Below are 64,377 nucleotides of genomic sequence, written 5' to 3'. Positions count from 1 at the left end.
GATCAGTAGGCTCCATGTCCGTTGACGAAGACGAATTCCATGGAGACTCGTGATGTATGGGGACGAGCGTTGTCCTGTTGAAAGACCTGGAAACACCATCGCTAAACACGACAGCAGTCACGCGCCGACGGAACACGTTAAGAGCGCTCCTGGGATGATAACTGAAGCCTCCCAAGACCGGTCGTCTACAGTTGGGTGAGTGAGTTGGGTTTTACGCCGCTTTTAGCAATATTCCAGCAATATCACGGCGGGGGACACCAGAAATGGGCTTCACACATTGTACCCATGTCGGGAATGGAACCCGGGCGAACGCGTTAACCACTAGACTACTGCACGCCCCGTCGGTCTGTAAGATACAGCATTACGTCGGTTAACCCTCGATACGTCTGAGATGACAACTGTTGACGTTGCTAACGCAGGTGCTATTGGGCCCAATACAAACGTTGTTGGCGGGGACGTTGAGTCAGTAATGGCTCGACGTTAGGACGATAATATCTGATTCCTCCCGCTCTTAGACGACGAGGAACTGACACGGGATGACGTGGGCGTTGAATAGTTGACGCTTTCGCGGTGCCCGTCGCTGTCGATCACGCCGATGCGTCACCCGGATGTAACGGTCCTGTGCTGGAGAAGCGACCCTCTGAACAAGGCCGGCCTTGGACACTCTCTGTCCCATGATGCCTTGCGATTAATTTGATGATGGTAAGGCACATCGCATCCAGAGTGCCTCGCCACTGCAGTTGATGTTAATCCAGCCTGCCGCATCCTAAAGGCAACGCCTCGCTAAGGTTAATCAAACCGTGTTTCCTGTCCTTTTTCTAAGTTGGGTGTGAAATGCTTGTTGCTACATGGTGGCTTATGAGGATGGACAAGAAGGAAATTGCACCCATTTATGCAGGTGATTTGTAAACAATGTCTAACGAGAGAGGGAGCGGAGAAAGGGGTCTGAGGGAGAGAGTGAATGAATGAGGGAGGCAGGGAAAGAGGGGAATGGGAGAGAGCAAGGGAAAGAGAGAGGAATGGGAGAGAGGAAGGGAAAGAAAGAGAGGAATGGGAGAGAGCAAGGGAGAGAGGAATGGGAGAGAGGAAGGGAAAGAGAGAGGAAGGGGAGAGGAATGGGAGAGAGCAAGGGGAGAGAGGAATGGGAGAGAGGAATGGAAGAGAGGAAGGGAAAGAGAGAGGAATGGGAGAGAAGAAGGGAAAGAAAGAGAGGAATTGGAGAGAGCAAGGGGAGAGAGGAATGGGAGAGAGGAAGGGAAAGAGAGAGGAAGGGGAGAGAAGAAGGGAAAGAAAGAGAGGAATTGGAGAGAGCAAGGGGAGAGAGGAATGGGAGAGAGGAAGGGAAAGAGAGAGGAAGGGGAGAGGAATGGAGAGAGGAAGGAGAGAGAGCAAGGGGAGAGAGGAATGGGAGAGAGGAAGGCAAAGAGAGAGGAATGGGAGAGATGGACGGAAAGAGAGAGGAATGGGAGAGAGGAAGGGAAGGAGAGGAAGGGAAAGAGAGAAATGGGAGAGAGAAAGGGACAGAGAAAGGAATGGAAGAGAGGAAGGGAAAGAGGGAGGAATGGGAGAGATGGACGGAAAGAGAGAGGAATGGGAGAGAGGAAGGGAAGGAGAGGAAGGGAAAGAGAGGAATGGGCGAGAGCAAGGGAAAGAGAGGAATGGGAGAGAGCAAGGGAAAGAGAGGAATGGGAGAGAGCAAGGGAAAGAGTGAGGAAGGAAAGAGAGGAATGGAGAGAGGGGGAAGAGAGAGGAATGGAGAGAGGAAGGGAAAGAGAGGAATGGGAGAGAGGAAGAGAAAGAAAGAGGAATGGGAGAGAGGGAGGGAAAGAGAGAGGAAGGGAAAGAGAGGAATGGGAGAGAGGAATGGAAAGAGAGAGGAAGGTGAAGAGAGAGGGACGTCCCTCTCATGTCATGTCAACTTTTTGTTGTAAATCTTTTTAAGCTAGGGCCTTTAAATTCGTAACAATTTCACCAATGATATGTAGATGCATATTGATCAAAATCTCGTTCAGCCAGCCCCACTCGCTACTGAGCGTGTGTGACGGGACGTTATGATACGGGATGCTCCCTATTTGTTTTCATAGCCTCCTGAAGTGCGCTCTGCCCCATCACTCTCTGAACGGCAATGTAGCAGCGTGACATTTATCGTAACGATTAATTGGTGAAAGCGAGCAGGGTGAAGCAATGAAGCTGGATCGTTCATGTCCACTGACCATGGGGCAATGCAGTACAGCTGGCTCGGAGAACACGCTACCCTGGCATTAATGACGTCGATTTCGTGGTTCGATCGAAAAACATGAAAACATGGGGCTGGCATAGATGGGTCATTTGGAAGAAAAGTGGACATAATTGTCGAAATTACCGTATTTCCTAAGTAGGAAGGATATATCTTCCCGACATGATTAAATTGCCATGTTTACCAGACCACTGTCATTCTCAAAACAGCTCACTTAGGTTTTCTTTTTCGAATCGATTCATTTATATTGTCACTCTCTAATCAACTCATTTATATAGTCACTCTTGAATCAACTCATTTATATTGTCACTCTCGATTCAACTCATTTATATTGTCACTCTCGATTCAACTCATTATTATTGTCACTCTCTAATCAATTCATTAATATTGTCACTCTCGAATCAACTCATTTATATTGTCACTCTCGCATCAACTCATTTATATTGTCACTCTCTAATCAACTCATTTATATTGTCACTCTCGAATCAACTCATTAATATTGTCACTCTCGAATCAACTCATTTATATTGTCACTCTCTAATCAACTCATTTATAATGTCACTCTCTAATCAACTCATTAATATCGTCATTCTCTAATAAACTCATATATATTGTCACTCCCGAATCAACTCATTTATGTTGTCACTCCCGAATCAACTCATTTATATTGTCATTCTCGAATCAACTCATTTATATTGTCACTCCCGAATCAACTCATCTATATTTTGGCTCCCGAATCAGCTTCGTCATTCTTCATTCTCACTTATACTGTGACCCTGAATAAACTATTTAAATTATCAGTGTCACTTTTTTCGTCGCCCTAAAATCAACTACCGCATACGACGAAATAAGCGCCCAGGGCGCTCTCAAAATTAGAAATAGGGGGCTCTTATTAGAATATTATTTTGGTGAGAAATAGAGAATCTCACCCGAGTTGATAAAAGTGGAAAAATTCCGAGGCTTGCCGACGATTTTTGCCACTTTTATCAACGAGTGTTGATATATTTGATATCAAAAGACACGAGGGTAAAATTTTATTTATCATCTAACATCATTCTTCCAACTTTTTTAATTTGTAGACAGTAATTAGCAGTGACTTCAGTGTAAAAGGTACTGCTAACAGCTTCAGTAGCAGAGCCATTAGTGATGTCATTTGATTGTGACGTCATGGTAACCAGTGACATCACAATGGTCTGCAAAGCATTGTGATGTAATTTCATTGCAGCGATATCTACAGTGTAGATATCGCTTGATCTAATCCAAGCGATATCTCCTGTGGGAGTCAGTTTTGGATGATAAAAAACACACTGGCACACACCCCGTGTCCACTTTTCTTCAAAATGATCGATCTATGCCAGCCCTATGTTTTTATGCTATGACTGTCGATCGAACCACGAAATCGAAGTCAGTAATGCCAGGGTAGCGTGTTCTCCGAGCCAGCTGTACATAGGTATACACATGTATTTCAACTCATAATTAACTCATTAATATTGTCCCTTCTGACATTATAATAAATGACTCGTGTCTTTAATAACATTACGGACGAGGAGAACGTACACGAGCATGGTAGGTAATTACCTTCCTCTGTCAATTAACGTTAGTGTTCTTGTTATAAACAGTTCATGTGTCCACTAACTGGGTTCCCTGACAATACCCAAAGCCCAGTGTGTATAGTGTGTATGGTGATCGTTCATTCTGATAAACCGGCGTTAGGAGACACGCACTTGGTATTGATTGTCCGACATGTCAAGAGCAAGAAGCCATGCAATACTTCCTCCCGGCGTGACTTCAGCCAGCACCAAGAGCCACAACTGAGACAGATTGAGATCAATAGCGGCTGAATTACAAGAGAAAACACGCCTTTACCAACGACATACTCACAAAGGTATTCTTGTGAAATCTTTTAAGAAATCGATCCGTTTGCCAAAATAAACATTTTTGTCGAAACATCTCGTGTTGTACAACTTTTGTAGGAGATCTGGATTGTGCATTTTTATCTTATCTGTTTTCTATGCATGCAGTGACAGAAACTAACAGTTCTATATAGAGGTAACTAGTCCTTATAGAGGTGACATATAGCAAAACCCTTAAACGGGGCGAATTTCTACTGGTACGTACCTAGCTATTGGGCAGTTTGGCAAGGACTACAGGACTAGTGCCAGTCTGTAATGCTATGCATGTACATCATCCTGAGAGGGACGCCATCCCCATTGAAGTGTCAGGGCAGAAACCATGTTTGTCTCCGTGAAGGAGTGCAAAGCGAATTAGGTCCCAGTACCCATGCTTGTCTCCATGAAGGAGTGCAAAGCGAATTAGGTCCCAGTACCTATGCTTGTCTCCGTGAAGGAGTGCAAAGCGAATTAGGTCCCAGTACCCATGCTTGTCTCCATGAAGGAGTGCAAAGCGAATTAGGTCCAAGTACCCATGCTTGTCTCCGTGAAGGAGTGCAACGTAAATTAGGTCCCAGTACCCATACTTGTCTCCATGAAGGAGTGCAAAGCGAATTAGGTCCCAGTACCTATGCTTGTCTCCATGAGGGAGTGCAAAGCGAATTCGGTCCGAAACCCACTCTTGTCTCCATTGATTCGAATGCTAGTACGACCCCATAATTTCATGCTTGCCTCCCCTTTGGGAATCTTGAGACAAATAGACATGCAGTAACCGCTCTTGTCGCTAGGCCAACGAGGACCTGATGGTCACTATGTGATCAGACTGACCGCATCATCGTTCAACTAGGACATGCATCTCACTGACGTCATGATCTGGCCAACATCTGGCCAAGAATTTTTAAAGCCGCCGAAATATAGTTTCATTTTTGCTTGGATATAGGTGGGATATAGCTGTGATATAGGTCGGATATAGCTGGAATATAGCTGGGATATAGCTGGGATATAGCTAGGATATAGCTGGGGTATAGCTGGGATATAGCTGGGGTATAGCTGGAATATAGCTGGGGTATAGCTGGGGTATAGCTGGAATATAGCTGGGGTATAGCTGGAATATAGCTGGGGTATAGCTGGGATATAGCTAGGATATAGCTGGGATATAGCTGGGATATAGCTGGAATATAGCTGGGGTATAGCTGGAATATAGCTGGGGTATAGCTGGGATATAGCTGGGATATAGCTTGGATATAGCTAGGATATAGCTGGGATATAGCTGGGATATAGCTGGAATATAGCTGGGGTATAGCTGGAATATAGCTGGGGTATAGCTGGGATATAGCTTGGATATAGCTAGGATATAGCTGGGATATAGCTGGGGTATAGCTGGGATATAGCTGGGGTATAGCTGGAATATAGCTGGGATATGTCTTCGATATGTCTGGGATATATCTGGACTATAGCTGAGATATAGCTGGGATATAGCTAGGATATAGCTGGGATAGAGCTAGGATAGAGCTGGAATATAGCTGGGATATGTCTGGGACATAGCTTGGATATGCCTGGGACATAGCTTGGATATGTCTGTGATATGTCTGGGATATAGCTAGGATACGTCTTCGATATATCTGGGACATATCTGGGATATAGCTGGGATATGTCTGGCATATAACTTGGATATGTCTGGGATATGTCTGGGAAATAACTGTGATTTGCCTGGGATGTGTCTTGGATATACCTGGAATATTGCTGGGATAAATCTGACAATATAACAAGGATGTAGCTTGGTAAGTTATTGAAATATCCTGACTGCCACTTCAAGCATCATTCACTCGATTGGAAATTCATAATAAAATAACCCGCTACAATTTAGATGACATATGGAACTAGTAAATGTAAATAAGTAAAACACCTACAGCCCGTGGACCACAATCACCCCGAACCGTCAGTGGTTCGCTAAACTATCTGCGTCTTGGTCAGTATTCACGATGCTGCAGGCGAACGTAATTGACAGTGTTAGCGACATCTAGGCAGCAAGATGAACTGCTCCCTGTCGTGTATGTGTTCTGAGTCAATTTAGATCGGGTCAATATCAATCATCAGCACAATAGCGAGTGTCGGGTTCATCGATATACACAAAATACGTCGTGTTGTCTGAAGATGTCAGTCTCATCATTATACACAATATATGTCGTGTTATCTGTTGAATAATTATTTAGTGTATAGTTCTATTTTGTGTTATCCATATTTTTTATAAATCACGACAGATCATAATAAATACATCCTAATATACGTTTTACCAAACACTATTAACGCACATTTAGGATTCGAATATGCAATTGGCAGTTTTTGTATTGACTTTACAGAAATAGTCGGACGGAAAGATGGGATTAGTACCATCGCAACGACCACATGTCCTTAATCAAGATTACGACATTCAAGGACGCATCAGTGACAAAACTTGTGTCCGATACAATTCCCTATTTTTACTTGTGTCACATGTTTCTCGGGTGAACAATTGACTTTCCTTTGCATGTATTTGTGATGGGCTCCATCGATGGGGCAGGAATCGCTCACCTTTTCGCAAACACCTGGTATCATCAACATTGGATAGTGATTCATAAACACATGCTGGGCGATGCTTTCAGCAGACATTTCTTATGAATATGGAAAGGGTTTTGTCGCTTTCATCATTATTATTGTTTAAAGATACTTCGACATCAATAATGTCCAGTTATATTGTACATAAATGGCTTCTCCAATCCGCTGTATTTACAACTGTCTGCCGTGTATAAAGTGAATTCATTGATGATCACAGCGTAATGTAAGAGTGAGTGAGTGGGTGAGTATGGTTTTACGCCGCTTTTAGCAATATTCCAGCAATATCACGGCGGGGGACACCAGAAATGGGCTTCACACATTGTACCCATGTCGGGAATCGAACCCGGGTCTTCGGCGTGACGAGCGAACGCTTTAACCACTATGCTACCCGATCGCCCCCGTAATGTAAGAAGGGTGATCGTGTAGTTTAATGTCATGTTCAAAGGTTATTATACTTATATAGCGGCGTGCATTTACGTGTGTGTGTGATTGTCTGCGCGTGTATGTGCCTGCGTCTCCGTGTTCGTCCGTGCGTGCATACGTGCGTGTGTGCGTGCGTGAGTGCGTGTGTGTTAGTGGTTGTAGCTTCAGTTGATTGAGTGGTCACGGGGTGGTGTTTTTTCTTGTCAATATTCGATTATTAATAGACATCATACAGCTGAGTGCGACGTTAAACAAAATCAATAAACCTTTTAGTTGCCACCTGTGACACCTTGTCATTAAGAATGATAAAGGAACAACCGTTATATATATACGCGAGGCCATTACTGAGATATATCTGCAAAGATTAAGTCAGTGTCTTGATACTCTTTGTGAAATTTCACCCTCACATTTCATTCTCACAAGTATTGCAGTGACGTCGTTGTAGGGGAATTCTAAGAAAGAGATCTAAATGTAAGTATGAAATCGAATTTGTCTCGAGAAAAAAACGTTAATCCTCAAAGAAGGTAACGCATACAGATAAATGGTTATACAGAAGAGTGGGTGAGTGTGGTTTTACGCCGCTTTTAGCAATATTCCGGCAATATCACGGCTAAGTGGTTAAAGCGTTCGCTCGTCACGCCGAAGATCCGGGTTCGATTCCCGACATGGATACAATATGTGAAGCCCATTTCTTGTGTCCCCCGCCGTGATATTGCTTAACTATTGCTAAAAGCGGCGAAAAACCATACTCACTCACTCACTCACTCACTCCCTCTGAAAAAAAAAACTCGACCTGACAACTGAACCCGCGAAACTGCATAAACAGTGCAGTCGATAGCGATAGTAGAGGTGGGCCAATCGGTTGCCGCCGACCGCTATAGAGTCAACGAAACATGGTGTGTTGAGAAACACATTCATGAGTATCAAGTCCACGTGCAGAGTGTCACACTCCATCCCTGTCTCTTGTTCGAAGTAAATGTATTCTTCCGTTGCCAACAGAACGCCTACTGGCCTACTTCAGCAGATTGCTTAACAGTAGCAACAAATCACGTAGAACGCCCACTGACCCATATCACATCACAAGATTGTTTTGCAGTAGCAACAAATCACGTAGAAAGCCCACTGACCCATATCACAACACAAGATTGTTTAGCAGTATCAACAAATCACGTAGAACATCCACTGACCCACAACACAAGATTGTTTAGCAGTAGCAACAAATCACGTAGAACGTCCACTGGCACACATCACATCACAAGATTGTTTAGCAGAAGCAACAAATCACGTAGAACGCCCACTGACCCATATCACATCACAAGATTGTTTAGCAGAAGCAACAAATCACGTAGAACGCCCACTGACCCATATCACAACACAAGATTGTTTAGCAGTAGCAACAAATCACGTAGAACATCCACTGACCCACAACACAAGATTGTTTAGCAGTAGCAACAAATCACGTACAACATCCACTGACCAACATCACAAGATTGTTTAGCAGTAGCAACAAATCACGTAGAATGCCCACTGGCACATATCACATCACAAGATTGTTTAGCAGTAGCAACAAATCACGTACAACATCCACTGACCAACGTCACAAGATTGTTTAGTAGTAGCAACAAATCACGTAGAACGCCCACTGACCCAAATCACAACACAAGATTGTTTAGCAGTAGCAACAAATCACGTAGAACGCCCACTAAACCCATATCACAACACAAGATTGTTTAGCAGTATCAACAAATCACGTACGACATACACTGACCAACATCACAAGATTGTTTAGCAGTAGCAACAAATCACGTAGAAAGCCCACTGACCCATATCACAACACAAGATTGTTTAGCAGTATCAACAAATCACGTAGAACATCCACTGACCCACATCACAAGATTGTTTAGCAGTAGCAACAAATCACGTAGAACGTCCACTGGCACATATCACATCACAAGATTGTTTAGAAGAAGCAACAAATCACGTAGAACGCCCACTGACCCATATCACATCACAAGATTGTTTAGCAGTAGCAACAAATCACGTAGAACGCCCACTGACCCATATCACAACACAAGATTGTTTAGCAGTAGCAACAAATCACGTAGAACATCCACTGACCCACAACACAAGATTGTTTAGCAGTAGCAACAAATCACGTACAACATCCACTGACCAACATCACAAGATTGTTTAGCAGGAGCAACAAATCACGTAGAATGCCCACTGGCACATATCACATCACAAGATTGTTTAGCAGTAGCAACAAATCACGTACAACATCCACTGACCAACGTCACAAGATTGTTTAGCAGTAGCAACAAATCACGTAGAACGCCCACTGACCCAAATCACAACACAAGATTGTTTAGCAGTAGCAACAAATCACGTAGAACGCCCACTAAACCCATATCACAACACAAGATTGTTTAGCTGTATCAACAAATCACGTACGACATACACTGACCAACATCACAAGATTGTTTAGCAGTAGCAACAAATCACGTAGAAAGCCCACTGACCCATATCACAACACAAGATTGTTTAGCAGTAGCAACGAATCACATAGAACGCCCACTGACCCACATCACATCACAAGATTATTTAGCAGTAGCAACAAATCACGTAGAACGCCCACTGGCACATATCACATCACAAGATTGTTTAGCAGTAGCAACAAATCACGTAGAACATCCACTGACCAACATCACAAGATTGTTTAGCAGGAGCAACAAATCACGTAGAACGCCCACTGACCAACATCACAAGATTGTTTAGCAGTAACAACAAATCACGTAGAACATCCACTGACCCACATCACAAGATTGTTTAGCAGTAGCAACAAATCACGTAGAACGCCCACTGGCACATATCACATCACAAGATTGTTTAGCAGTAGCAACAAATCACGTACAACGCCCACTGGCACATATCACATCACAAGATTGTTTAGCAGTAGCAACAAATCACGTACAACGCCCACTGACCCATATCACAACACAAGATTGTTTAGCAGTATCAACAAATCACGTAGAACATCCACTGACCCACATCACAAGATTGTTTAGCAGTAGCAACAAATCACGTAGAACATCCACTGACCAACATCACAAGATTGTTTAGCAGTAGCAACAAATCACGTAGAACGCCCACTGACCCACATTGTTTAGCAGTAACAACAAATCACGTAGAACATCCACTGACCAACATCACAAGATTGTTTAGCAGTAGCAACAAATCACATAGAACGCCCACTGACCCACATCACATCACAAGATTATTTAGCAGTAGCAACAAATCACGTAGAACGCCCACTGGCACATATCACATCACAAGATTGTTTAGCAGTAGCAACAAATCGAGTAGCACGCCCACTGACCCATACCAAAATAGATTTGACAACTATATGAATTGACCGCTGAAAATCAGTGATGACACCAGGTGTTCTCGAAAAGGGTAAGTCATATCGTGCTCTACCGTAGCATCCGACATTCACACAAGGTGCATAAAAAAGTAAATAGTTCCTGCCAGACGCCACAAAACGTGCGCCTGTAAACAACCCAGACAATCAAGTGATCGATGCAAAAAAGAAAATCCATTGACACGATAGTGCATTTACTGATTTTGTTGAAACTAATAATAAGTGGCTTCCTAGGTTGAAATTTGATTTTCTGTTTCATCAAGCTGTCGAACTTACCGGTCCCCGATCTATACATAACACCTCCTCGATTCGATACATCGAAGACACAGTAGTGTATACTTTATGAACATATGCTGTTGATATCATATTCCGTCATGACTATGACTGCCTCCGTGGTCTAGTGGTTGAGCGTCTGTCCGATGACCGGAAGGTCTGGTGTTCTATCCCCGCCACGTAATACCAAAAGACGTTAAAAGATGGTACTTGTTGTTACCCTGCCTGGCGTTCGGCATTTTTGGGCAAAAACAAGGACTGGTCGGCTCGGAGTCAGTATACTGTGTCTGAGTGGTGTATTCATGTTAAACTGTGGCATGGTATCTCAGTGAGCTAGCACCATAAGTCAGTATCAGTCCGGACTAGTACAAGCAGCCACACACACATACGTGCATGCACGTCGCTATATAAGTGCAATAATTTTGAACGCGACGTTAAACCCCATTTCACCTCAACCCCGTCATAATGATAAAATAAATATCGTCAGCGTCAGAGAATAATCAGTCTCGAAACAGATTCCATTGGGCTTAAAAGGCAAAAAATAGGTGAAAATTGTATGAATAGTTCACTGAATATCAATTTTGACACCAGGTGTTCGCAGAGGTAGTGTTAAAAACAAAAACGCTTGTTTTAACTAGTGTTTAATAATCTGTGTTCGTTCGTTCGTTCTTTTCGTTGTTGTTTGACACCGTACTAAGCAATATTCCAGCTATATGACGGCGGTCTGTAAATAATCAAGTCTGGACCAGACAATCCAGTGATTGACATCATGAGGATCGATCCACGTAATAAGGATACGATGACATGCATCAACCAAGTCAGCGAGCCTGACCACCCGATCCCGTTAGTCGCCTTTTACGGCAAGCATAGTCGCCTTTTACGGCAAGCATTGGTTCCTGAAGGCCTATTCTACCCCGGGTCTTCAAGTGACGTATATCTGTGTAATATTATTATAATAACTATTAACTATTGTACGGTGACCCCTCGAGGTTGGCCCTGTGGTCAGCGAGTTCGCCCACCACGCTTCTCTGCCCAGGGTACAGGGTAGGAGCATCTTTAATGTCCTCGGTCATGACCTAGATGAAATATTGCTCTCCCACCTTTGTCAGTACCAATTTTGTCAGTGGGGTATATAAGGTCTGATACTACCCCTGAAAATTTATATGAATGGACCACAGAAAATCAGTGATGACACCACGTTTTCGCGATTCATACAACTGCATAAAAAAGTGAGTGAGTGAGTGAGCTGGGTTTAACGCCGCTTTTAAGTATTCAAGTCATATCGCGGCGTGTCAGCTTAATGTGGGAGGAAAGCCCGAAGTGATGCAGGTCTCAGACGTTTACCACTTCGGTGAAACCCACGAGCAAGGGTATGGTGCTGACAAACCTAGAAACATAATCGGGGCGAACCGGGATTCGAACCCACAATCATAGGTTTCTTTCGTGCCTAAGGGACGCAACTCTGCACAGCGAATCGCGGGGCCTGAGATGACTGGGCCACCCGTGCACCCCATAAGAAAATATGTATTTATTGCCCGGCGCGGCACAGCAGTACTCCTGCCATTCGACGTCGGCCCATAAACAAACCAGACAATCAAGTGATCGATGAAACAGTAAATTATGTGACACGACAGTGCCTGTTCTGATTTTGTTAAAACAAATCAAAAGTTATCTCAATGAAGCGAGTGGCTTCTTAGTTTGAAATCCGTGTGTGAATGGTTTATAATGACAGATACTACCCCTGCAACTATATGAATGGACCACTGAAATAAATAATGACCCCAGGTGTTCGCGAAAAGGTAAGAATGTCCTGCCTAGCGGGAGCACCTGCCTTTCATCAATACCAGCGCTCCATACATAGAATCTTGCACGAGATGGCTACACAATGCATGATATCATGAACCTGACAAGAGGTTCATTCAGACAGAGGGAAGAATTCCGTCACTCTCACACCCCAAGGTCTGTCAAGTGAAATTCGCACATACAGGTACGCGCAATAGGCCCCAATCCCCCGTATTGCTATATGTTTGTGACATTGCAACAAGCCTTGCAAGGTTTCATAAGACGCCTGCTCATATAGGAAGCTATGTAACAAAGTCATTCGAAGCGTTTGTCAAGCCAGATGGCTGTGTACTCACCGCCGTGATGCGGCTCCCGGCAGCCATCTTCCTGCAAGTCCATGGTACAAGGGATCCACCGTGACGTCATTGGTTTAAATGATAATCACTTTCTTACCGTGGTCACTCATTTGTCCGAGCCACAAGTCCCAACGCTTTTTCACTGGCAGTCGTGTCCTAGCAGCGATTGAAGACGAAATTAAAACCGATCGATAACGTCACCGCTTGGAGATGTTGGCAGTAGAGCTATGTTTGGTGCATGAAATCTGATGTGCCAACAAGAATCTATATTTCAAGCAAAGCCGTTATCGTTTATGCTCATATTCTTGAACCAATATTTGATGTCAAGCATTGTTTCTGACAGATATGGGGGTTCCGTTACTGCTATCTTTGATGAATGGGTATTTGTGACGAGCGTGCAAGGAGAGCTCAGAATAACCTCGCCCGCGTTTGTTCCGCCATGTTTATTATCGATCCCAGCCACTGCCTTGTGGTGCCAGTGTCCCTGTGTTTCCAATGGGTTGTTAATTGACTAAAAATCGATGATGGCTCGTGAATTAGAACGCGGTGATCAGCCAAGGTATTAATGACCATATCAACCAGAGAAAGAAAACAATGATGGCCGCTCTCCTGTCCCCGAGATCGGAGAGCAATTATCGACCAATCAGATGTAATCAGGACGATCAGGTTGCCATGCCAACGAGAAGCTACAGGCCAAGATACTGTTTGGTGTTATTACATTGCGGCACACGATACGTGTTTAAATCGGGTATCCACCCCCACGATTGATTCCAGAACAACCGACAGCTGCTGTTGCTAATTATATGTATATAATAATAGCTTGATCATTAGAGGTTGACCTTGCATTGTCAAATGGCTGATCGATCTTATGAAAAGCTCATGAAAATATTGCCAAGAAGACTATTGCCTCCACACTATTGTAACAGGCAGGCAGGCAGACAGACAGACAGACAGGCAGACAGACAGACAGGCAGACCGTGTCGGCAATAAAACATAGGTGATGCAGAAATATTCAAAATTATTTAATCACGGGGAATGCTCCAGATCAGTCACATCAGTCAGTTGATAAATTAATTGCAATTATTGTTAAATTAAAGTTTGTATCACCCATTCTAACATTGCCATATCTTCACTTTAAAACTTACTGTCGATATCATTTTACAATGTATGCCATGACGCAACAAGGCTTAAGAGAGCAGTGGTATAGTCAACAAGTATATTTTACCTCCTCCGTTCGATATATTCAATGGGAATGTACTGTTACTCAATATTATTTGAGTAACATTTTATCCAATATAAGCCCAGGGCTTCAACATGAATAAGGACAAAACGTGATAGGAAGGACGAATAAAGTTTAATGAAGCAATAATCACACATAGATCGAGAGAGGAATACAATGTAATTAACATTAGGTATGATTATATTTTTCATCTTGAAAATTATGAGTACAGAAAATTAACACTAACTAATATCGTAGTTACATGTTTTTCATATATACTTTTATAACGTCACACTGAGTGCCCTGAATATCACCTACGTCAGTGGACCAATGTGTCTTATAATTGAGGGAACCTCCAACAACCCTAAGGTGCAACATTGGCCATATAGAAGCATCCTCTACCACGTGTTGAGGAGCATCCAGTAAGCGAGATCAATTGGTCAACTTAATTTAAGCCCATGGGCCTTAAAGCTTTTAAGAGGGCACCGTGGCCCAGTCGTCTAAGGCGCCGCGATTCGCTGTGCAGAGTTGCGTCCCTTGGGCACGCCAGAACCTTATGATTGTTGGTTCGAATCCAGGTTTGCCCTGGACATTTTCTAGGTTTGACAGCACCATACCCGTGATCGTTGGTTTCACCGAAGTGGTTAACGTCGAGCTTTCCTCCCACTTCAAGCTGACACGTCGTGACATAACTGGAGTACTGTTACACACGGCGTTTTATACAGAACTCACTCCACCACTCACTGAGAACGCAATCAACATGAGTGAGTGAGTGAGTGAGTAAGAGGGTGAGTGAGTGAGTGAGAGGGTGAGAGGATGAGTGAGAGGGTGAGAGGATGAGTGAGTGAGTGAGTGAGTGAGTGAGAGGGTGAGTGAGTGAGTGAGAGGGTGAGAGGATGAGTGAGAGGGTGAGAGAGGGTGAGAGGATGAGTGAGTGAGTGAGTGAGTGAGTGAGTGAGTGAGTGAATATGAATATTCTTATCCATCAAAACGGCATCCGAAAGTTTGCTTGATGCTTACCACCGAAATCGCGTGCTCGGGAATATGCAAGCTATATTACAATACATAAATATTCAAGTCTGGACCAGACAAACCAGTGATCGCCATTATAAGCAACATCCAAACCGTCGGCATATTATCAACTCGATGTTCATATTTATGAATATATATGCTCGAATATGTTAAAGGAATATTAAATTTGATGGATTGGGCCTTAGTTTTATATGGACCCAACAATTCATGCCAAATATAAATGTATTAAAATATGTTATAAAACAACATATCTCTGATCAGTTTAGCCAGACTTGGACAAGTTGGATAAACAACTCCCCCAAGGCAGTATTTTACCGAGTATTTAAACATAAAATCCAGTTAGAAAATCATCTGCTGTCGTTACCCTTAAGACTCAGTATCCCGATTACTAAAATAAGATCCACAAACCATAGATTACCAATAGAAAAGGGGCAATGCGAAAATATACCGCGGGAAGACAGAATTTGTCGTCACTGTAATAAACATGACTTAGCTGACGAATATCTCTAATATGTCCTTTTCTGCATAACTTGCGTAAGTTATATATTCAAAAGAAGTACTTAACAAGACCTAGTGCGATACTACTTGATAAGTTACTAAATACTGAAAGTTTATTGGTACAAAGAAAACTAGTTTGTAAAAGAAATCCTCAAGATGTTTAATTAAATGTATGAGTCTGTTGCAGTTAAACGTATAGTTGACGCACGTCTGTCTCATGCCTCGTGTCACCATAAATCTCCATTTGTACCTTCAATGTGTCATACATAGAGGATTCATCACAAGTGTTTTTTAATATGGGAAATATCAACCGAGTCTTAGTTAATCGGTATTTGCCAAGCTTATGTCACGGATAAATGCTTTAGTTAAATGATAAATGTAGCTATTACCTTGAAGCGAAATAAACCTTTGTTGTTGTTGTTGCTGGTATGACATTGGGAAGATGTTGGGATGTCATGTGTGTCAGTTTGTAAAATGTAAATACTGTTTGTGTGTATGCCAGTATTAATACTGGAGATTTATTTACTATTTATTATGTATGTGCAAATCATGTCATATGCGTGTATGTATTCATCACTGCCTTCTCTCTCTCACTCTCTCTCTCTCACTGTCTTTCTCACTCGCTCTTCCTCTCTCACTCTCACTCTCTCTCTCACTAGCTCTCTCTCACGCAATCTCACTCTCACTCGCTCTCTCTCACTCACTCTATCTCTCTCACACTCTCTCTCGCTCTCTCTTACTCTCCCACTCGCTCTCTCACTCACTCACTCTCTCTCGCCCTCCCTCTCACTCACACACTCATTCTCTCTCTCACTCACTCTATCTCTCTCACACACTCTCTCGCTCTCTCTTACTCTCCCACTCGCTCTCTCACTCTCTAACTCACTCTCTCTCTCCCTCCCTCTCACACACTCACTCACTCTCTCTCACTCTCTCTCTCTCTATTACATCACGGACATATTGATTGATATCACAATCCACTCACATTTCTCAGTTGAATGAAGACAGAAATCAGAGATTCACCAGGCGTAGTTCGTCTTTAACGTCGAGATCAAACGCGTCGAAGACAAAGACATTATAATTACGGGTATACTCTCTGAGTCGGCTGATCGGATGAATATACACATGCTGTTGTGTTAATTATGCATGTATTATGGAAACATACAATCTGCTGTGTTCATTATTTTATACTTGAGTATATACATGTCCAGTGACCAGCGTATTGTGGCAGTATATATTGTAAGTGTATTTCTGATGAGAGTAAAGAGGCAAATTGATTGAGGCGCTCGTACAATGTTGACCTTAGTTAGGAAAACGTACAACTTTATGGATAACAATATCTGGTTTATTGCATATAGCGACGTTTCGATGTAGATTCTTACACCGTTATGAAGCTGGAGTGATAAAACAATACTTTTCTCTCCAGCTTGATAAGGGTGTATTAATCGACATCGAAACGCCACTATATGCCAAAAAACAGAAGTTGTTATCCATAAAGTTGTACGTTTTTCTTACTTATTTGCCAACTTCTAGATGCCTATCAAACAGTTAATGTTGACCGTTGTAGTGACCTTGATATAGAGTGACCTCCCTTAGGTGTTTATATCTCAAGCTCCGCCCAGCGCTTGACACCTTCGTTAACCTAACGGTTTAGAGATCTACCCTGTGAGGAGCTTGTCTACTGCTCGTTAACAGCTATCATCACTTCTGAAAATGACTAACAGGTTCTCGATATGGAAGCCTCTGGAAGGTTGGCTTACCTACATAAGAGCAAGACGAGGGTGATTTGACGCCTTCCTTCGGCGACCTGACTTACCGGTACGTCTTTCTTCTTGCCCAGTGCGCACGGGTTACCTGTGGGAAAACAACGACTTTTCTGCCTGTTTTCCTGGATTCAAGAACGGAGCATCTGCCTCACTGAAGACATTCATGGCAAATATTTCACATTCCTGACAGCACGGACGTACGTCATGGAGCCAAATATTGATTGCTGCTGTTACCTGCTCGACCCATTGTATTACCTGTCATAATTCTATACCTTGTCCTGCGTATTTGAATATAAATTGTTCATTGTTAATTGGGGGGCACGGGTGGCCCAGTCGTCTAAGGCCCCTGCTGTGTAGAGTTGCGTCCCTTGGGCACGCCAGAAACCTATGATTGTGGGTTCGAATCCCGGTTCGCCCCGATTATGTTTCTAGGTTAGTCAGCACCATACCCGTGCTCGTGGGTTTCACCAAAGTGGTAAACGTCTGAGACCTGCATCACTTTGGGCTTTCCTCCCGCATTAAGCTGACACGCCGTGATATAACTGGAATACTGTTAAAAGCGGCGTTAAACCCAACTCACTCACTCACTCACTCACTCATTGTTAATTGATGTTTTGTGGTTATTTACTAATTTCATATTTTAGTTCAACTTGTACAGATTTCTGGTTTATTTTTTTCGTTTCCATTTGAGAATAAATAAGCAACATAATAAAATATGTGACGAGGTGAGGTGAGCTGAAATTGGGTTCAACGTCGCGTCCAGGATTATTGCACTTATATAGCGACGTGCATGCATGTGTGTGTGTGTGCGTTTGTGTGTGTGTGTTTTCCTGCTTGTACTAGTCCGGACTGATGTCGATTTATAGTGCTAGCTCACTGAGATACCATGCCACAGTTTAACATGAATAACCCGCTCAGACACAGTATACTGACTCAGAGCCGACCAGACATTGTTTTAGCCCCATAATGCCGAGCGCCAGACAGGGTAACAACAAGTACCATCTTTAAACGTCCTTTTGTATGACGCGACCGGGCATCGAACTCCGGACCTTCCGCTCTACGGGCGGACGCTCTACCACTAGACCACGGAGGTGGTCTTTTATCTTGAGCCGTTTGCCATATAGTATTCTAGTTTTGGCACCAGGTCGTTTTGCAGGACACATAGTCTCAACATTTATAAATGTTATTCACATATGCTACATAAGTCCTTTACCCAATAAGACCGGGGTGCTTGTATACTGTGTGGGGGGCACGGGTGGCCCAGTCGTCTAAGGCGCCGCGATTCGTTGTGCAGAGTTGCGTCCCTGGGGCACGCCAGAAACCTATGATTGTGGGTTCGAATCCAGGTTCGCCCCGAGTATGTTTCTAGGTTTGTCAGCACCATACCCTTGCTCGTGGGTTTCACCGAAGTGGTAAACGTCTGAGACCTGCATCACCTCGGGCTTTCCTCCCACATTAAGCTGACACGCCGTGATATAACTGGAATACTGTTAAAAGCGGCGTTAAACCCAACTCACTCACACTCACTGTATACTGTGCACAAGGGGTTTTATTGAAGAGGTGTGTAATAATAGAATAATGGGATAGCTTTGACTTTATCCGATTGGATGCTGTGGCATTCTTTAGAGACTGAGCTTTGATGTTCTTTAATGCGGATTTTGAGGGGCCTAGATGTTTCTCCAATATAAGCTTGTCAACAATGCACCACCAACCTCAAAGACTTCAAAATAAGAAAAGTGAAAAACCCATCGTTCAACCTCAAAATACTCCAACCGTCAAATCAACCGTGACCAAGGCAATTACATACCCCCAGCATACCATGAACTCATCAAAGACCCCAATCAGTCATTATCCTTTTGTTGATATCACTGGTTTCATCCTTTTGTTTATATAACTGACTTCGCCGGTCAATATGTTTACAACCCTTTTTGTGTACATAACAGACTTCGCACCAAGACAACCAGACAACCACCAGATTTAAAGTATTTTTTACTTTTATTAAAGAACATATTTGGTATATACATTATTTAAAGAACAATCTTTAATATCCATGGTTGGGTGGGTTTGTGGATGGATGTGTTGGTTGGGTGGGTGGGTGTGTGATTGGATGAGTTGGTTGGGTGGGTTTGTGGGTGGATGGGTGTTTTTGTTGGGTAGGTTTGTGGATGAGTGTGTGGTTGGATGTGTTGGTTGGGTAGGTTTATGGATGGATGTGTTGGTTGGGTGGGTTTGTGGTTGATGTGTTGGTTGGGTGGGTTTGCGGGTGGGTGGATGGATGGATGGATGTGGTAGTTGGGTGGGTTTGTGAATGGATGTGTTGGTTGGGTGGGTTTGTGAATGGATGGGTAGATGGATGTGTTGGTTGGGTGGGTTTGTGGATGGATGTGTTGGTTGGGTGGGTTTGTGGATGGATTTGTTGGTTGGGTGGGTTTGTGAATGGATGGGTAGATGGATGTGTTGGTTGGGTGGGTTTGTGGATGGATGTGTTGGTTAGGTAGGTGTGTGGTTGATGTGTTGATTGGGTAGGTTTGTGGATGGGTGTGTTGGTTGGGTGGGTTTGTGGATGGGTGTGTTGGTTGGGTGGGTTCGTGGTTTGTTGTGTTGGTTGGGTGGGTGTGTGGTTGGTTGGGTGGGTTTGTGGATAGGTGTTTGGGTTGGGTGGGTTTGTGGATGGATGTGATGGTTGGGTGGGTTTGTGGATAGGTGTTTTGGTTGGGTGGGTTTGTAGATGGATGTGTTGGTTGGTTGGGTTTGTGGATGGGTGGGTGGATGGATGTGTTGGTTGGGTGGGTTTGCGGGTGGTTGGATGGATGTGTTGGTGGGTTGGGTGGATGGATGGATGGGTAGATGGATGTGGTAGTTGGGTGGGTTTGTGGATGGATGTGTTGGTTGGGTGGGTTTGTGGATGGGTGGGTTGGTGGATGTGTTGGTTTGGTGGATTTGTGGATGGGTGTGTTGGTTGGGTGGGTTTGTGGATGGATTTGTTGGTTGGGTGGGTAGATGGATGTGGTAGTTGGGTGGGTTTGTGGATGGATGTGTTGGGTGGGTTTGTGGATGGGTGGGTTGATGGATGTGTTGGTTGGATGGGTGTGTGGATGGATGTGTTGGTTGGGTGGGTTTGTGGATGGATTTGTTGGTTGGGTGGGTTTGTGAATGGATGGGTAGATGGATGTGTTGGTTGGGTGGGTTTGTGGATGGATGTGTTGGTTGGGTAGGTGTGTGGTTGATGTGTTGATTGGGTAGGTTTGTGGATGGGTGTGTTGGTTGGGTGGGTTTGTGGTTTGTTGTGTTGGTTGGGTGGGTGTGTGGTTGGTTGGGTGGGTTTGTGGATGGGTGTGTTGGTTGGGTAGGTTTATGGATGGGTGTGTTGGTTGGGTGGGTTTGTGGTTTGTTGTGTTGGTTGGTTGGGTGTGTGGTTGGTTGGGTGGGTTTGTGGATAGGTGTTTTGGTTGGGTGGGTTTGTGGATGGATGTGATGGTTGGTTGGGTGTGTGGTTGGTTGGGTGGGTTTGTGGATAGGTGTTTTGGTTGGGTGGGTTTGTGGATGGATGTGTTGGTTGGTTGGGTGTGTGGTTGGTTGGGTGGGTTTGTGGATAGGTGTTTTGGTTGGGTGGGTTTGTAGATGGATGTGTTGGTTGGTTGGGTTTGTGGATGGGTGGGTGGATGGATGTGTTGGTTGGGTGGGTTTGCGGGTGGTTGGATGGATGTGTTGGTGGGTTGGAGGGATGGATGGATGGGTAGATGGATGTGGGTTTGTGGATGGATGTGTTGGTTGGGTGGGTTTGTGGATGGGTGGGTTGGTGGATGTGTTGGTTTGGTGGATTTGTGGATGGATGTGTTGGTTGGGTGGGTTTGTGGATGGATTTGTTGGTTGGGTGGGTTTGTGAATGGATGGATGTGTTGGTTGGGTGGGTTTGTGGATGGATGTGTTGGTTGGGTGGGTTTGTTGATGGATGGGTGGATGGATGTGTTGGTTGGGTGGGTTTGTGGATGGATGTGTTGGTTGGGTGGGTTTGTTGATGGATGGGTAGATAGATGTGTTGGTTGGTTGGGTTTGTGGATGGATGTGTTGGTTGGGTAGGTGTGTGGATGGATGTGTTGTTTGCATGGGTTTGTGGGTGGATGGATGTGTTGGTTGGGTGGGTTTGTGAATGGATGGGTAGATGGATGTGTTTGTTGGGTGAGTTTGTGGGTGGATTGATGTGTTGGTTGGGTGGATGGATGGATGTGTTGGTTGGGTGGGTTTATGGATGGATGGGTAGAAGGATTTGTTTGTTGGGTGGGTTTGCGAGTGGGTGGATGGATGTGTTGGTGGGTTGGGTGGATGGATGGATGGGTAGATGGATGTGGTAGTTGGGTGGGTTTGTGGATGGATGGAAGGATGTGTTAGTTGGGTGGCTTTGTGGGTGGGTGGGTGGATGTATTGGCGGGGTGGGTTTATGGATGGATTTGTTGGTTGGGTGGGTTTATGGATGGATTGGTAGATGGATGTGTTGGTTGGGTGGGTTTGTGGATGGATGGAATGATCGGTTGGTTGGTTGGGTGGGTTTGTGGGTGGGTGGATGGATGTTTTGGGTGGGTGGGTGGATGGATGTGTTGGGTGGGTGGGTTTGTTGATGGATGGAAGGATCGGTTGGTTGGTTGGGTGGGTTTGTTGGTGGGTGGATGGATGTGTTGGTTGGGTGGGTTTATGTATGGATGGATAGAAGGATTTGTTAGTTGGGTGGGTTTATGGATGGATGGAAGGATTGATTGGTTGGTGGATGGATTGATTGATGAATTAAAGATGTGGTAATGGATTGGTCGATAGATGATGGATTGATGGCTAGGAATGTTGTTCAGTGCACTCCTCCCTACAGCAAGGATCAGACTTAAAAACAGAAAATAATAAATATAACGTTGTGAGAAGAAAGTGCAGATCCAATTATAAAACAAAGCTGCAATACTCTCCAAAGCCTTATTTTCAGGACATAAAGCAAGCATACGAATCGAAAAGAATGTACATTGCAACGAAACATTTCAAAATGCCCTTGGGGGGCACGGGTGGTCAAGTCGTCTAATTCGCCGCGATTCGCTGTGCAGAGTTGCGTCCCTTGGGCACGCCAGAAACCTATGACTGTGGGTTCGAATCCCGGTTCGCCCCGATTATGTTTCTAGGTTTGTCAACACCATACCCTTGCTCGTGGGTTTCACCGAAGTGGTAAACGTCTGAAACCTGCATCACTTCCGGCTTTCCTCCCACATTAAGCTGACACGCCGTGATATGACTGGAATACCGTTAAAAGCGGCGTTAAACCCAACTCACTCAATCACTAAAATTGAGACATAACAATATGTCAACATTTGTACAATGATATGAAGCAAGCGTAAGACTTGAAAAGAAATTGATGTACATTGTAATGAAAAGTCTTAAAATACATTTGGCCCACAACAATGAAACAAAGCTGTAATGTCCTCCAAAGGCACATTTACACGACACGTCAGGGGACTATCCTGTAGATAGAGATCCTCCACGGACCGCCACACCCAGTGCCTCTATTGCCTGAACATCGAGCGGAGCATTCATTGTCGGCCTTCATGGTGTACCCTGTCTTGATGACGTCACCACAAAAGCATTCGCTTCCGTCCTGGAAAAGATGGATAATATACAGGATGTGTATTACTGTACCCATAATGCAACACTGAGCACGTTGTCGTATAGTTAGCTGTCAACATGCTTAAAGCATCCAACAGTGAGTGAGTAAGTGAGTTGGGTTTAACGCCACTTTTAACGGTATTCCAGTTATATCAAGGCGTGTCAGCTTCATGTGGGAGGAAAGCCCGAAGTGATGCAGGTCTCAGACGTTTACCACTTTGAAGAAACCCACGAGCACGGGTATGGTGCTGACAAACCTAGAAACATAATCGGGGCGAATCGGGAATCGAACCACAATCATAGGTTTCTTTCGTGTCCAAGGAACGCAACTCTCACTGGTCTCAAATAGTACAAGAATCGAATATGCGTTTTCTAGGTGTCTGCGTACACACTGAGTGGAAATGATTCTGTACTATATTGCTTACCTTAAGAGGAGAGATTCTAACACGCAGCCTACCTCGACTCCAAAGTGGGTGTAGTTGCCATAGCAATTCAACATGCATGTTTCGGTTGTCATCGTAGTTCTGTCGACCAGGTGACCATCTGGAAGTACTCGGGACCAGTCATCCATGTAACACCCGAGGTATGTACCGCACTCTGCACGACGATAATAACGATCATCATCATCATCATCACTACCATCATCATCATCATCACTACCATCATCATCATCATCATCATCATCATCATCATCACTACCATCATCATCATCATCATCATAACCTCCACCACCACCACCACCATCATCATCATCATCATCATCATCATTAATTCCCCAAATGGGTACAGTGTATAAAGTCTACTTGTGGTGTCCCCCGCCGTGATATTGCTGGAATATTGCTCACTCACTCATTCACTCACTCTTTTGCAAATAACACGATTTTAAAACAGGATTTTATGAAAAATTAGATCCCCAAATGGCATGAACACCGAAAACAATGCATTGCGATTGTACGTATTGAATTGCAGCGATCGCATTTTAATTTACGAGCAGGGAAACGAGTGAATGGGTCAGGTTGAGGGTAGCTTTGAACAATATTTCAGTTGTATCCCTACTTCTCTGTTCGTTGTGGATGAAACTCCCGTTGGCATCAAAGATGCTAACAGACCAAAAGATCTGGCAAATTACCGGATCCAGGTATGGCAAAGGGATACAATTCCCCCCTCTCCCACACACACACTTTTGGGAAAGGTGATTCACGATTACGTTCGTTAAGTATTTTCATGTGGTGCCATTGTTCTGTAACGCTATGACGTGGCAAATTATTTCCCGTTGTGTAGGGCTAGAAGAAGCTAATAATCTCTATATGTTTAAACGTCTTGACATTGCATATATTTTAATATCTAGAGACAGAAAATGCACATCATGTTTTATGTTTACCGTTATTGTTCACTGACTGACTTGTCACAGCACACGTGTAAGACTTTGTTGTCGTGGCAGTTGTCGTAGTTGTAGATGCAGCAGGAGAGGTTGTTGACACAGTCGTAGTAGGAGAGGTTGTAGGCATTGATGTAGATGGTGTAGCAGTTGTAGATGTCGGTGTCACAGCAGACGTGGGAGGAGTTGTTGTAGGCAGTGATGCAGAGGTTATGGCCGGGGAGGTTGTTGTTGTGGCTGACTGAGTTGTAGACGTCGATGCAGCAGTTGTAGACGTCGATGCAACAGTATTAGACGTCGATGCAGCAGTTGTAGACTGGAAGAATGTCCCCAGTGGTGTCGTCACAGAAGTTGCAGGAGAATTCGTTGATGATGTGATTGCAGATGTCGCTGTGGGTGGCCCAGATCTGGTAGTCGTCGGCGTAGTGGCAGCGACTGAAGCCACAGACGCGGGTGTCATTCCAAGACAAATATGGCCAGACCCCGCCTCAACAGGCACACAGGTCTTGTGGATGCCACATAAGCGACTTCCACAAACAGAACTCCGAGGGTTTACCTGTGAAGACAGATTACTTCTTTGAGAGTTCTAAGTTAGGATAACATGCATGGATGAACAACTTCTTTATTCCAATTAGTAGCGACGTTTCGGCGTAGGTTCTTACACCATTTTCAATCAAACCATCACATGCTTGATAACGGTGTTCATCCATATATCTTATCCTTACTGAGAAAGGTAATATTGCTCTGTTTATAATACAAGATTCCATTGAAGTAAGTTGATTAACTTCACATTATCTATAACTGCCATCGGTATCGTACATGTTCAAAAATTGACAATAAATTAACCATGGAAACACAGACATATGAGAATTTTGTTTTCAGTAATCAGGAAAACAAATCAAACGGTTCAATCGCATTGTTTTCTTTTCATTGTTTTCGAGGAGACCCATAGCAGTATTAAAACACAGTCGCAAAAAGTGAGAAAAAAATATGTTATACATTGTTCCTGGCCAATAGCCAAAGAAATATTTAAATCAGTTTGAAGGATTATTTTATGACATATCAGTACAGTGAGATATAGTACTTTGTATAGTACTGTGTATAGTACCATGTATAGTACTGTGTATAGTATCATGTATAGTACTGTCTATAGCACTGTGTATAGTATCATGTATAGTATTGTGTATAGTACTGTGTATAGTACCATGTATAGTACTGTGTATAGTATCATGTATAGTATTATGTATAGTACCATGTATAGTACTGTGTATAGTATTGTGTATAGTATCATGTATAGTACCATGTATAGTACTGTGTATAGTACCATGTATAGTACTGTGTATAGTATCATGTATAGTACTGTGTATAGCACTGTGTATAGTACTGTGTATAGTATTGTGTATAGCACTGTGTATAGTACCAATGTATAGCACTGTGTATAGTACTGTGTATAGTACCATGTATAGTTCTGTGTATAGTATTATGTATAGTACTGTGTATAGTACCATGTATAGTTCTGTGTATAGTATTATGTATAGTACTGTGTATAGCACTGTGTACTGTAAACAGTACTATACATGGTACTGTACACAGTACTATACACAGTACTATACATGGTACTGTACACAGTACTATACATGGTACTATACACAGTACTATACACAGTACTATACACATTACTATACATGGTACTATACACAGTACTGTACACAGTACTATACATGGTACTATACATGGTACTATACACAGTCCTATACACAGTCCTATACACAGTACTATACACAGTACTATACACAGTCCTATTTACAGTACTATACACAGTACTATACACAGTACTATACACAGTACTATACATGGTACTATACACAGTCCTATACACAGTAATATACACAGTAATATACGCATTACTATACACAGTCCTATACATGGTACTATACACATTACTATACACAGTACTATACATGGTACTATACACATTACTATACATGGTACTATACACATTACTATACATGGTACTATACACAGTACTATACATGGTACTATACACATTACTATACACAGTCCTATACACAGTCCTATACACAGTACTATACACAGTACTATACACAATACTATACATGGTACTATACACATTACTATACATGGTACTATACACAGTACTATACATAGTACTATACATGGTACTATACACATTACTATACATGGTACTATACACAGTCCTATACATGGTACTATACACATTACTATACTATGTACCATGTATAGTACTGTGTATAGTACTGTGTATAGTATTGTGTATAGTACTGTGTATAGCACTGTGTATAGTACTGTGTATATTACTGTGTATAGTACTGTGTATAGTACTGTGTATAGTACTGTGGACAGTACTGTGTATAGTACTGTGTATAGTACTGTGTGTCATACTATGAACAGGGTTATAATGGGGTTGACTGATCAATAAACCAACAACTCACGGTTTACAAATGACTTGTTAGAGGTGTTTATAACATCTAATAGGCTTCCACGCTACCGTGACGTGTTAATGTCCCACCCGCTGTTAACAATGTGAGGCTGTTCGTTATTCTGGCGCACAAAGCTTCACAAAGCGACACTTTTTTTTACACATCACGTGTCCTATACGTGTACAACACGCCCTTATTTCAGATCAGTTACTCGTTGCATAATTAAGAGTGTGAAGTGAAGTTCACAGAAGCTTCCCAGGTCATAAGAATTCCAGCAGGTGTTGTACTCTGCGGGCATCTAGCCATCCCAATTTTATCGTTTTTCTCTTAAAAAAGGTCTACGTTGTTGGCACTGTTGAAAGTATTAAAAAAAATATAAAATTACCAATCAAAGTCACAATGGTTTTACATCATTCAAATTCTTCTGGAAGGACCTTAACAAAGGTCGTTAACGTTTTTAATTCTATAAATCTCGCTATGTAAAGACAAGGACTGAACACATACAGATACAATGGAGAAGAAACTCTATGAATATAGAGTGAGTGAGTGAGTGAGTATAGTTTTACGCCGCTTTTAGCAATATTCCAGCAATATCACGGCGGGGACACCAGAAATGGGCTTCACACATTGTACCCATGTCGGGAATCGAACCCGGGTCTTCGGCGTTACAAGCGAACGCTTTAACCACTAGGCTACCCGACCGCCCCTATGAATATAGAACGGAATGGAATAGACAGAAAAGGTGTCATTTAAGTCCTCGAATTCAGCACCTGTCGACCTTAAGTTCAAAAGTATGTTAATTGTCCATAATGATATTCACTCATGCATACTAATCGATGGATTTGCAACTGAAGTCTTTGAACTGTACCGCGACTGTCGTCATGGAGATCCTTTGACGTCATACGAGTTTTACCGCGTGTCTAAATGCTGTTAAGAAATGAAATTATTATAAAAGGAATTCCTACAGAGAAGTTAAAACATATCAGGCCTGTCCACGAGTGTCATGCAAATTGTCAAGGGCTAAATATAAATACATAATGCAAAACTTCATAGATTTCAGTAGGCAAAAAACGCCTTTAACAAAACTTACATTCGTGCACAAGTTGAAATTTGGAATTCGATGCATTCAGAGACATTATTAATCAACGGGAATTCCATGTGAATTTAGATAATATGATAGTTGAAAATATTGAAGCAAATTGAAAATCTTTTTCAAACATGGTCAATCAGCACCTCAGCTATATTTGGAAAAAATACCATCTTGAAAACACTATTGCTGACAAAACCTTATCGATCATTTTCAGCACAGCCGACACTCTCTCCATATACATGACATGAGCAAACGAATTGTTTTATGTTTATTTGGAGGTGTGAGTGAGTGAGTATGGTTTTACGACGCTTTTAGCAATATTCCAGCAATATCACGGCGGGGGACACCAGAAATGGGCTTCACACATTGTACCCATGTCGGGAATCGAACCCGGGTGTTCGGCGTGACGAGCGAACGCTTTAACCACTAGGCTACCCGACCGCCCCTTATTTGGATGGCGGCAGCACAGTACCCAAACTATGGAAGACGATGTAATCGTACAAACATTCACGGATTAAAGGATGGAGAAACGGCAGTACAAGCTTATCTGTCTTTTTCATTATAGTTTAGGTGGCACGGGTTGCCCAGTCGTCTAAGGCACCACGATTCGCTGTGCAGAGTTGCGTCCCTTGGGCACGCCAGAAACCTATGACTGTGGGTTCGAATCCCGGTTCGCCCCGATTATGTTTCTAGGTTTGTCAGCACCATACCCGTGCTCGTGGGTTTCACCGAAGTGGTAAACGTCTAAGACCTGCATCACCTCGGGCTTTCCTCCCACATTAAGCTGACACGCCGCGATATAACTGGAATACTGTTAAAGGCGGCGTTAAACACAACTCACTCACTCACTCATTATAATTTATCAGTAAGAACAATGCATATAGTTGATACATTCACAACTAATACAAACTGTAATTCCAAGGATGGAAATCAATTTTGGAAAGCTGTAATCATTATTTAAAAGTTCTTGAAAGAGTGAGTGGTTGAACCGTATTTTAGTTATATCACTGGGTGTCAGCATAATGTGGGAGGGAATCCCAAAGTGATGCAGGTCTCAGACATTTACCACTTTGTGAAACCCACAGGTATGGTGAAGTAAGACAAGTTCTATTGATGAACACCTTTATCAAGCAAGTGATGGATAGTGCTGGCTGACTGACTGATATAGGAGATTTAACGTACGCTTTCCGACTGTAGCGTATTTCGCACACGGGCGTGGCCAGACCATTTAGTGTATTCCGAAAAGGGTGAAAGTGGTGTGTGCAACCCAACAGGGGGCTTTTAGGGGTTGCTTATATTGAATTTTTGGAATTTTTAAATTTGGAATAAATGCCGAGGTGGGTGGAGGAGAGAACTAAGGGAGCCGGGTGAGGTGGGTGTTTGTATGTTTATTGGATTTTGGATTGGAAGATTAATTAGTTTTTAGATGCGCTTAATTAGGTCTGTTTTGATTAGGAATACGCCTAGGGCCTTGAAGTTTTCTAGTTTATTTTGAGGGTTTAGTTGTTGTTTTTATTTTAGTAGGAACCTTATTTAGATTGAGGGTGGTTTGTAGTGTGGTTCTGTGTGTTTGGTAGTGGGTGCAGTGAATGAGTGCGTGTTCTGTGGTTTCGGGTTGTTTGCAGTGGGGGCAGTTGCCTGTGGTGTGTCTTTTAAGTTTTTTTAGGTGGTTATTTAGGTTCGTGTGTCCTGTTTGGAGTTTTGTAATTAATCTGTCAATTTGTTTAGAGGGGTGTAGGATTTTAGCTTTGGCTAGTGGTTTTCTGAGCACTTTTTTGATTTTGCTATTTGAGTTTTGATATTGATTATGCCATTTTTTTGGTTATATTTTGTTTATTTACACTTTTAATTTCTGATTTTGAGATGGGTAGGTTGAGGCTTATTTCTGGTATTTTGAGAAATAATTTAGCTGCTTTATCGGCGCTTTCGTTGCCGTAAATTCCTACGTGGGCGGGAATCCACAAGAAGGTTATTTGTTTGCCTGCTTTTGTTAGGTCGTTGGAGCTTTTAAGTATTTGGTTTATTAATTTAGGTCGTTTTTTTGGTATTTTTGTTTTGGAGGGCTTGTAGTCCTCTAAGGGAGTCGGTGAGAATTAGGATTTAATTGTTGTTTTTAGATTGCTGGTTATGCAGGGCTGAGGCCATGCCCATAAGTTCGGCCGTGAATATAGATTGGTTGTTAGGGAGTCGGTAAGATTGTGTGGCTCTAACTGGTTGTGTGGTATGGACTCTGAAGCCTGTGTGGTTGGAGATCGGGTCTGAGGTGCCATGTTGGGTGCGTGTAATTAGTTTAAGGGCTTGGTATTGTATTGAGTCAAGGTTTTTAGATTTTTAGAGAGTTGTTTAGGGTATTGTATATGGCGCAGCCGTAGTCTAGTTTTGATCTAATTAGTGATGTGTAGAGTGAGAGGAGGGGGTCTTTGGAGGCTCCCCAGTTAGAGCCGGTGAGACATCTTAGTGTGTTAAGGTCTTGGCTGCATCTAGTTTTTAGGTTTTGGACGTGAGCCTCCCAGGTGAGGTGTTGATCGAAAATAAGTCCTAAGAATTTGGTTTGTTTTTGGAATTTGATTGTTTGGTTGTTTAGCTGGAGGATTGGGTAGGCAGGTTTCATGTTTTTATGTTTGAATACTACTCCTGTTGTTTTATCTGAGTTAAGGGAGAAGCCCCATTTGTCTGCCCATTGTTGTATTTTATTTAGAGATTTTTGGATTAAGTTTTCTGCCATTTTAATGCTTTTAGTGCGGATCCAGATGGCTCCGTCATCCGCGAATTTTGAAGTGTTTAGTTTAGGGGATAAGCCCTCGAATAGATCATTTATCATTATATTGAAATGGGTTGGGCTGAGGGTGCTGCCCTGGGGAGTGCCATTTTCTAGGGGACACTGGTGGATAGTGCTTACTTACTTACTTACTTACTTTGGAGATTTAACGTGCGCTTTCCGACTGATGCGTATTTCGCACACGGGCCCGGCCATGCCATTTAATGTGTTTCCGAAAGGGGCGAAGGTGGCCTGTGCAACCCTAAGAGGGGGCTTTAATATATATAATTTGGGAATTTTGAGATTTGGAATAGATGCCGATGGGGTTGGGGAGGAGAACTAAGGGAGCTGGGTATGGTGGATGTTTGTTTATTTATGTGATTTTGATTTGGTAGATTATTATGTTTTTAGATGCGTTTTATTAGTTCCGTTTTGATTAAGAATACGCCTAAGGCCTTGAAGTTTTCTAGTTTATTTTGTGGGTTTAGTATTGCTTCTAGAGTGAGAGCCTTGTTTAGATTGAGGGTGGTTTGTAATGCGGTTCGATGTGTGAGGTAGTGCTAAACAACATAGGTATATATGTTACAGGAAACAAGTATAATCAGTACACAACATGCTTCTCTTAACAAGCAGAAGCATGTACTATAATAACTTGCGAGAAGGCTTCATAATCCTGTCCTAAGCCAATCAGGCACACATATAAATGGTTCACCTTGACCAGATACCTCACACTTTGACTCATGGAGCCTCACGGTACCTTCAGAGATGCACTGTACAAGATGTATGAGGAAAACAGGCGTGTCCTCATCCCGAAGGAGCTTTACTTGGAATCTATTAAGTATGCCAACATCACCATTGATTCAATCTCCCTCTCTTAAAATCCATGTGTAAGGAGTGCCAGCGGAAGAGGAAGCGACCAACCAACAAGGGGACCGTTGTCAAGCCCATTCTCTCCAAGGACTTTAATTCAAGGGCTCAAGTGGACCTCATAGACATGCAGTCAATGAGTCAAGGCCAGTATAAGTGGATCATGGTTTACCAAGATCATCTTACCAAGTTTGTTGTGTTGCGTCCCCTAACGTCTAAACGTGCTTCTGAAGTCGCCTATCAACTTTTGGACATATTTCTCCTACTTGGCGCTCCTTGTGTGCTTCAAAGTGACAATGGATCTGAATTTACAGCACAGGTTGTAACTGAATTGAAACTTATGTGGCCCTCATTGATGATCGTGCACGGAAAGCCTCGACATCCCCAAAGCCAAGGTTCTGTAGAGAGGGCGAACTGTGACATTTAAGATATTCTAGTTGCTTGGCTTGGAGACAATGACACCAGTGATTGGACTGTAGGACTAAAGTTCGTCCAGTTTCAGAAGAATGCAAGTCTCCACAGTGGTATCAAAACCTCACCATTTGCAGCTCTCTTCGGATCTGATGCTCGGACTGGCCTTGCATCTTCAACCCTCCCACAGGAAGTTCTTCAGCGACTGCAGTCAGAAGATGATCTACTTTCAGCCATTGAATCTCCTGTTTCCAATGCTGACAAGTCATTAGAAGAGCCCATTCCATCATCCAGTGACGCGTCAGAAGTATCTACTCAAACATCGCCCGCCTCCCGGGAAGATCAAGTAGCAGCACAACTTAACAGCATCATGCAGAACAGAAAAAGAGCCAGAGAAGCACAAGAAGAACAAGCCCAGCGCATGGTGAAACGCAGCAAACGTGTTTTGGGGCCTGTAAGTGTTGGAGACAATGTAACTGTTCCTATTCCCCATGTCGACAGAGGAAGAGGTGATCCACGTAACATAATTGGTGTAGTTATTGAGTGTAGTGACAATGACATGTTCACAATTGCAGTCGAGGGTGGTGTGCTAAATGGGAAATATTCCTGTAACCAGTTTGATGTATGTGTCACCAAACTGTATAATGCTGACGATTTCAATACCGATCGAACACTCTCTTTGCGTCAAGCGGTTCAACTTGACTCAGTCTGTGGAGGTCAAGGCTTTGTAAGGTGTAATTGTGTTGGAACTAAACGGTGTCAGACCAATCGCTGCAAATGTTTTAAGGCCAAGATTCAATGTAATTCTAGATGTCATTCAAGTCTTACATGTGCAAACAAACATTCCTGAGTGTCCATCTGACTGCTATTTGTCATACCATTCATGTCATACCATTTTATGAAATACAAGATTGAACTGTTTAAGCTTATTTCTGTGATTTTTGTATCTGGTTACAGGAGGTTGCATTTACTTACACTAATCTAATTTCAAAACTAGCACACATTATAAAAACAAGGCAGGATTATGCTTTCGGTAAACAAGTATAAAATCCCTTGGTTCATTTCAGTGATTATGTCTAATTACTGAAGATTTCAGTAATTAGACATAACCACCGAGTGAATCAGTTATTAGACATAATCACTGAAATTTCCAGTTATTAGACTTAATCATTGATTATACTTGTTTCCTGTAACATATACTTATTAACATCAATGTTTATACAGTAAATTGATTGATGGACACCGAGAGCTGATTAAGATAATTAGAAGCCAGTGGATGACTAATGGACACAGAGTCAGCGAGCAGACTGATAGAGATGATGCAAGCCAGTGGATTAATTGGATGGACATAGGGATTTAGCAATTAGGTGATGGTAAGCAGGCGGGATGTAATAGCCTTGGTCTCTGTTCATTGCCGGCTGGATCCTATTGATGTAGATGGCTTCGAGGAGTTTCCTGATTTTGTAGTCTGATTGATTGTTGCCCAGGATCTTGATGTTGTTCCACTGGATGTTGTGGTCGGGGTGGGTGTGGGTGTGGGTGTGGTCGGAGGTGGCTGATTCTGAGTCATTTTTTTGTACTGAGGTCTTGTGTTCTTTTATTCTAATGGGTAGGGGCCTGGATGTTTCTCCTACATAGGAGTGGCCACAGTCACATTGTATGTGATATTCGGCACTAGCTGGGTCTTCTTTCTTTGATGTAGAGGGCTTGCCATTGGCACTGAGGATGTTCTGGATTGTCCTGCCTCTCTGGAATACTGTATCAATGTTGGCGTGGTGTTTGAGCAGTCTGCGGATCTGGTGGCTGGCTGTTCCTATGTAGGGAAGACTGATGACAAACGGGGCTGTCTGTTGTGGTGGAGGCCGATCCCTGGGGCTGAGGATGCTGTTGATTGTTTGTTCAACTAGGCTGGTAGGGTAATTGTTGAAGTTAGTGAATACATGGCGCAGGTGGTTGAGTTTGTAGCTGTTGTGGCGTGGAACAGATGTTGACAGCACGTCGGGCTAAGGTGGCGATGATTCCTCTCTTGATTTGTGGTGGGTGGTTAGAGGAATTGTGCAGATACTGATCCGTATGGGTGGGTTTACGGTAGACACTGGTGTGGAGTTTGTTATCGGAGTCTTTCTGTACTCTTACATCTAGAAATGGTAGTTGTCTGTCGGCTTCTTCTTCCATAGATCCTCAGACTGCTCAAACACCACTATTCTACTATTTATTTGTTTTATATAGGATTAAGCCAGGTTAGATTAGCTCTTTTACAACTCTCCCTAGGCACCCCTCTGCTTCTACACTCCCAACATCTCAGTGCTCAATACAAAATGTACTTTACAGGAGGTAATTTGTAGGCACTTTCAACATTCAAAAATAAAACTAAGTGCAAATTGACATGGCAGAAACAGGCTATATGCATTATGCAAATTAGCCTGGAAAAAAGTTATCAAAACAACAATAAAAATAACAGCTATGTTTATGTACATGATAATAATGACATGTAAGTTGTTGTTTGAGAAGGGAATGTGTTACTTTTACGTTCTGATATTTTGACGATGATTCACTTTCCTACAATGCCACTCACAAATCACTAACCATTGACAAATCACATGCACGTGGGTTTCAAGCACCTGTTTTCACCTGTCGTCAAGGTGTCATAGGTCATGGACATTCACCTTGATCTACTAACACCTGGTTATGCTCAGTTTCACAATAGTCTGTTTTGTTCATATTTTTACACACTTTTACGTCATACTTTGATACGTTGTATTTGTGCCAAGGCCCAATCAGTACTAATTGAGTTGTTTGAATATTGATATATTTTGTATATTAACTGCATTTATTTAAAATCTGAAATCGAAAAAACAGGTTTTTTTCATTTCCGTGAGTACTTTAGGATCTACACCGAAACGTCGCACTAATTGAAATAAAGAAGTTGTTCATCCATAGAACTTGTCTTACTTCATCGCACCAACTTATAAATGCCACTGGGGCGGTCGGGTAGTCTAGTGGTTAAAGCGTTTGCTCGTCACGCCGAAGACCCGGGTTCAATTCCCGACATGGGTACAATGTGTGAAGCCCATTTCAGGTGTCCCCCCCCCCCCCCCCCCCCCCCCCCACACACACACACACACACGTGATATTGCTGGAATATTGCTAAAATTCATGTTGCAGATTTCATATGTTATAAGTATTCAAGTAATAAATTCCTACTAGATTTACATGAATTTATATACATTATTTTTCGATTTTCAAAGCTGAACGAAAACAGTCAACTAGTAACATGTTTTACATCTCACAGACATCACGCAAATTCCAGAACTATTAAATATTTATAAGCATTGATTAAACTGATTTTATGCAAAAGAAAATATAATTCATAATGTCTTGAATCTTCTTGAAATAAGACAGTAGATCGAAGTATGCACTTGTGAATGTTTTTAATAATGGTCACTGTCCTGTAAGTTTTGTTTACCTTTTCGGTTGTATTGATGGTTGTATAGCGGTTGTATATAAAATGACAAAATAAAAGTATGAGTAGATGGATCGTTACCAAATTGCCTCATCACAAATGAACCGGCGTAAAGGTTGATGAAAAGAAGCTTTAACGGGATGCGTTGCTTGGAGTCAAGCTCTTTATGGTACAACGTCACTTCAGCCCTCTTGTTGCTGAGGAAGTCACCCAAGGTCGTATTCAGGAGGTGGGCAGTGGTAGTTAAGTCTGCTTCAACGACCAAGATTGACCAGCCCCGAACTTACAGGTGAGGTGAGGTGAGGTGAAATTGGGTTTGACGTCGCGTCCAAGATTATTGCACTTATATAGCGACGTGCATGCTAGTGTTTGTGTGGCTGCTTGTACTAGTCGGGACTGATGCCGATTTATAGTGCTAGCCCACTGAGATACCATGCCGCAGTTTAACATGAATACCCCACTCAGACACAGTATATTGACTCCGAGCCGACCAGTCCTTGTTTTAGCCCCTTAATGCCGAGCGCCAGACAGGGTAACAACAAGTACCATCTTTTTAATGTCTTTTGGTATGACGCGGCCGGGGATCGAACCCCGGACCTTCCGCTCTCCGGGCGGACGCTCTACCACTAGACCACGGAGGCGGTTTCACGAATAACAGAGGTCCGTCTGTGTGATTGCCATTGCCAGGTTTTCATGCCATGTGCTTTCTCAAACATCAAAACAGGTCACCGCTCTCTATGTCAAGACAGTGGAAGCAAATCCTATAGGGCAACACAGAAATAGCAGTAGCTAAATAAAGCTTCTATTTCCAAGTTTCAAACGCAAACCGTCATTTATTTATTCGACTGTAATTTTCAAAACACGTTTAATTGTTAATACTTCATGATTTTATTTCAAGAAGCGGCATACAATTACAGTTTGAAGGTGCATAATTCAGGATTTAAAAATATATTTATTCTTTCTTCAGCAGGGGAATTTGCAGGCGGCTGAAGATGAGAAACACAAGGACGCACTAACAGTTTATACAGGTGCAGCAGACACAAGCTCTCCGAGCCCCTATACAGGTGCAGCAGACACAAGCTCTCCGAGCCCCTATACAGGTGCAGCAGACACAAGCTCTCCGAGCCCCTATACAGGTGCAGCAGACACAAGCTCTCCGAGCCCCTATACAGGTGCAGCAGACACAAGCTCTCCGAGCCCCTATACAGGTGCAGCAGACACAAGCTCTCCGAGCCCCTATACAGGTGCAGCAGACACAAGCTCTCCGAGCCCCTATACAGGTGCAGCAGACACAAGCTCTCCGAGCCCCTATACAGGTGCAGCAGACACAAACTGTCCGAGCCCCTATACAGGTGCAGCAGACACAAGCTCTCCGAGCCCCTATACAGGTGCAGCAGACACAAGCTCTCCGAGCCCCTATACAGGTGCAGCAGACACAAACTGTTGAGCCCCTATACAGGTGCAGCAGACACAAACTGTCCGAGCCCCTATACAGGTGCAGCAGACACAAGCTCTCCGAGCCCCTATACAGGTGCAGCAGACACAAGCTCTCCGAGCCCCTATACAGGTGCAGCAGACACAAACTGTTGAGCCCCTATACAGGTGCAGCAGACACAAACTGTCCGAGCCCCTATACAGGTGCAGCAGACACAAACTGTCCGAGCCCCTATACAGGTGCAGCAGACACAAACTGTCCGAGCCCCTATACAGGTGCAGCAGACACAAACTGTCCGAGCCCCTATACAGGTGCAGCAGACACAAACTGTCCGAGCCCCTATACAGGTGCAGCAGACACAGACTGTTGAGCCCCTATACAGGTGCAGCAGACACAAACTGTTGAGCCTCTATACAGGTGCAGCAGACACAAACTGTTGAGCCCCTATACAGGTGCAGCAGACACAGACTGTTGAGCCCCTATACAGGTGCAGCAGACACAAACTGTTGAGCTTCTATACAGGTGCAGCAGACACAAACTGTCCGAGCCCCTATACAGGTGCAGCAGACACAAACTGTTGAGCCCCTATACAGGTGCAGCAGACACAAACTGTCAGAGCCCCTATACAGTTGCAGCAGACACAAACTGTCCGAGCCCCAATACAGTTGCAGCAGACACAAACTGTCCGAGCCCCTATACAGGTGCAGCAGACACAAACTGTCCGAGCCTCTATACAGGTGCAGCAGACACAAACTGTCAGAGCCCCTATACAGGTGCAGCAGACACAAACTGTCCGAGCCCCTATACAGGTGCAGCAGACACAAACTGTCCGAGCCCCTATACAGGTGCAGCAGACACAAACTGTCCGAGCCCCTATACAGGTGCAGCAGACACAAACTGTCCGAGCCCCTATACAGGTGCAGCAGACACAAACTGTTGAGCCCCTATACAGGTGCAGCAGACACAAGCTGTCCGAGCCCCTATACAGGTGCAGCAGACACAAACTGTCCGAGCCCCTATACAGGTGCAGCAGACACAAACTGTCCGAGCCCCTATACAGGTGCAGCAGACACAAACTGTCCGAGCCCCTATACAGGTGCAGCAGACACAAGCTGTCCGAGCCCCTATACAGGTGCAGCAGACACAAGCTCTCCGAGCCCCTATACAGGTGCAGCAGACACAAGCTCTCCGAGCCCCTATACAGGTGCAGCAGACACAAGCTCTCCGAGCCCCTATACAGGTGCAGCAGACACAAACTGTTGAGCCCCTATACAGGTGCAGCAGACACAAGCTGTCCGAGCCCCTATACAGGTGCAGCAGACACAAACTGTCCGAACCCCTATACAGGTGCAGCAGACACAAACTGTCCGAGCCCCTATACAGGTGCAGCAGACACAAGCTGTCCGAGCCCCTATACAGGTGCAGCAGACACAAGCTCTCCGAGCCCCTATACAGGTGCAGCAGACACAAGCTCTCCGAGCCCCTATACAGGTGCAGCAGACACAAGCTCTCCGAGCCCCTATACAGGTGCAACAGACACAAGCTCTCCGAGCCCCTATACAGGTGCAGCAGACACAAGCTCTCCGAGCCCCTATACAGGTGCAGCAGACACAAACTGTCCGAGCCCCTATACAGGTGCAGCAGACACAAGCTCTCCGAGCCCCTATACAGGTGCAGCAGACACAAGCTCTCCGAGCCCCTATACAGGTGCAGCAGACACAAACTGTTGAGCCCCTATACAGGTGCAGCAGACACAAACTGTCCGAGCCCCTATACAGGTGCAGCAGACACAAACTGTCCGAGCCCCTATACAGCTGCAGCAGACACAAACTGTCCGAGCCCCTATACAGGTGCAGCAGACACAAACTGTTGAGCCCCTATACAGGTGCAGCAGACACAAACTGTCCGAGCCCCTATACAGGTGCAGCAGACACAGACTGTTGAGCCCCTATACAGGTGCAGCAGACACAAACTGTTGAGCCTCTATACAGGTGCAGCAGACACAAACTGTTGAGCCCCTATACAGGTGCAGCAGACACAGACTGTTGAGCCCCTATACAGGTGCAGCAGACACAAACTGTTGAGCCTCTATACAGGTGCAGCAGACACAAACTGTCCGAGCCCCTATACAGGTGCAGCAGACACAAACTGTCCGAGCCCCTATACAGGTGCAGCAGACACAAACTGTCCGAGCCCCTATACAGGTGCAGCAGACACAAACTGTTGAGCCCCTATACAGGTGCAGCAGACACAAGCTGTCCGAGCCCCTATACAGGTGCAGCAGACACAAACTGTCCGAGCCCCTATACAGGTGCAGCAGACACAAACTGTCCGAGCCCCTATACAGGTGCAGCAGACACAAACTGTCCGAGCCCCTATACAGGTGCAGCAGACACAAGCTGTCCGAGCCCCTATACAGGTGCAGCAGACACAAGCTCTCCGAGCCCCTATACAGGTGCAGCAGACACAAGCTCTCCGAGCCCCTATACAGGTGCAGCAGACACAAGCTCTCCGAGCCCCTATACAGGTGCAGCAGACACAAACTGTTGAGCCCCTATACAGGTGCAGCAGACACAAGCTGTCCGAGCCCCTATACAGGTGCAGCAGACACAAACTGTCCGAACCCCTATACAGGTGCAGCAGACACAAACTGTCCGAGCCCCTATACAGGTGCAGCAGACACAAGCTGTCCGAGCCCCTATACAGGTGCAGCAGACACAAGCTCTCCGAGCCCCTATACAGGTGCAGCAGACACAAGCTCTCCGAGCCCCTATACAGGTGCAGCAGACACAAGCTCTCCGAGCCCCTATACAGGTGCAACAGACACAAGCTCTCCGAGCCCCTATACAGGTGCAGCAGACACAAGCTCTCCGAGCCCCTATACAGGTGCAGCAGACACAAACTGTCCGAGCCCCTATACAGGTGCAGCAGACACAAGCTCTCCGAGCCCCTATACAGGTGCAGCAGACACAAGCTCTCCGAGCCCCTATACAGGTGCAGCAGACACAAACTGTTGAGCCCCTATACAGGTGCAGCAGACACAAACTGTCCGAGCCCCTATACAGGTGCAGCAGACACAAACTGTCCGAGCCCCTATACAGCTGCAGCAGACACAAACTGTCCGAGCCCCTATACAGGTGCAGCAGACACAAACTGTTGAGCCCCTATACAGGTGCAGCAGACACAAACTGTCCGAGCCCCTATACAGGTGCAGCAGACACAGACTGTTGAGCCCCTATACAGGTGCAGCAGACACAAACTGTTGAGCCTCTATACAGGTGCAGCAGACACAAACTGTTGAGCCCCTATACAGGTGCAGCAGACACAGACTGTTGAGCCCCTATACAGGTGCAGCAGACACAAACTGTTGAGCCTCTATACAGGTGCAGCAGACACAAACTGTCCGAGCCCCTATACAGGTGCAGCAGACACAAACTGTTGAGCCCCTATACAGGTGCAGCAGACACAAACTGTCCGAGCCCCTATACAGTTGCAGCAGACACAAACTGTCCGAGCCCCTATACAGTTGCAGCAGACACAAACTGTCCGAGCCCCTATAAAGGTGCAGCAGACACAAACTGTCCGAGCCTCTATACAGGTGCAGCAGACACAAACTGTCCGAGCCCCTATACAGGTGCAGCAGACACAAACTGTCCGAGCCCCTATACAGGTGCAGCAGACACAAACTGTCCGAGCCCCTATACAGGTGCAGCAGACACAAACTGTCCGAGCCCCTATACAGGTGCAGCAGACACAAACTGTTGAGCCCCTATACAGGTGCAGCAGACACAAGCTGTCCGAGCCCCTATACAGGTGCAGCAGACACAAACTGTCCGAGCCCCTATACAGGTGCAGCAGACACAAACTGTCCGAGCCCCTATACAGGTGCAGCAGACACAAGCTGTTGAGCCCCTATACAGGTGCAGCAGACACAAGCTGTCCGAGCCCTATACAGGTGCAGCAGACACAAACTGTTGAGCCCCTATACAGGTGCAGCAGACACAAACTGTCCGAGCCCCTATACAGGTGCAGCAGACACAAACTGTCCGAGCCCCTATACAGGTGCAGCAGACACAAACTGTCCGAGCCCCTATCCAGGTGTAGCAGACACAAACTGTCCGACCCCTATCCAGGTGTAGCAGACACAAACTGTCCGAGCCCCTATACAGGTGCAGCAGACACAAACTGTCCGAGCCCCTATACAGGTGCAGCAGACACAAACTGTCCGACCCCTATACAGGTGCAGCAGACACAAACTGTCCGAGCCCCTATACAGGTGCAGCAGACACAAACTGTCCGAGCCCCTATACAGGTGCAGCAGACACAAGCTGTCCGAGCCCTATACAGGTGCAGCAGACACAAACTGTTGAGCCCCTATACAGGTGCAGCAGACACAAACTGTCCGAGCCCCTATACAGGTGCAGCAGACACAAACTGTCCGAGCCCCTATACAGGTGCAGCAGACACAAACTGTCCGACCCCTATACAGGTGCAGCAGACACAAACTGTCCGAGCCCCTATACAGGTGCAGCAGACACAAACTGTCCGAGCCCAGGATGGGACGGGAACCAGGAGGAGGATCTACGCAAAGTGTGCACACCGTTCTGTACGTTTATAACTCAATAAACGCAAACAACAAACTGAATTCTTTAAACAAACACGTGAATTACAGTTACTTTCAGCATTAATGCAATACAAGCCCCGCCCATAACTTCACAGCATTAATGCAAAACCAGCCCCGCCCATAATTTCACACATTAATGCAATACCAGCCCCGCCCATAATTTCACACATTAATGTAATACAAGCCCCGCCCATAACTTCACAGCATTAATGCAATACCAGCCCCGCCCATAACTTCACAGCATTAATGCAACACAAGTCCCGCCCATAACTTTACATATTAATGCAACACAAGTGACGCCTATAACTTCACAGCATTAATGCAATACATGCCCTGTCCATAACTTCACAGCATTAATGCAACACAAGTCCCGCCCATAACTTTACACATTAATGCAACACAAGTGACGCCCATAACTTCACAGCATTAATGCAATACATGCCCTGTCCATAACTTCACAGCATTAATGCAACACAAGTCTCGCCCATAACTTCACAGCATTAATGCAACACAAGTCCCGTCCATAACTTTACACATTAATGCAACACAAGTGACGCCCATAACTTCACAGCATTAATGCAATACATGCCCTGACCATAACTTCACAGCATTAATGCAACACAAGTCTCGTCCATAACTTCACAGCATTAATGCAACACAAGTCCCGCCCATAACTTTACACATTAATGCAACACAAGTGACGCCCATAACTTCACAGCCTTAATGCAATACAAGCCCCGTCCATAACTTCACAGCCTTAATGCAATACAAGCCCCGCCCATAACTTCACAGCATTAATGCAATACCAGCCCCGCCCATAACTTCACAGCCTTAATGCAATACCAGCCCCGCCCATAACTTTACACATTAATGCAACACAAGCCCCGCCCATAACTTTGCACATTAATGCAACACAAGCCCTGTCCATAACTTTACACATTAATGCAACACAAGTGACGCCCATAACTTCACAGCATTAATGCAATATATGCCCTGTCCATAACTTCACAGCATTAATGCAACACAAGTCTCGCCCATAACTTCACAGCATTAATGCAACACAAGTCCCGTCCATAACTTTACACATTAATGCAACACAAGTGACGCCCATAACTTCACAGCATTAATGCAATACATGCCCTGTCCATAACTTCACAGCATTAATGCAACACAAGTCTCGCCCATAACTTCACAGCATTAATGCAACACAAGTCCCGTCCATAACTTTACACATTAATGCAACACAAGTGACGCCCATAACTTCACAGCATTAATGCAATACATGCCCTGACCATAACTTCACAGCATTAATGCAACACAAGTCTCGTCCATAACTTCACAGCATTAATGCAACACAAGTCCCGCCCATAACTTTACACATTAATGCAACACAAGTGACGCCCATAACTTCACAGCCTTAATGCAATACAAGCCCCGTCCATAACTTCACAGCCTTAATGCAATACAAGCCCCGCCCATAACTTCACAGCATTAATGCAATACCAGCCCCGCCCATAACTTCACAGCCTTAATGCAATACCAGCCCCGCCCATAACTTTACACATTAATGCAACACAAGCCCCGCCCATAACTTTGCACATTAATGCAACACAAGCCCTGTCCATAACTTTACACATTAATGCAACACAAGTGACGCCCATAACTTCACAGCATTAATGCAATATATGCCCTGTCCATAACTTCACAGCATTAATGCAACACAAGTCTCGCCCATAACTTCACAGCATTAATGCAATACAAGCCCCGCCCATAACTTTACACATTAATACAACACAAGCCCCGCCCATAACTTTACACATTAATACAACACAAGTGACGCCCATAACTTTCCACATTAATACAACACATTAATGGAACACAAGCCCAACCCATTCTATCATCAACCAGTCATGTCCGCAAAAAAACAGTAGCCACGGAATCACTTGGATATAATTATTTATTTACCAGTTACTCTGATTGTAACAAGGCATAACATGTGTTTCTGATACCCTGTCCCCAGATAATAAATTAAATATTAATCCAACTCACGTTTAGAATGGTCTGGCAACACCAGATTGCCACAGCTCTGAAATTAAGCAATGTTCTAGGTTTCATTTGGTTTCTATTTCATATTTTGTAGATAGGTATTTGTAAATACGACACCTGTATTTCTAGGAAGAAATATCAACGTAAAAGACCAGTTTTGTTTGAGTGAGTGAGTGAGTTGGGTTTAACACCCTTTTTAACAGCATTCCAGTTATATCACAGCGTGTCAGCTTAATGTGGGAGGAAAGCCCGACGTGATGCAGGTCTCAGACGTTTACCACTTTGGTAAAACCCACGGGCACGGGTATGGTGCTGACAAACCTAGAAACAGTCTTGTTGGAACATACTAAGGAGTGGTCTGATGTGTTCTGAGCCTCATGTTACGTGATGCTATAGACGTACAGTAAACTACGGTTATAACGAACACGCTTATAACGAACTGACTGATTTAACAAACTTATTTTTTAGTCACGGCCATATGTTGTATATATGCTGTATGTATGCTTATAACGAACACGCTTATAACGAACTGACTGATTTAACGAACTTATTTTTTAGTCCCGGCCATATGTTGTATATATGCTGTATGTATGCTTATAACGAATTACGGTTATAACGAACTAAAATAAGTGGTCCCTTTGAGTTCGTTATAACCGTAATTTACTGTATACCCACAAATAATTTCAAGCAGTTGAGCACATTTTGCTGAGACGAGTCAATAAAATAGGCAGTGGGCTGTAACGTTTAGAAAATTGAGGAAACGCCATTCGTACAGTGAGGTACCTCTTACATGCCAAAGACCGCCTCCGGGGTCTAATGGTTGAGCGTCCGCCCGGAGAGCGGAAGGTCCGGAGTTCGATCCGCAGCCGCATCATACCAAAAGACGTTAAAAGATGGTACTTGTTGTTAGCCTGTCTGGCGCTCGGCATTAGGGGATAAAACAAGGACTGGTCGGCTCGGAGTCAGTATACTGTGTCTGAGTGGGGTATTCATGTTAAACTGCGGCATGGTATCTCAGTCCGGACTAGTACAAGCAGCCACACACACACATACACGTGCATGCACGTCGTTATATAAGTGCAATAATCTTGGACGCGACGTTAAAGCCCATTTCCCCTCACATGCCAAACAATGGACACTATTACACTCATATGTTCTCTGTCGACACATATCATATATCAGGAATAGAACATATTATGCGCGACTGACGCGAGCGTAATACATTTTCTTTCGAAAAATATATTTATAAGGCAACATTCGAGGGTATTATCTTTGTCATATAATGTCATTTGAAAATATTTGATGTTTAAGACTTTACTTTAGAAACAACGTAGGAATAAAATGCCTGAGTGAACCGCCCCATGTACGATATAGTGCCAAATACTTGCCTACATGAGCAATCACACATCTAAAATACACTATCTAATTAAGGGAGCCTTATGGATGAGGTTTTGACAAGTAAACATCACGTGATGTACACAGCCTAGTAAAAATAGTCCCTGTTAGGTGACTTCATTTGTATATTTAACGGATCGTGATTCCAAATCGGGTCATCAGTTTGCTTTATCGCATCGATAAGATAATGCATTATATGATGAATTGATTTGTAGGTTGCATCCCATTAGTGAGACACCCATTGTACAACAACAACAACAACAACAACAACAACAAACGTTTATTTCGCTTCAAGGTCATAGCTATGACATATTGAAGGTACAAATGGAGATTTATGGTGACACGAGGCAGGAGACAGACGTGCGTCAACTATACGTTTAACTGCAACAGACTCATAAATTTAATTAAACATCTTGAGGATTTCTTTTACAAACTGTGCTAGTTTTCTTTGTTCTAATACACTTTCAGTATTTAGTAGCATATCAAGTGTAATCGTACTAGGTCTTGTAAAGTACTTCTTTTGAATATATTGCTTACGCAAGTTATGCAGAAAAGGACAAATTAGTAGATAGTGATATTCGTCAGCCAAGTCATGTTTATTACAGTGACTACAAATTCTGTCTTCTCGTGGTATATTTTCCCATCGCCCCTTTTCTATTGGTAATCTATGGTTTGTAGATCTTATTTTAGTAATCGGGATACTAAGGGTAGCGCCAGCAGATAATTTTCTAACTGGATTTTATGTTTAAATATTCGGTAAAATACTGCCTTGGGGGAGTTGTTTATCCAACTTGTCCAAGTCTGGCTGAACTGATCAAAGATACGTTGTTTAATAACACATTTTAATACGTTTATATTTGGCATGAATTGTTGGGTCCATATAAAACTAAGACCTAATCCATCAAATAGTCCTGTAAGACAGTGGAGTAGTATAGGTGGGATTAATTAAACAAACACAGCCAGTCTACCCACTTAACAATGGTCACAGCCCATGATTAGCGGATTAATTAATAAGAGTAGGCCAGTAATTCTGTTTGAATATTCTCAGGACATAAATGAGATAGGAGCTAGTAGGAGCTTACTCAAAAAGTTGAGATGCATGTTTTGTTGAAACTTACTTATTACACATATAAATCCACCCTAGTCTGTGAACATTTCATTCTATACGAATATACAAAACTATCAAACCAAGGACAACAGGTGGAGCTGTGTTGGATCCCCTCTCACATAAATATTCATGGAAATGAAAAAGCAGACTTACTGGAGAAGCTAGCTCTAAACAAAGCGGATATACAGCCTATTCCCTTTCGTAAACTAGAGATAAAAAGCAAACTCAAAGCCGCCATAGCAGAAAGATGGCAAGCCCAATGGGACGCAAGTAGGATCGGCAGATGGCTATACAAAATTCAACCCAAGGTCCAACAAAAGCCAAACTCATACTCAAATGAAAGGAAAATTGAAATTGATATCTCACGTCTCAGACTCTGGCACACAAAGCACTATGACAAGGTTTGTTCATCTTGCATCCAGGCTGAAACAATTGATCACGTGTAACTAGAATGTCAAGACCATGCCCCAGCCCGGGCTAGGTTAAAACAAGAATTGCAGTTAGATCCGCTATCTGTCATAGATCTCCTAAAGCCAAGAGATGCAATAGCGAAGGCCAAACTAACTCTATTTCTGAGAAATGGACAGCTACTCGAACGTATATAAACAGAGCAGCCAAGGATAGAAATGAAATCATATCAATATTAGAAAATAAAAATCATATCAATACAAAAACAGAAATCATATCAATACAAAAACAGAAATTCTGTGAACACCAAACTCACAATAGATATGTGTACCCTACTCACACACAGGAATCCCAAAGTCTTTTTTACATCCTTGTACAATTACAATATGATTCCCTAAGTATCAGGAGTTTCCCTATCAAGAGATTCTAATCATTACTCACATAACCATGATCACACATAAGCCTATGTTCATAGCTACAGCACTCCTCTTTGCTCCATTAAAATGAAAATCAATAAGACCTTTGTGATCCCTACAATATATATTGATGTAATTTGTAAATAGTCTATACAACAGTACTGTAGCCATGTATACACAGTGTAATTAAAAGCAAATAGACAACCTTCAAGTGATCAAGAGCTTGACTGAAACTTCAATTGTTTTTCTTTCAAAATTACATCATCTGAGTATTACAGACATCATAAATTATATCTTCTCAATATAAAATCAAATCATATGTTTAATCATTTTAAGGGTCATATTTCAAAACTATAAAAAGTTCTATCATGTCTTATACATCTAACAAATAGATCTACATATTGTCTCTTAGCAGACATCTTCAGACTTTCGTTCACAGTTCTGTTAATAAAGAATAGAGGTATTAACGGAAAGATACCTCTTTCTGGATGCTTGGGGGCTCCAAATGCCCCCAATATATGCATCAGTCATTTTCTATTTGCACAGTTCAGCATGAGCAGATGAGGTAGGGCCTAGCGAGTAGATTTGAGATCTAGGGCCGACAAAACATTCAGTCCCGGATTTGTATATCAATCAGAAAATTCACAGTTTTGCTCATACTGAGTGTTAAGTTAAGGCTTGAGTAGTTGGGGGCCCCAAATGCCCCCTATTATGAATCAATCAGTCATTTTTCATAGTTCATATCGCTACGATAGGCCATCTTGGTGCGGATCTATATATAGACCGGAAGTTCGTCGTGATTGGTCCATTGTCCAAAATATAAACAAAAACACTTGGTTTCTTAATCCACTGTAAACAAACGTTTTCATCAATTTTCCCCTTGATCCATTGACTGTTTTTAATTAATAATTGTACAATATAACTTAGACAAAAGCATCATTTTGTTGATTCACAATAATCAAAGTAATTACTGTAAATTTCTCTTTCTGGAGAATAAATCACTAGATATTTTGAAAAATACACCACAAATATTTCAAACTTGCTTCAATGCTTGGTTAAATACAGTTACCTTACACACAATGCAAAAACACTATCCAATAAATAGAGTTTAATATCTCCACTCCCACTTGAAATAGAAATATTTCTGTCTCTCGATTCTGACAGATCTGTACGTTATCACGCCGCATTTTCTACAAGTCCTATGTCATACCACTTATCCTCTTTGTCTTTTCTGTATTGGAGGTAAACATCTGCACCTCTTTCTTGTATCCTTGTCTGATATCGCTAATTTTTTCCGGATCTCGTAAGCTTTGTTGGCCAGTTTTGTCCTGTATTTCTTCAAAACAACTGGGAGATCTGTGTAGATAGATATTTTCCTCTCGCATAGTAATGCCCTGTGTTTGTAACTGGCTTCTAGAACCAATTGTCTGTCTTTCATTGTCAAAATGATGTCATTGTCAAAAACTTGACAATGATTGTTTGGGGTTTATTTGCTGTAGCGGGCGTAGTACTGAAGCGAGGAAAACGATGAATGTTCATAAATTGCATTTCCTCGGCCATTGTAATTCCCATTTTCCCAAGTATCTCCCTACATGCTTTGTTTGGGTCCTCACTATCCGGAATTCCGTAAAAAAGCAAGTTCGCCTTTCGGAGATAGACTTCTTGTAACAGCAACTTTTTCTCGATATCAGTGCGGATACCTTTCAAATCTGTTCGTAGATTGTCAATTTTCTCCTTATTATCCTTAATGCCAGTCGCATTGAATTCCACCGCCTCAAGTAACCCTCAATCTTCGTTTCCAGAGACGCAATTTCCTGCTTAAAATTCGCATTAATTTCTTCCGTTTGTGTTTTTAACAGCGTAGTGAAAAGTTGTTTCACTTCATCGGGTGTAATGGCGACCGTCGTGTCGCGGTCCCCCAAATCTCCTACATCTTCTGCGTTCATTTCTTCCGTATTGGTAAGAAAATCATCCAAATTTGTGGTTTGTTGTTTAGATTGAACTTTTCCCGTGCTGTTTGATCGGTTTCCTTTTCTTGTAGAGGACATTATTTGTCAAGATAACTTGGAGCTTCGCGAGGGATCGTTTTACCCGCCTTACTCCATGTGCAGCGCCACCGGAAGTCCACATAAAATACACATAACGTAAGTTATGTACTCTAACACTATATTCCTGATACAAATAAAGATTTTTATAATCAGATGACAAGAACAAAGAGCTCTCTCAAAGTGACTTATGTAAAAACATAACTATTATAACAATAAAAAAAATAAAAAAACGTTACCCAATAATTGCAACAAAAACTACTGTCCTGACACATTTATCGACATTTCAGTGCAATCAGCAATCCAAAGACTGAATATACATGAAAGTTATTTCCAAACAAAATAGGAAATCAGATGCATAGCGTGATGGCAAAAATTTCTTGAAAGAAAATGCCCAAACCAAATGTCCAGTCAAATATGGCATTATCATTTTTCACTTCACGATTGGTACAATGAACAGTATTAGTGAGTGAGTGAGTGAGTGAGTGAGTGAGTGAGTGAGTTGGGTTAACGCCGCTTTTATTGTAGTTATATCACGGCGTGTCAGCTTAATGTGGGAGGAAAACCCGAAGTGATGCAGGTCTCAGACGTTTACCACTTCGATGAAACCCACGAGCACGGGTATGGTGCTGACAAACCTAGAAACACAATTGGGTCGAACCGGGATTCGAACCCATAATCATAGGTTTCTGGCGTGCCCAAGAAACGCAACTCTGCACAGAGAATCGCGGCGCCTCAGACGACTGGACGAATGCAATCCCGTTAGTCACCTCTTACGACAAGCATAGTCAAGGGTTGCTGAAGACCTATTATACCCCGGATCTTCACGGGTCATAGAGTGATAGTGAGTGAGTTTGATTTAACGCCGCTTTTAGCAATAATCCAGCAATATCACGGCGGGGACACCAGAAATGGGCTTCACACATTGTACCCATATCGGGAATCCAACCCGGGCCTTCGGTGTGACGAGCGAACGCTTTACCACTAGGCTACCCGACCTCGTGGCGCCTTAGACAACTGGGCCACCTGTGCCCCCAATGGACAGTATTAAATCGCACGACTAACAACCGTAAAGAATGGTAGGGGTCCAAGAGCTCAAGGCTGTTGAAGATCGAACTGATCCAGAGAAAGATATCTTTTCATTTCCAACTAAACTGAAATACAAGAGGATATTTGGGGATTTTTTGGGGAAACACCAACATCGTGTGAATTTTGTTAAAATCTTGATTTTCGACAATTGCAGTTCATGTCATTTATGAACAGCATAACAGTCAGTGGGCTGAGATAGTCAGTGTTCAGAATGAAAAGCCCACAAAAGTAGCTTGTGAGAGTGTCAGCAGCGCAACGAGAGCTGGACGTCGGTATCCAGCAGGTGGGTGTTTCTGCCCCATTGCCAGAACCTCTGGCTGTACAATGGAGGCAGAATAACAATAAGAAACTGTGGGAAAATTGTGATAGAAGGCAATGATGTCAAGAGCTACAAAAAAGAGGGCAGGACAATTGCCACCGGACTGTTGCCACACTGTACAATTGCCACCGGACTGTTGCCACACTGTACAATTGCCACCGGACGGTTGCCACACTGTACAATTGCCACCGGACGGTTGCCACACTGTACAATTGCCACCGGACGGTTGCCACACTGTACAATTGCCACCTGGGACAATTACCAACCATAAAAAAATATTTCATTTCATTTGAATCCTTTATTCTGTTAAGTATACAAAAGCTACAACAGGGTACAATGAGGATAAAAGTACCTGTCAAACGTTCAAGTTTAAACATCAACTGTCACAAGTACAACGGATTATACAAAACAGCTTCTGAAACCGTTTTCGATCCTCGGCCGCGTCATACCAAAAGACGTTATACGATGGTACTTGTTGTTACCCTGTATGGCGCTCGGCATTAAGGGGCTAAAACAAGGACAGGTCGGCTTGTAGTCAGTATACTGTGTCTGAGTGGGATATTTGTGTTAAACTGCGGCATGGTATCTCAGTCTCGCTATATAAGTGCAGTCATCTTTGAACGCGACATTAAACCCCATTTCACTTCATCTCACCTGCAATGTCCTAATGAATGTACAGACGTTATATGGCCATACACTGTAACACCTGAAACCCATTTCACGACGTCATAAAGTGTTTTCATTACTTTCCAGCTACTGCGTGTCTTCAATGCCAAGTGCAATGAACCATCAGCGCTTGGAAGCGAGTACGGGAAAAATGCCTCCGTGCTGTTGCATATATCAATGTTCGTGCAATCGGTTTACGACAGGCTTTACAATCTTCTTTCGTTCACACAATGACACTTCTGACTGAAAGACTTCAAAGCTTCAGCAGGGCGAGGGCTAGAGAGAGAGAGAGGGATAGGGAGGTGGGGGTGTGGAGGGGGATGAAGGGAGGGAGGGAGAGGAAGCGGGTTGGGAGCTGGGGGGAGGAGGGGGGGAGGGAGGGAGAGGAAGGGGGTTGGGAGGTGGGGATGAGGAGGAGGGATGAAGGGAGGGAGGGAGAGGAAGGGAGTAGGGAGCTGGGGGGGAGGAAGGGAGGGAGTGAGAGGAAGGGAGTCGGGAGGTGGGGGGGGGGGGGGAAGGGAGGGAGAGGAAGGGGGTCGGGAGGTGGGGGGAGGAGGAGGGAGGAAGGGAGGGAGGGAGAGGAAGGGGTTGGGAGGTGGGGGGGGAGGAGGGGGAGGAAGGGAGGGAGGGAGAGGAAGGGGTTGGGAGGTGGGGGGGAGGAGGGGGGAGGAAGGGAGGGTGGGAGAGGAAGGGAGTCGGGAGGTGGGGGGGGGAGGAGGAGGGAGAGGAAGGGGTTGGGAGGTGGGGGGGAGGAGGGGGGAGGAAGGGAGGGAGGGAGAGGAAGGGAGTTGGGAGCTGGGGGGGGGAGGAGGGAGGGAGAGGAAGGGAGTAGGGAGCTGGGGGGAGGAAGGGAGGGAGTGAGAGGAAGGGAGTTGGGAGCTGGGGGGGAGGAGGGGGGATGAAAGGAGGGAGGGAGAGGAAGGGAGTAGGGAGCTGGGGGGAGGAAGGGAGGGAGTGAGAGGAAGGGAGTTGGGAGCTGGGGGGAGGAGGGGGGATGAAAGGAGGGAGGGAGAGGAAGGGAGTTGGGAGGTGGGGGGGAGGAGGGGGAGGGAGAGGAATGGAGTCGGGAGCTGGGGGGGAAGGAGGGGGGAGGAAGGGAGGGAGGGAGAGGAAGGGGGTAGGGAGGTGGGGGATGAGAAGGAGGGATGAAGGGAGGGAGGGAGAGGAAGGGGGTTGGGAGGTTGGGGCGAGGAGGGGGAGTGAGGGGAGGGAGGGAGAGGGAAGCAAAAATAAAGTACAAGATTTCTGCAACTCGTTTCGTAAAATCTGTATGACACACATGCTCGTACAAAAATCTTTATCATATGCTGGGTTTTGGGTCATATAGATAGAGATGCAAATATCAAAAGTCAAGGCTCGCTAAACAAACCTTTATTCCTAATACATGGTATTGACCATCCCCAAACACACTCACGTGTAACCTCTATCTATTTATGATATATAGGCAGATGCCCAGCAATAACTTGGAGGTGCATGTATGGCAAGAGGGGAGATTCCCAGGTCTGAAGATGTATTCGAGACATCACTCGAATCTGTTGATTCTGTTAGTAGAATCAACAAACCCAAGACTTCAACCAAGTCATGGTTCAGATATAATTAATCTATTCTTTCATACGGGGCGGTCGGGTAGCCTAGTGGTTAAAGCGTTCGCTCGTCACGCCGAAGACCCGGGGTTCGATTCCCCACATGGGTACAAAGTGTGAAGCCCATTTGTGGTGTCCCCCGTCGTGATATTGCTGGAATATTGCTAAAAGCGGCGTAAAACCTCACTCACTCACTATTCTTTCATACTGGCCTACAATTGCGTCAGTTCTTCTTGTTAAAGATGGTTCAGAATGACCAGTTAATTCCTAGCACAGAATCGACATCAACAACTAGAGCGCCATCCCTATAGCTGAATTCATTCAAACATTTACCAACTGTGACAGTTGGTCTCCTGCGATAGAAGTGAGAGGAAGGGAGTTGGGAGCTGGGGGGGAGGAGGGGGGATGAAAGGAGGGAGGGAGAGGAAGGGAGTTGGGAGGTGGGGGGAGGAGGGGGAGGGAGAGGAATGGAGTCGGGAGCTGGGGGGGAAGGAGGGGGGGAGGAAGGGAGGGAGGGAGAGGAAGGGGGTAGGGAGGTGGGGGATGAGAAGGAGGGATGAAGGGAGGGAGGGAGAGGAAGGGGGTTGGGAGGTTGGGGCGAGGAGGGGGAGTGAGGGGAGGGAGGGAGAGGGAAGCAAAAATAAAGTACAAGATTTCTGCAACTCGTTTCGTAAAATCTGTATGACACACATGCTCGTACAAAAATCTTTATCATATGCTGGGTTTTGGGTCATATAGATAGAGATGCAAATATCAAAAGTCAAGGCTCGCTAAACAAACCTTTATTCCTAATACATGGTATTGACCATCCCCAAACACACTCACGTGTAACCTCTATCTATTTATGATATATAGGCAGATGCCCAGCAATAACTTGGAGGTGCATGTATGGCAAGAGGGGAGATTCCCAGGTCTGAAGATGTATTCGAGACATCACTCGAATCTGTTGATTCTGTTAGTAGAATCAACAAACCCAAGACTTCAACCAAGTCATGGTTCAGATATAATTAATCTATTCTTTCATACGGGGCGGTCGGGGTAGCCTAGTGGTTAAAGCGTTCGCTCGTCACGCCGAAGACCCGGGTTCGATTCCCCACATGGGTACAAAGTGTGAAGCCCATTTGTGGTGTCCCCCGTCGTGATATTGCTGGAATATTGCTAAAAGCGGCGTAAAACCTCACTCACTCACTATTCTTTCATACTGGCCTACAATTGCGTCAGTTCTTCTTGTTAAAGATGGTTCAGAATGACCAGTTAATTCCTAGCACAGAATCGACATCAACAACTAGAGCGCCATCCCTATAGCTGAATTCATTCAAACATTTACCAACTGTGACAGTTGGTCTCCTGCGATAGAAATGTTTCTCAATACATTGTTGTTCTCTTTTCGACTCGACTGGAGCTCCGTGGGATCATTCTTGCAAAAGAGGCGCTCAAGCAAACACATATACGAATTGTTTAATAATAATAATAAGTGCATTTATTCACCAAGTTGATGCACATAGTACTATTATACACTATCATAACCCCGGTCAATGGATCAGTGAGTACACGATTTTCATTCTCAGCTCCCTGGGGAGTATACAACCCAAGCTACCTGTGAGGCGCTAGAAGATTAACAGCCACATTACCATCTCATCCTACCGGACAGAGGCACACTACGGACACAGTCACTTGCCTTAGGAGACACCACATGTGGCACATATGCTTCAGTGAGGGGCAGGACCGAAGCCCTAGAAACTCTCAGGAGTGAAGCTGCTTAACGTGCTCACCCATCCTACTACTCTCCGAGACCGACGTTGCTTAACTTCCCCTGCTTGTGATCTGCGCGTTCTGCTCAGGACCACGTGCCACCACATGACCTCACCAGCCTACCAACTCAGTAATATCATTCTTTTTATAATTGCTCGTATTTCAATTTTCACTGATCCGTGACGCACTATGTCCGAGCAAGGAGCGTAAGCCCCAAGTGACCAGCATCCCCATCACTTGTCTGTTGTGTTCTACCCACCTAATTAATTAATAACCATCGTTATCCCCAAAAGAATCAGGCTCTATCTTGAATCGGTATAATTGAGGGGGACTACGAGTTTTCGGTTCCGCAACGTTTAGTTCCTAATTACGCTTAGTGCTGTAATTAGAACATATAGCACGGTACTAAACTGGAAACACACTTAAATTAACGTAGCATCCATTTGAAACAGCTCATAAATCTATTGATAATGTACTCACACACAGGATGGCAACGCATGATCAACTTTAACTCGGACAAGGACATGATTTTATCTGTAATTATTTGCACATGACAAAGAATGATGGCTGTCTGAAAAAAGGATCTTTTGTTTGATTACCTAATGACAAAATAAGCAGAAAAAAATGAGTTTTGTCGCCGTTATGTAAAATATTAAAAAACGTCAAATACATAAATTCTTTGATAGGCATTTAGAAGTTGGAGTACTAAGTAAGGATAAGAATTTATGGATGAACAACTTCTTTATTACAATTAAGAGCGACGTTTCGGTGTAGGTTCTAACACCGTTATCAAGCAAGTGATTACAGAGTGCAGTATGCAAGTATATATACACGTAGGAGGCAATGTTTATACAGTAGGGTAGATATTGTATACTGGAATAGCGAAGCCTGCTGTGTACACACAAGGGCAGTGATGATGACCATGGGTGAAGTCAGTGCCATGATACAAAGGATGAAGCCAATAATGTAAACAACGGGACAGCCACAACATCCAGTGGGAGAGAGTCACAACCCTCGCCACCAACCTCAAAGACTTCAAGATCAGGAAACTACAAGAAGCCATCAACATCAAAAGACTTCAGCCCTCAATCAACCGTGACCAAGGCTATTACATACCCGTGGCGTACCATCAACTCATCAAAGACCCCAATCAGCCATAATCCCGTTGTTTACATTACTGGCTTCATCCAATTCTTATCCTTACTTCAAATACATAGTTAAAAAGGTTTCAGTATATTGTATTGGGTTAGTTATATGTATAGCAATTTTTTTTGGTTTTATTGTTTAATTTATTGTGGCGAGTTATTGCTAAGCAAATTTTGTTGATTATGATAATACTCTATCGTGAATGTCTGAAGATTTCATGCAAACATTTCATAACTCCAACAGTCGGTCACCTTGTAATTGAGTACTTCCCAATACGGTGACGAGGCACGGGTGGCCCAGTCGTCTAAGGAGCGTCCATTGGGAACGCTAGAAACCCAGGATTGTGGATTCGAATCCCGGTTCGCCCCAACTATAGTTCAAGGTTTGTCTGGGTCAAAGAGTGCATGTTGTTGAATTCTGTTCATGGTATTAATCACTTGTTTTCCTGTCACAGATAATATCACTGTGATATTGATTCATTTTTGAGTATGAGTTTGCAACAATTATTGTAGTCTTTTCACAACGCGTCGGTTTCAAATGGGCGGAAAACCAAAGGGTTATATCTGTATTCGCCTACTGTGCCTATCGCCTACTGTGCCTATCGCCTACAGTAAGGCCGCTATTCCCCATTTTGACTTGTACCATATGTTCCCATGTTTTTTTTTTAGGTGAACAATTGACTTGCCTTTGTATGTGTTTGTGACGGGTACCAGCGGTGGGGCTGGATATGCCCACCTTTTCGCGAACACCTGGTATCATCACTATTGATTCATGATTCATAGACACATGCTCATGGTATAGTCGGAATTGTACAATCGACTCTGCTTTATGCAGAGGTTTCTGCTGGATATGGAAAGGATTCCGTCGCTTTGTTTAGTGCGCTCCGCCTACACTATGAAAAATGCACCCCTTACATTCATTGTGAATTTGTCTTACGTATTTTGCATGTTATCAATACGTTTCTCTCTGTTTCTCTCTGAGAGGGGCGGGCGGGTAGCCTAGTGGTTAAAGCGTTCGCTCGTCACGCCGAAGACCCGGGTTCGATTCCCGACATGGGTACAATGTGTGAAGCCCATTTCTGGTGTCCCCCGCCGTGATATTGCTGGAATATTGCTTACATGGGCGTAAAACCATACTCACTCACTCACTCACTCACTGTGAGTGGCTTCGAAAAATGTTGTTTATATAACACGTACATGACACGGGAAGTTTAGCCGTTTTCATAAGTAATTTATCCTTTGTAGAATATAAAACTAGTTGTGTTATTAGTAAAGCTATTGTTGTTGCAAACCAAATCAATAGGTGCTGAGCAAGCCAATTACTGAAATGAGACGTGTCGCTGTTTTATCCTTGCTGCGCTGTTGCCAGTATAAGACACCTGGGCCGTTGCCATAGATGATTCTTAATCAAAACGGAACTAATAAAACGCATCTAAAACCATAATAACCTACCAAATCAAAATCACATAAACAAACAATCATCCACCATACCCAGCTCCCTTAGTTCTCCTCCCCAACCCCATCGGCATCTATTCCAAATCTCAAAATTCCCAAATTCTATATAAGCGACCCCTAAAGCCCCCTCTTGGGTTGCACAGACCACCTTCGCCCCTTTCGGAAACACATTAAATGGCCTGGCCGGGCCCGTGTGCGAAATACGCATCAGTCGGAAAGCGCACGTTAAATCTCCAAAGTAAGTAAGTAAGTAAGTAAGTAAGCCATAGATGAAACGCCAATTCTTCCACAAATCATCCCTTTCACTGATTGCATTGTGACCAACTTGTGGATGATGAAGCACGATACCATCCTGGTATATGGAATCACCATGACAACGTCGAACCGCGCACTAACAACCGCCTTGTAGGATTGCACGCTCACCGTCACAGATCTTCCTGACCAAAGTGCGCATCCTTACAGCTTTAACTCAAGACCCTGCAACTACTGGAGAAAAGAGAACGATACAAGCTCGCTCAGTACCTCCATGGCGCCCGACCCCCACCACGAAAGAAGATGTACCGTGAACTGGAACAACGTATCGCCAGGTTGTGTGTGATGAGGGCCCAATCATGTGTACAACCGTCTCCATACAGAGCCTCATTGAATCAAGATGAATCCGTGATTTTCTGTTGTACCGAGGGGCGGTCGGGTAGCCTAGTGGTTGAAGCGTTCGCTCGTCACGCCGAAGACCCGGGTTCGATTCCCGACATGGGTTCAATGTGTGAAGCCCATTTGTGGTGTCCCCCGCCGTGATATTGCTGGAATATTGCTAAAAGCGGCGTAAAACCATACTCACTCACTCACTGTAGTACCGAACAGGACGACAACGACAAACTTGACAACAAAACATCTCCAGTGCAAAATGACAACAATGTTATTGAAAGTATCAAAACCTTACACATCTTCTCTTTGTACATTAATATTATTAATATTAATATCCCAAGACATTTCCTGATACCTGGGGGGAAGTATGGGTTGTCCCATCTTCAAGTCTTGTGTGAAGGATGACCTCACAGAGGCAGATCTTTCATGTGCAAGATAAACTAAGCGGCAAAAGAAAGTATAGGTTGGCAATTTGTAATTTTCCTAAAAACAGCGATAACCAGTGGAAAGTGGGTATTGGGAATATTAATATGACTGCCCAGGAACAGGTACCAAAAAACACCTCAACCGAACGCGCCACCTTTGACGGGGCTCGTGCGGTGACAAAAAGATGGTGAAACAGGTTTCTCCCCTATGGCATAAACTGCACGTGCATGTTAGTTGTATAAATGCTTTCGTCTGCAGGGTATAAACACACGTGATGAAAGCACACAAAAGAAATGCGACGACTGTTACAGGAGCAGACAGTGAGAGAGAGCCATCGGTTTGGCCGAAATGGGGGCAACACAGGTCCAAATTGCCAGAAGGTTTGTTTGTACACCATTGACAGTAGCCAGGCTGATTCAACGGTACAGGCAGACAGGGAGGGAGGACACAGGACAGGCCTAGAACCGGACGACCCCGAGTCACAACACCACTGGAAGACGGTCAGTTACGACTCATTCCCCTGCGAAACAGATTCGTAACGGCGAAGGCGACGGCAGCAACAGCGTTGGGACATCCCATTAGCCAATGCACAGTACTACGACGACTTCGTGCTGCTGGAATCCGAGGAATGGTACTGACTGCTCAACATCGGCGCCTGAGACTGTGGCAGGTTCGACGCTGGCAAGTGAGAAGTTGGCGTCGAGTGCTGTTTACTGATGAAAGTCGGTTTAACTTGTTTCGAAAGGACGGCAGAGAACGAGTTCATCGACCCAGAAGGGAACGTTTGGCTCCGTCGTGTATTCGAGAGATCCATCCATTCGGCGGGGGAGGTGTCATGGTGTGGGGCGATCTTTGTGGAGATCAGAAGACTGATTTGGTGATTATACAGGAAAACCTGAACGCTGTGCAGTACACATACCAAGTGTTGCAGCCAGTTGTGCTTCCGTTCTTACAAAACCAACAGCAAGGGACATTATTTCAACACGACAATGCCAGGCCCCATACGGCATACCCATCAGCCTCCCGTCAACAGACAAGAATTGCAGCAGGCCCTGAGAGACGAGTGGCAACGGATTCCAGTCCACGTCATCAGAAGACTGACGTCATCGATGAGGCGGCGTATCACAGCATGCATTGAGGCAGCTGGAGGTCATACACGCTATTGAAGGCAACTGTGTCGACAATGAACTTGTAGTGTGTCTGACAATTGTTTGATGACATTTCAGACAACCTTTGAAAATGAAATTTCTTACCCCACCATTGTTTACCTTGAGCTCACATTACCTGTGATTGCACAATTTCATTCAAACTGTGGTTGATCAGTCATTCGTTAACCCTCCCTAGATTATATTATAACTCACAACAAAATCTCTTCTTGTAATTTTTTTATCGATCATGGAACTCAACCTATACTTTCTTTTGCCGCCCAGTTTATTTACTTAACAGCCAATTACATCCAGTAGCGTAATATTATTCATGAGACCCGCAGGGTTCTGATACAACTGTTCCACTGCAGATCGTATATTTTCACCCAATGCCTTGATTCTGAAAACATCCCTCAGCAAGGATTGATTTTTCCAAAACTTCTGATGCTATTGAGCATGATATATTGCTGTCAAACCTTATACACCTATCAATAATGTACATCAAACGACTCATAGTAATGGAAAACATAGAAGGTCATGGTATGCCAAAGATGAGCTTTCCAATGTACTCCTCTGCTTACATGACTACCAGCAACTGTAGAAACGCCATCCGTAAACATGAGAGCAAAGAGATCATATATTATGTACATCAGTATATATACTCAACATCAGTTCCCGTGACACCAATATTTCAGTGCATTTTTCAAACAAGTAAAGTTTGGTTTTCAATAGTGTAGTACATGTTTGGAATCAAGTCTCAAAAACGCAACTGCTACAGAAAAGAATGCATTCCATGCAAAAGTTGACTTTTATTCAAGCCCCATGCATTTCACTACCCAAGAATGGGTATAAAAACATAGGCGTTAACAGGATTCCATATGCATTGTTTAGCATTGTGCTGGCTTAAACCAGCAAAAAAAAATTAAAAATTACGCAATTATTCAACATTACGTAATGCCACGCTTGTCCGAAAATGAGCGTCTGCGAGCCATTGGTATGCTTGAAGCAGGATCGAGTCAACGTGATGTTGCAAGACAATTTAACGTCCACAGAAACACCATTTGGTGTTTATGGCAACGTTGGCAACAGACGAATGCAGTCAGAGACCATCCTCGGAGTGGCCGGCCACGCGTAACCAATAGTCGACAAGACAACTGGATTAGAACAATAACACCTACGAAATCGAGCAACAGTGACTGCAAGAAGCATTCCTGGCCTTCGACGAATATCCTCACAAACCGCACATTGTCGCCTCAGATGTGTAGGGATTGTCGCCAGAAGACCCACCAGACGTCCCATTTTGACAGGAAACCACCGTCAAGCACGTCTACAGTGGTGCAGACAGCGTCTACGCTGGACGGCCATGCAGTGGGGACAAGTTCTATTCACTGACGAGTCTCGTATTCACCTCAGCCACAGTGATGGATGGATTCGAGTGTACCGACGTCGAGGTGAACGTTACGTCAATCATTGGGTCATGGAAGAAGATCGGATCGGGGGCAGCAGCGTTATGGTATGGGATGGGATTACAGCAAGACAGAGGACCCGTTTGATAGTGGTAGAGGGAAATCTCAATGGACAGCGCTACCGCGGCGATTCATCGGCCCTGTTGTTCTACCTTTTTTCGCGTCGTCGTGGCCCAGGCATTAACTTTCAAAATGCGACGCCCGGCCTCATATTGCGCGTTTTGTTCAGGATTCTCTTTAACAAAACAACGTGAATGTCATCCCCTGGCCGGCTCGCTCCCCTGATCTCTCACCAATCGAGCACATGTGGGATGAGATGGCTCGGCGCCTTCGACGTCAACCACGTGTTCCACAGACACTCCAGGAACTTCGAAACAGGCTCCAGCAAATATGAACAGATATCCCACAGGACTTTGTGCGACGACTGGTCCATTCCATGAGACGAAGATGTGTTGCTTGCATCGCAACCAGAGGTGGACACACACGCTATTGATTTGTAAATTGACATTTTGGCATTTCATGGTTTTTTTTTTATGAAATCACACTTTCACGCATTTCTGTATGGCAAATTAAACCATTTGAACACTTACAAAAAAAGAGTCTTTTATCTGTTGTAAACCGAAATTGTTTCAGATTTGGTAGACAACATTAAACTTTGCATTAAATCTTATTCAATGTCACAGGAACTTATTGAAATGTGTAGCCCAAGGGGATCTGCTAGCCATCACACTGAAGAAAAAGACTACATCCCCAATGTTAAAGTCTCTGGTTGGGGCTGTCAGAGCATCAACCGTGACATGGTTAATCTCCCGTTACATGCAGGCATAGCGGGAGTACACCGATGCATATACCTCAAGTAGATACACAGTATGTAAGTTTTGTTTGATTGTTTGTTGTTTAACGCCGCACTCAGCAATATTCCAGCTATATGACGGCGGTCTGTAAATAATCGACACTGGACCAGACAATCCAGTGATTGACATCATGAGCATCGACGTACGCAATTGGGATCGATGACATGCATCAACCAAGTCAGCAAGGCTAACCACCCGATCCTATTCTATCCCGCGTGTCCACGGGTCCAGTATGTAGTTAATATATCAGAATCGACAATGCAATAAAAAACACTCATAACTGAATGAACACTCAATATACACAGACAATACGTGATCTCTGCTCATACCTATTTAATTCGCAAAAAAAAATAGAAAATAAAGTTTAATATTACTTAAAATCTCAAGACTACTGCAAATGACATGTATGTCTGTGAATATGTCTGCACAATACATGATCTCTGCTCATACCTATTTAATTCGCAAAAAATAGAAACTAAAGTTTAATATTACTTAAAAACTCAAGACTACTGCAAATGACATGTATGTCTGTGAATATGTCTGCACAATACATGATCTCTGCTCATACCTATTTAATTCGCAAAAAATAGAAACTAAAGTTTAATATTACTTAAAAACTCAAGACTACTGCAAATGACATGTATGTCTGTGAATATGTCTGCACATGTATTTGTCTGTCCCATACAAAGTAAACTACTAACTACTAATCACAACCATTAGAACTTAATCATATTATCTATAGACTCTGGCGCTTTGAAATGTAACTTGTATATATTTTGGTCCAGTGGCCTCAATATTAGACTTGCTTTGTCTGTTGTTTTATTTATACATTAATTTTATTTTACCATCGAGCCTTAAGCAAGCCGGTCATTCACTGCGACGATGTTCTGTCAACCAAGACAGTGGCGAGATCCTAGAATCACCATGGGACTACCCACCATTGCATTTCATATCACCATGTCTAGATTCGCTGTATGGGGATAACATGAGCTGACTATGCGTCAAATAATCTTCAGTCATATGGTGACAAACCTCTCTTGTATGCCGATGCTAAATCTGATAAACCTCATTCATAAGCTGTTGTTGTTTCTAATAAACCTCTTTCATAAGCCGTTGCTCTTTCTAATAAACCTCTTTCATAAGCCGTTGTTGTTTCTAATAAACCTCTTTCATAAGCCGTTGTTGATTCTAATAAACCTCTTTCATAAACTGTTGCTGTATCTAATAAACCTAATCAATAAGCCGTTGTTGTTTCTAATAAAGTTCTTTCATAAGCCGTTGTTGTTTCTAATAAACCTCTTTCATAAGCCGTTGCTGCATCTAACAAACCTCATCCATAAGCCGTTGTTGTTTCTAATAAAGTTCTTTCATAAGCCGTTGTTGTTTCTAATAAACCTCTTTCATAAGCCAATGCTGCATCTAACAAACCTAATCCATAAGCCGTTGTTGTTTCTAATGAACCTCTTTCATAAGCCGTTGCTGTTTCTAATAAACCTCTTTCATAAGCTGTTGCTGTTTCTAATAAACCTCATTCATAGGATGTTGCGTTTTCTAATAAACATCATTCATAAGCCGTTGCTGTATCTAATAAACCTCATTCAAAAAACGTTGCTGTATCTAATAAACCTCATTCAAAAATCGTTGCTGTTTCTAATAAACATCATTCTTAAGCCCTTGCTGTTTCCAATAAACCGCATTTATAAGCCGTTTCTCTTTCTAATAAACTCACCCATAAGTCCCATAAGTCGTTGCTAAATCTGATATACCCCATTCAGAAGATAACACTGTGTGCATAAACATCAGTTCTTTGTTGGCCGAAGTATTGCTTTTTTTCCAAAGAGTTGTCATGAAGATCAAATTATCATTACAATTATAACTACTTGAAACTAAACAGGTCTCCACCGTGTTGACTCATGTATAAAGATTTAATTTAGTAGTCTCTCTATATCAAACACCTGTGCTATAGTTACCTGATATTGAGCTTGCATCATACCCCATCTGCTGTTGCCCGTGTCTCCTCCTGTGTGCAGGTGGCAGCTGCTGGAGGCAGCATCCCAGATGAAGGAGCCACATCTAGTTGTGTAGGTACACAGAGAGCCACACACCAGGGAGGAGGGCAGCACCCTGGTAAGGAACACATCCTGGCCTTGACATGTGATGTAGCTACATACACTGTAGACAGTCAACAGCTGAACCACAAACATGTACATAGCTGAGGGTACAAGCAGACTGCGAGACCAACAGTATGTGAACGCTCCATATGCGGAGTGTCTGAGTAGACAAATGTCCATGAATATTTAATGAGTCCTGATGTTGAGAACTTGGTTTATTGTTGTGTGTAAACAGAATCAATAGGATGTTCCGTCACGCGCTGTGGTAAAATATCTAGTGTTAATATGTCCTATTGATAATATTGCTATTTAGTGTTTCAATGAATAGTCTCTCTTTCTGGTTAGTCTTGGCTTAGTATAGTTGTCTTACACCTAACCTTTTTAGCATGTTTGTTTGTTGTAAAAGGCGGGCTCAGTAATTTACCAGATAGATGACGGCAGTCTGTAAATAGTCGAGTGTGACAATCCAGTGTTTGAAAACATGACCATCGATCGACGCAATTGTGATGTGATAATACTCATGAATCAAGTCAGACCACTCGAGCGGGATTGTCTCCTCTTACGACAAGCATGGGTTGCTGAAGACCAATCCTAACCCGGATCTTCAGGGGGCAGATTTTGAGGATACCTCACTGGTAGTCTATATAATGGTAAATTCGGAAATATGGTGGGTGTAATTTTTTCCTAACAATGC

The 64,377-nt window shown here is 43.8% G+C and overlaps 2 protein-coding genes across 2 annotated transcripts; one reads left to right on the top strand and one right to left on the bottom strand.

Annotated features, from left to right (window-relative positions):
* Nucleotides 1-22,935: 22,935 nt before the first annotated feature.
* LOC139472881 (uncharacterized) lies at nt 22,936-63,782 on the bottom strand. Its single transcript, XM_071255348.1, has 4 exons — nt 63,543-63,782; nt 24,503-25,055; nt 23,579-23,718; nt 22,936-23,113 (listed from the first exon to the last, which is right to left on the bottom strand). Exons 1-4 carry the CDS (start codon nt 63,780-63,782, stop codon nt 22,967-22,969), a joined length of 1,080 nt encoding a protein of 359 aa, XP_071111449.1. The 3' UTR covers nt 22,936-22,966.
* On the top strand, nt 31,693-33,398 carry LOC139472575 (uncharacterized). The gene is made up of 3 exons (XM_071255043.1): nt 31,693-31,822; nt 32,225-32,814; nt 33,381-33,398. Exons 1-3 carry the CDS (start codon nt 31,693-31,695, stop codon nt 33,396-33,398), a joined length of 738 nt encoding a protein of 245 aa, XP_071111144.1.
* Nucleotides 63,783-64,377: the final 595 nt, after the last annotated feature.

This window comes from Haliotis cracherodii, unplaced genomic scaffold (assembly GCF_022045235.1).
Source record: "Haliotis cracherodii isolate W230 unplaced genomic scaffold, xgHalCrac1.p SCAF_25, whole genome shotgun sequence".
Taxonomy (NCBI): Eukaryota; Metazoa; Mollusca; class Gastropoda; order Lepetellida; family Haliotidae; genus Haliotis; species Haliotis cracherodii.
Note: the sequence above shows the minus strand (reverse complement) of the source record. Positions and strands in the feature narration are given on the sequence as shown.

Excerpts from the sequence above, each read along its gene's own strand:
- LOC139472575 (XM_071255043.1), top strand. The coding sequence starts at position 31,693 with ATGTGTAAGGAGTGCCAGCGGAAGAGGAAGCGACCAACCAACAAGGGG. Across the intron at positions 31,823-32,224 it reads CATGCAGTCAATGAGTCAAG|CTCTCTTCGGATCTGATGCT; the intron begins GCCAGTATAAGT and ends CACCATTTGCAG.
- LOC139472881 (XM_071255348.1), bottom strand. The coding sequence starts at position 63,782 with ATGTACATGTTTGTGGTTCAGCTGTTGACTGTCTACAGTGTATGTAGC. Across the intron at positions 25,056-63,542 it reads TGATGCAAGCTCAATATCAG|GTAAACCCTCGGAGTTCTGT; the intron begins GTAACTATAGCA and ends CTGTCTTCACAG. Across the intron at positions 23,114-23,578 it reads ACACCCACTTTGGAGTCGAG|GACGGAAGCGAATGCTTTTG; the intron begins GTAGGCTGCGTG and ends CATCTTTTCCAG.